The following is a 72,089-nucleotide window of genomic DNA, read 5'->3' as shown; positions in this document are numbered from 1 at the left end:
TGAAAGTATTGTTGCGACTCAAAATATTAGTACGGGTATTGTTTTTGTCGACAGCGGGTTGTTGTGGTTGGTGGCAGGTGGTCGACGGTCGATGGTTGGCGGTCGGTGACGCGGAACAGACAGCGAGATGCAATAAAACTTTCGCCGCAATGCTGATGTTCCCGTTCAATAAATTATCAAATCCTTCACGGATGTTATTATAACATGCCGAACATACCTCTCTTGTTTCACTCTTAGCCGTGACAACGTAATGATGCAAATTCACGGTAAAATGAACGATTCGTGTGCAAAATAAAGATAATAAAAGTATGTCAGACATAAAGAATACAATTTTTAATCATCCATTATTTATTTATTAACAATGGCCGCAGAGCACTACGCGCTGTAGTAAATTAAACGTTAAGTTTTCAACATAATAATCACATCGAGAAAATGAAAAACAAAATGGGTGATTTTTCGTTCACTGTTTGTCTGTCCAGTGTGGATAGAAAATCTTTATTTAATGTTTTAAATTATTTCATATGGTTTTTATGAGTAAGCTTTTCTTCTAGACCTGGCACCCAATTATGATAATTCATGATTATTAATTAATTATGACAGTTGGTGCGTTCTTAGCATACTAAATTAAAATACACTTACATAGGGAATTGAATAAAAGACTGGGACAATACCGATTATTAAATATGAAATCTATATTCTTTCCCATGGTATTATCACCGAACACCTTACTGCGCCTCTTCATAATCATTTAAAAACGACTGCCAAAACCAATAAAATTAAAGTGCCGCAGACGCACCGCATATTACAGCCTCGTAAAAGTATGTTCTGTGTAACGAGGGCTTCGTTCAATCCAAAGCTGGAGGCGATAATCTCACGAAATGAATGTATGAGAATAAACATTGACATTGTTACTGCTCTGAGGGCCGTTAATACCTTCCGATTAAAGCGTTTTATTCCAGATTAGCGCTTTACAGGAGAGTATGAGATATTCAGTCACACCGCACTAGAAACACTTGTGTCACAAACAACCGACACACTTTACAATCTTAATTATTACAAAACAATAGTTTATCTCGTTTATAACACATTGTTTTATACATAATATTATAAGCCTCTTTTAAAGCCGGTTTAATTAAAATCGATTTACATATTTCACGGTCCAATAAACACGGCAGTAAAAATATTAACGAGCGCTGTGTCGGTTCCATTTCATTTAAAAGTTAACCACTGCTCTAACGTTTACTGTTGCCATAACCGAATACACGGAAACTCCGCTACGGATGCAGTCAGTGACTGCTTATAAATTCAACATATTTCATTTGACCAACGACTGGTATTTTTATAAACTCCTCCAAAACTGTGGATTCCAATAATTTGCTATGAATATATACGATCTGTATAGTGTCGTTATTCCCCATTGTAATAACGTTTAACATCTTTATAGTCCTATGAATATTGAAATGATACAAGCAATTTCCTTTACATATAATTCTAAAGCTTTAATTGAAAAATACATTGTAACTACATATAAACATAGGGATATGTAATAGTTTTTCTCATCACTCTCTCTTTCCCTCTCTCTCCCCGTCTTTTTTTATCAAAATACTATTTTTCATATGTGCCTGCCGCGTCGCACTTTATAGATTTATTGCACAAAATAGAACTAACATTTTACCTGTTCATCAATAGAAAAACATGAAATCGTATTCAAATTAGTAAATATTTAAAACGTAACCAAATAATAAATACAAACATAAAAAAAATAAGTTAATACAAAAATATTTGGGTGTTAGTTATGATAAAAATAAATAACGGTAAACGAAGAATAATAAGTGAAATTAAACTGCCACAGAAATTGAAACGACGTTCCAAAAAAATGCAAAGTTACAATGCTCTGTGACGTTCTTGGACGGGAATTATAATATATAAACATTGTGTTATCAGACTGTAACATGAGACCTTAACGAAGAGTGTTTAGTAAAAAATATTATTAATGGATGTCTGGACGTTGTCAATTAACATTATTATTCAAAAATATAAATTAATGGCACTACAAAAGGTGATTCGATATTAAGAACTTGTATATATTAGTTGCCTATTAAATTACATTATTGGAAAGTAAACAAAAATAGTGTCCGTTTATCTACATTACGTGTTTAGTCGATGTATGTAGTTTGTACAGATATTCATAATTTTTTATTATATAGTTGAAGAGAAAAATAGTATATAAGTCTAAAATTATTTTTTAATTCTTAGTTCGAAAGTTATTTTGTTGAAGTCGTTTTTTTTTACTTAAAGACAATTTTATTTCTTCTTAGTGTAATTTTAAAATAGGTACGTAGGATAGAGTAGCTGTTTCAAGATGGGGAGTTCTTCCTTACGATCTTGTATGAGAAAAGTCGAGCCCAGAAGACTGAAAATGAGTGTCTAATGCGTAATAGAGGAAGAAACACAGCATAACGTCTTCAAAGACGTCAGAAAAATGTAAAGAAAGACTTTCTCAAATGCGCATTCATGTATATAAAGGAATTGATTTCCCTAAGTTTTCTTGATTTTCTTTTTTTTTTCCTTCAATATTAAGAAGATCCTAATATAAAACCTGACTTGGTGACCATAAGACCACCTCGATGGGGGGCAACGTTATAGATAAAAAAGAATTTCTTTCATTGTTCCAGGAGTATTCATGAAATCGGAGAACATATATAAAAAAAAAGATTCTACCGAATTAAGACCCTCGTCCTCTTTTGAAGTCGGTTTCTTTTTATGTGAACGGTGGCAAACGAGCAAACGGCCTACTTGGTGGACAGTAGCCTTCGTCACCCATGGACCCATTTTAGGAATATGAAGGGATGGGATAAAGGAAATGACAAAAAAACGTGGGATTGGGAAAGGGCAACCGGCTCTCTCACTCATAGAACGAAACGCAGCCATTGAAGGCTACTTCACATCGATCTTCTGTGAAAGGGTGGTACTTCCTCGGTCGAGCCAGCCCATGTTCGATCTGTTGTTACTTGACTACAGCTAGGCTCTACCACCTAGCACGTTAATAACATGATTTCGAAATCTATCATCCAACCATGAAGGTCAAACTTAATACACCTTAAGTATTATCATTACTTATTGTGTATTAAGTATGCCTACACATTTTAAGAATTTTCCTCAATATTCTCAGGATTTCATAATCAAGTCTTATTGTAGTCACCATGGAGCTATCTGGGAAGTCTCTCTAACTAAATAAATCAAATTCTTCTGGCGTTTAAGTAACTCGTTCATTTGTCGCACACATACCTAATGCTAATTTTACACTTATATGGTTTTCTCATAGTTGCCATTGTCAAAAATGGACCAAACGGGAAGCATCAAATTTCACATAGAAAAAACCATTAAAATCGGTTGACTCAATCTAAAGTTATTTGTTAACTAAAATAAAAAAGTACAGATGAATTGATAAACTCCTCCTTTTTCGAAGTCGGTTGAAAAATAGTTTTAAAGGTAAGTGATTCATATGGAGACATTTAAGTAAGAAAATATATAATGACAAATTTACCGACACGCGCTGGATTCGAGTATCAGTTCCTTTACCAAAAAAGCCATAGTACCCGCATGTTCTAATTTTAATTTTAATGTTTTCTCAACATATTTAAACTAAATTAATTTTTTCAGTTATATACCCTATATTATATATTTCATACTGCTATGTTAGAAGATATCCATAAGGATATTTCTTAAGAAAACCTCGTAGAATACACCTCCTTCCAGATATGATAGTTAAATATATAAAATACTTAATTCACTGAATGCTGTCAATGATCATGGGTGACTACAATGCCTATCATTGTGATTAGCTATGTTAACGTACTAAAGACTATGAAGGAGAACAACTTATTATTTTGTTCTAGGCAATGTTCCAATTTAACTGGTTTAAGAGTTCTCCAGGTCCCCCGACTCTGAGGACCATGATCCTTCTTTTCTGGATCTTCTGCAATCTTCAATCCATCCATAAGTTATCTATCTATGGTCCTTTAGGATCATCTCATTATTGTCTACTGCAATCCAGTGCACATCAAGCCTTCCCGCCCCACTGAAATGCACCTCATGTCACATTATAAGTCACCAGATTATGATGGATTACTAAAGTTATACGTATATTAGACCAGAAAGCGGCTCTGCTTTTAATCGCAAAATCATTAAATCTGCTCTGATATCTTAGCAGATATGTTGATACCATTCACTAGGGTATAGTATGTTCAATTTCCAGCACTGTGATCCGCACTTGCTGTAAGTCACAGACCTGGTATGATAATTTGTGTCTCTGGAGAAAACAGTAGTTTTCAAAAGTGGACTGAGACTCCGGGCCCATTAGCGCTGGCGTGCCCCAAGATTCAGACTGTCACCGACAGTATTCATTTTGCTTATCAACGACATGATGCAAAACAGCAGTAGTCGTTAGTATGCAAAAGAGTAGAGGTGATGCTTTCTATACTGGCGGAGGTAGTATTACTTGCGATCACCCTGAAAGGACCGGAATGAGTCTTGTGTCTGAATTTGAGACTTTTTCGATGGATGTTTTATTTTATGTTTTGTACAGAATTTTAATAAAATAGACAATGTTTGAATTCAAGCATAAACCTAACGTTAAAAGAAGTTTTGAGTAATTAAAAGCTTAATTTCCCAAGCTTTGAATTATCGTGACATCGTTAGTCTTCTATTATCGCACTTTTTGCCCTCAGGTTAGATATTATCTAATGGACACTTTTATTTGCAAAACAGAACGTGCGTCGCGATTCTTCTTCCCACGTAAGTGCAGGATGTGGAATAATCTCTCTCTTGAGATTCTTGACAGTTACAACAAGAGATCTCTTAAGGTTGAAAGTACAGAATTTTTATCCAAAAACAGAGCTGGAATGTCCATGTCCATTTCCATTTCTATTTCTGTTACAGACATCAGTGGATTACATTAAAAAATATTTCAGACGGATCATTTATTATTTTGCAACCCCTTTTACATTAGGCCAATATTTTAATAAAACAATAGGGTGATTTATGCCACTATTTTTTATAAATGACATAATAATTAATAATATATTCATAGCAACAACAAAAATAATTGATAAGCTGTAATAACAAGTACTACAAGGTGGTGATCAAATTTTAAACTACTAAAAACGGGTCGCCTGTCGCACAGGTTCGCTGATTGTAAAGAAAAAATGAATTTCAGTTCCCAAATATTCTCAGTTTTTCTTACAAACCTTCCCCAACACAAGAGTTCTTGCCAAATTCCGTTCTTTGAAGGTATGAACGAATGCTTACACCTTTTTATTAAAAATATGACTTTTCACTATTTCCATTTTCTTAAGTTGCAAATAATCTTCTCCCACTTTGTCAAGTTTATGGTATATTTATCTTCTGACTGATAAGGTAAAACAGGCCGCACCTGAAAATGTCAAAGCAACCAAGCGCTATACTTGTTCCATGTCAACCAACATTATAATTTGTTTAATAGAATAAACTTAAACGTCACAATTTTATGTTCTGTCTTTTAACAATTTAACATTTCCTATGAGTATGTTTTTTAATGAAAAACCCTCGTAAGTATGTTTAATTATAGTTTTTATAAATCTTTTAGTTCCTTATTATATAAATAGATGAAATAGTACCACTGTAATGTTATTAATCTCAAACTTTATTGAATTTAGATTTTATCAGGATTAAAATTATTACTTAATAAGCATTGTGATTTGCCTTTAATTTCTGGTAAAATAATACCAATATTAGTTATGGTAACTAAAACCATGTAATAGTTTTATTTGTACCCATTTATTTTATAAAAATATATATATATATACATATATATATATTTTAATATTTTAAATTTTAAAAATTTTACACTGAGTACAAATTCACATTGTTATGATTAGTCAATTAAACAGTAAATATATCCTGTGTATCCTGATCATCATACATTCACACACTGGGATTTCTCTAATAAAGCCGATATTATTCCGAACTCGTTCACAGAACACGTCAGACGTAAAGTCATCCCGTGTGTTTCGTGTGCTAACGTTTGGGAGCGTTAGGCTCGAGCGGTACTTGACTGTAGTGTTTATTCAAAGCACCCCGCTCCGCAGCCAGCCGCAGCCAGTCGCAGCCAGTCGCCGCCAGTAATTATTGTAGTATCAACAGCTCGCGATCCAAATCCCGATTATCCGTTCTGTTTGGGGTCGCAGATATTGTCACTAACAGTTGGACGAATCCTTTATAGTCCTATACAGTCGTTATGAGATGTTTTGTACTTTCATCATTTGTTATTTTAATGAGTTAATTACATAATACTTTCACTAGTTGGGGTCTTATTCTTTTAAACTGTTTAATTAATTTGATTAAAGCAATTTTTTTTATTAAAAGAGTAAAATATAAAATTATACTTGTCTGGTTAACGAACATTCTCGTACTTTACTTAAGTAAAATTTAAAAATATTACGTATTCAATAGGTTTTGTAAATAATAATAGTTAGTTTTAAGATAAACATCTTGAGGGGTGACTCAAAACAGTAAAGAGTTTCATTCATATTATTTAGTTCTGTATATTGTTTCCTCATTTAAATTTACATAACATTTTGCCGGACATGTTTCATATCCTTTGAAATCAAGACAACCATTTCTCCTTTCCGAGTAATGAACTTTGATAAAACAATCTCCAACCGTTTTTAAACCTTAGCTACATCTGTATAAACTCTGCTGTGGAACATCAAAGCATCAAGCTTTTACTGTAAGGCTCTCCTGTGAAGCCTCCTTCAGCCGACGCTAGACACGACTACATATTAATAATTTATGTGTTTGGCGCATTAACTTTACTTATCTTACTGTGTGTGTAAAAAATATTATTATGCAAACTTTAAATCTCAAACGTTGTTTTAGCAATTCGCTATGATTATTGACTTATTCACAGCTTAAGCATTTTGTTTAAATGGTAAAGGATCCCGTTTGATAACAATTTGTTTTTAAGGGGCATTCAGAGAATTCTGAATATTACAATGAAATGTGTATATGATTATAACACAAAAATCTTTTCTTCACCCTGAAAGATATCTCAGTTAGATTGATCGGGCTGTATAGACACCACGCCACTATTACGAAGGGCACCATATTGGAGGTGTGAACTCGGATTTAAAAAATCATGTCATCAATAAAATTTTACTAATCTTGACAACTTTTCCATTGATTCCTGTGTAAGTAAGGCAGGAGCGGAAGGGTTGTTGTTATTATAAATTTTTCTAATCTCTTGTTTGATGGACACCTTCACCAGGTCGGGCGGTGACGGGACGGAGGAGGGGGGAGCGAAACTCATCTGGAATATGGAATTTCAGTTTTATCGATTTGTACTGTTTGTTGAAAAACATTCCACTCTCTTTTTCAATTTATATATCACCCTGTTCTTATAAAGGGGAGGTTTAAGAATTGGAATTCTTGTTTTTGTTTAAATTTCTGATTAAATGCAACAAATTTTATTGAGAAGAAAAGTTACTTTTTATTATCTAGGTTGAGCATTTGACAAGTTATCATTTGACATTTATATTATTAATTATGTGTGTATGGGTTTATTTATAAGAGTGAATGAATGATATAAATATGAGTATGAGAGTCATCGTATTAGGAAATCAAAGGTACATCGACCACGTTTCGCCTGAAGAGTCATCTGGGACGGACGGGGGCCAGGTTTATGTTCAAAACAAACATTCAGTGTTTGAACGGAACTGCTCGGATATTTCTCACCACAATATATTCAAAATTTTAACTATAGGTATATGTTAGAATTTATATAAATGAGACGAACATTGACTCATTGACTTACCTGTTCGGATTTACTTTCGATAGAAGAAACTGTTATACTTGTATTAGAAACAGTAAAGTATTACTTTAACCGCTTCGTATAATATTTGGATATGACGTATTTTTAAGTAAAATTACAGCAGAGTTTGAAAATATTCCGCAGCAGCATTCAACTCATTCAAAGTCTGTTCGTTTCGAGGATCGAGAGCTCGCATAAATTAATAAATGAAAATATTTCATGTAACGTAAAAGATAAGATTCATTACAAGAAAGAATTAAAATGTGAAAGATTACAAATATTCCAATAATTTGGAGTTATCTCGCGAAAATGTTCCATTAATTTTATATAATACGCTATAAACAGTTTACCCGCAGTTAAATATTATTAATACATTATGTGCCAGGAATTGTACGAGGCACTAGTTCGCTAAGTGCACGCTTTAAATTATTGTAGTTTGTAAAATGGTTTGTCGGTTCAACTTAGTCTCTAACTATATCATTAAATTGCTTCAAATGAAAATTACGAAATACTTTATACTAAACTTATTACTTATATAGAAGCAATGAAAACATAAGCAATTATATTTTATTTATTTTTTTATAATATAAAAGTTATGAATGAAATATGTTGTTTAGACTTCTGTTACCAAACTAACCAATATAACATTATGACCAAACATTAATTCGGAGCGCCACAGGAGACTTCCTCCCTGTTAGATACAGCCCTTTCGTTCGTCGTCTCTAACACATCATTTTATTTTCTATATTTGAGATATTTATAGTACTTCTATTAAATGGAAAATAGTGGGTCAATTGCCAAAGGTAATAAGCATTAATTATTTTTCCGATAAAGTTGGACTTTAAGTTCGTACTGGTTCAAGTTCCGATTGCTCTCAATCTTAAACCCAATCTTACATCAAGATTTGTTACTGACTGAAACTACTATAACTTCTCTTGTATTTTTATAAAGTAACGTTCTTTAATCCATTCACTTCAAGCACAAACTTTCATTAATGTGTTTCATCTCAATGGCTCGCTCTGTGCGAGTGGGTTATTAATGACGTGGACATGTTTTTATTGCGTCTTAATTCCGACCACCGCTTTGCCTCAGATTTATGAACCGTCTCAGATTAGATTTATTAGTCTTGTTAGATGCTCATAAACTGAACAAACCTTTTGATGACAATCGAAACCATTATTAAAAGTAATCTTAAGATTGTTCAAAAACAATACGTTGTATGAAATATGCAAATGATTATGGTTTACTTACTTCTCTTTCAGTCTTAACTCGAAGAAATTTTAAATTATACAAGTTAAACGTCTAATTTGATTTAAAATTCATACATTTTAATATTGCTGTTTTACATGAGAATGTTCTCCATAGAAAACTATAAAAAAATCTGCTAAATTTGAGATACATAAACTTTTTTTGTTCCGGTATTGCATATATATTTTGAAAAAAATATTGAACTTTGTTACAGTTTACCAACAAATGACAAGACTAGTAATCTAAAATGTAAGCAACGTGGTTAACAAGGAACGTTGCATCATAATACCAGATGCAGATGAAATACTAGCTCTTATTATCTTAGAATCAAAGGTTATATTGTTGGAGAAATTGAATTTCTCTGTGCTATATACCGTTCTCACATTATCATATCTTAAACTTGGCCACCCATAACAATTGTCCATACTACAATAGCCCGTATTATGTCTTCGCAAACACTATGTTTGCATGCTCTATTTTACTGTATCGTGCTTTTGTGGTAGACCGTGTATACATAATGAGCAATTACCTGGGTACAAACATGGAATGTGAACATTCCTTGAGTATAATCTGCTAACTAATCATCGTTTTATATAAGGATGAACGAATTATAACATAACAATATTGAGTACTAAGCTCTAAGATGTATGAAAAAATGCGCACCCGTGGAAAATTGCATAATCAAGATATGGTCTAGGTTTAAGACATTTACCCTTTAACGAATATTAGATTTTATGTGTCTTAAATTAAAAAGGTCCACTATGTTGTATACAGTGTGTTTATGAAATATTTAATCTCAATTAAGCGTCATTCATTGGCGAGGTATGAAACGTATTATTACAGTTACGAATATAAGCCCTCCCTCGAGACCGGCTTCATTACGGTCCTTCGTGTCAGCGAACAGTGAATTGTGGACATTTTTATAACACTCTCTTCTTAACGTCTCAAATTTCAGTAAAAAAGAATGATATATATTTTTTTTATTAAATGTATGTCGATATAATCCTATAATATTAACGTTCTACGAATGCAATTTACAATTAACATTAGATTAAGATATCAATAGGTAAGATTCGTGGACTGGTTTAGTTAAAATAAACAAAGAAACTAACTACATCAGTGCTACAAAGAAACCTTTTGTTTCGTCAATTTCATTAAAAACGAGAGGTTTCCCTGCGCTCTGTTAAAACGTCGCTTGAAATAAAATATGAGATGAACATCGTCACTTTTTAATATTTTAGTAAAAGTGAAAGCAGAAAAACAATATTTTTAAATACTTTAGGCAGTTAATATTATGCAATGATTTATGTTAAGTGATGTAGCGAAAGACACTTATTTTTTTAGGAAGTCTTTGCGCAATGGGACATATCGAGGTACGGAAGTGTTTTAAAGTTAGTTGTAGTGTTCATTGAAAACAGATGTAATGAAAGAGGATAAACAGGCGGGCGTTGTATCGAGAACAAAAAACATTATCCAAAGCGAGGCGACATTCGGAGGCGCTCTTATTTGCATTACAAAGCAATAACGGCTTAATGTACGGAGCAATGAACGTTGGAAAAAAACGCTGCGTTTTTAATAATATGCTAAAACGTCTTTGGTATTAGTGACGAGGTGACAAGGATAGGAGGTGAAGTTCGTTGACATTTGATTCAGATTGAATTCCTAATACACTCATAGTACACACTGAAATGAGATTGGAAAAAGTATAGCGTTATATATTGTGCTTTAGATTAATGAGTATACAGTATAAAGTTTCCGCTAGAACACTACATAGTTCAAGCGTTATTTTTCTGCCTAATCGCCTTATCGATAAAGCGCTTTAAAATCCAAAAAGTAAAAATAAAAAAGTGGACGAATTGCAAAGGATTGAAATAAAGGGTCTATTACAAATTTATTTTTGTATAGTAAATTGTTCCAGAGTATTTCAATATATGTATTTATGTTTAACTTATAGCCTAGCCTGTAGTGAGTTATAACTTATAACTTCGTATAAGTTAAAAAAAAAATAACAAAATTCTATTTAAAAAGAAACGAATGAACACGATAAACATGTAAACCTATATATCCTGGTTACAGAATGTTTACAGCATCATTGAAACGATTGATGTTATTTAATAAAAATAATTAACGTCGTTGAAAAATAACAAGAAAGAAAGATAATAATTGGTCGATATTAAACTCATTAATTATAGTAAAAACGATCGTACGACTGGTGGAATCGGCGTATTGTTTGGGCCATATTTCACATCCGGGAATATTCCGAAACCAGAGATATGAAACCGTGAAACGAAAACGTTATAGATATTTTTAATATGACATTAATTTTCGTAATATTTATAATTTTCGATAAATTTCAAAGACAGCTTCTGTTTGTTATTTCAGCTCACGTTCCCCGCCTGTGTATTACTTTTCATGTTATATAATATTTTAAAATATATCTTTAAAAGTGTTTGTTTTTTATTACTAGAGATTATGTTCTATTTGTAAGATTTAAATTTACGTCTCTTGGGGTGTTAATCAGCCCATTGTATTCAGTGGCCTTGTTTTTACTTTATTTACTTTCATAATAAATTAAAAAAAATAGTATAGAGCATTTTCTTTAAAATTATAATAAAATTAAGCTTCCTGTAGCTAATGGATTAAAATTATTCAATATTGAAATATTGAAAGGCGGCACAAAATATTTTTTCTAATTTCAGAAAATTATAATAAAGTATATGAAACGTCAGAATGAAATGGATACCCACACAGAATAGTTCAAGGAAAAAGTTTTCGTGTGTAGAATTCTCTCAAGTATTACTCTGTGTAACCTAATTCAAACTAGCCCCCAATTAAAATCTTCGTAACGAGGTGAATGAACCAGTTCTGAACACATCAAAGAGGACCGAGGGTCGAGTGTAGGCACCTGTACTACTGATGGTAATGTTTTATTGATTAACGACTTGGAAACTACTTGCCCTATTTGACTCTTTACAATCACCTCACATTACAAGTTCCGGGTCACGCTGTATATTTATCTTTTAAATAATTTTCTTTGATTGCCCGCTTTATTTTATCTTAATTTAAAATTTGTTTACCTTGCCATTAGCCATATATTCATGGAAGTTTTTTTAAATCTTCTAAAGTAAACTCAGCACTCAGGCGATTTGCCAATTCTCGATGAACCATAATAGCATTAAACTGAATACTTCTAATAGACCGATAGCTACGTGTTGCCAAATTTCGTAGAAACCATCGAATAGTACATTAGGAATCATTAGAAGTAGCAGATTACTGCTAGTAGAAAATCTTTAATATCTTAAAATATATTTTCATTCAACAAGTCGTAATCGTGTAAAAGCCAATTATTATCAAAATTAAACCCGACATTGCAGATCTTATTAAGTTCTATATAGTTTAAAATTGATCATATTAATAATATTCTTTAAACTCTTTAATCTCCCGCGATGAAAATTGTTTCAACCGGTTATACATATATACATACAGAGTTGAAATTTAGTGAGCTTGGTCAGAATATTGGAATCCGATTGACAGCCAAGAATGTGTCACACACTGGCCCAACTATGCCATGTGGTAAATTTTCTGTCCATAAGAGAGTATGCAAAATACATACAAATCACATATGTAACAAATAACTTTATATGTTAACATAACTTTCTGTTCTATGTCTTACGTCTGTATTACAAGCATGTAGTTAAAAAATAGTAATTAAGTTAAATTAAGTCCAGTTTTTTGTTTAACTTAAGGCTAACGTGTATTTATGCATACGTTTATTTTCTTAAAGTAGTCTAACTTTACGTTACCTAAATTTTGTTATTTTTTGAGTTTTATGGAACAAAAATCGGAACATTGATTTTGTAAATGTAATATATTTATATAATTCTTGTAATTGGTTCTCGAATAAAGTAAAATAATTCATATTCCGATCTCATTTTTATCTGTAGTTCATGTGAAGCTCTAACTTTTGTGAAATAACATGGTACAATATTTTTTTACATAACTGAGGTTATCTAGAAATTTCTGTATTTTTTTTAGTTTGCTACAACAATATTAAATGTCTAAGAGAAACTATAAATAATAAAAAGAAGGCAGTAATTCAAAGGTTCTTCGGTTTGAAAACTATTTAGTGAAGTCCTAAATGGTATTTTGGATTATTTTACATGGATAAGGAAATAATAAAAAAAAATGTGTCGCAACCTCTCGCCAACTTATGTTTTTTTCGTGCCTCCTTAACATCTTTTCTTACAACATCACTTACTTTTTAGAATACGTAAAGTTTTTGTAGTAAAGTTAGACACCTACAGGTGTCGACAAGCTGTGAACTAATGACGTCTCGATTTCAAACAGATTCATAAATTATAAATATTATATCTCTAGGCCAACGTGTTTACATTATTTGTTAATTTGTATGTACGAAGACAAAATTATCATCTTATTATATAAATATTTACCCCCAAAACAACCTGTCGCAGCATACAAATAAGAGCGATGATTGCTCGCATATCAATATAACGAAAAGCTCATTTAGTAGAAGACACAAGCAGAATTATTTAGGAGCATTTGAAAGTTGCAAGGCCCCTCTATGTGGCTATTATTTCCCAATCAAGTAGAATAATAAATATTGTGTTGGTACATTCGAAATGAATTAGCGAGGTGATGGGTGTTTGATCTCAAACAGAGGATAGTAATAAGTGATAAGTAAACAAGGAAGGAATGTATCGTTTACATCTTAAAGATAACAATGAAGCCACTTATTCTTGGTATCACAATTAAAAAGAGAACAAAAACAACAACCAGTATGATTCCAGGTTGACATCTATATAATATTATATTAATGTTGTTTTTATCAAATATTGAATGTAACATAAAGATTTTTTTTAAATTGCAAACTAAAATTTGTGCAAATTATACAGAATAGTCCAAAACGTAAAAAAATTATGTGGGTTACTTGAAATATATCAGAGGTCAGAAATAAATCGTTACCGCAAGTGCAATGTAGCTATGGGGTTATACATAATAATATACGAGTACATAATGTACGTGTATTTGTATAGCCTAACCTCTAATTTCTTGTTCATCTTCTCTTCCAATCCTATTGTTCCTAATATATATACACACATCAACATTGCCTTGGGATATTTCATTTTTACTTTATTATATGAAATTCTGTATATATTTTGTTAAAACAATTATATATGAAATTGAAGTTTGTATTATGGTTTATACTTGTAATACATAAAAAGAGATGCATCAAAGATTTTTAATTTATTTTTTTGTGATATTAGTTTTGGGTGTAATTTTTACTTTGTACGTACTGCATTTTATGTAGAAAATTATGAAAAATAAATTCATAAAATAACAACAAAAGGCATTTCATTAAAATTAATAATCAGTATTTCCTCTCCTAACATTAATTAGAGTAAAGCATCGGTTATTCATGCTCAAAATTAAGTTATCCAAATCGAGCTGTGGTATCAGGTCCCAGGTTCTTTTCAAGTGCAGGAAAAGTTGTTCTTCGGTTATCAAATTTGGAAAAAAATTTAGCTCTTCGTTGTAACATATCTCATGCGTGTTCAATAGGATTCATGTCGGGAGACTGAGCAGGCCAGTCCATAACCCTGATTTCATATTCCCTAAGCTTAGCCGTATGGTCAAGAGCATTATCGTTCATGAGTTGGAACTCCAGACCCATATGTACCCTGTGTGGGCTAAATAACAGGTTCCACTACCTCATTGCGGTATTTCAGTGCATTCATGTTCCCACTTATCCAACTAAGATCGGTTCGCGCACCGATACGAATACCAGCCCATACCACAGTGCTACCTTGATATGAATGGACTTCTTGTGGTTGCTCGAGATGGCTTCGTCTACCAGGAACTCGCCAAACCCTTCACCTTCGTTAATCCGGATGAAAATCAAACCGAGACTCATCAGAAAAAAACACCATGGTTCTCGAGCCCACAATAGTCTCTGGATGCGATTGCCACGCCGCAAAGCTGGAACCCGAAGTGGTCGGATTGTAGCCTTTGAACCATTTATATAGCTGAAACATTGTGTTGTCACCTAGCGATATTTTGAAGAAAACGCTCCCGCCTAGGAGTGGTGATGTGATATCTGCCTGAATGCCGTTCAGCTACATCGCTTGTAGCACCATATCGTGACCATAACTGGAGATGACATTTTGGCCGGTTTGCAGAGTTTCAGCAACCACGCTTTGTATAGGTCCCGCTTGCAACATGCCTACAGCTCTAATCTGCTGTTTCCTTGTCAAATGTCAACGTGACATAACAAAAAATGTAACACAGATTGAAATTATGAAAATTGAAGAAAACAAGAAAATGTATAATAACTTTAAATTTTTCAGAACCTCACTGTTTTATTCTAACATGAACTAACTTTTCGACGGCCAAATTGGAATAATCGACATCCTTTTTTTTCAAAATGAGATTTTTTTAAATTTTGAAATTGGAAAGAAGTGGTTTAGGAAAAAATATTTTATGGACAAACTTTTTTTATACAGAAAATAGTTTTTAAGTTATGAAGTCTTTCATGTTATATCCGTAGACATTGTTGATGTGTATATTTTTATGCCAATTTTTGTCAATGAACCGTTCAAGTTTCAGCGACTGACAGAAAGCACTATACATGCGAAAGGCCGTCTGTCTATATACAGTCGTGTTTATATAAAAAGGACCTTTAAACTTTATAGTTAATACGCTAGGGAATAATTTGTCTTTTTTAAAATTATGCAACTTATAAACGAGAATATGTGACAATAATGAGCCATATGCTCACCAAAATTGGGCAAGACTGCAAATATGAATAAAAGATAAACTGGTTTTAAAAGATTACGGCAGAACTAAAAGTTAAATACGTCTTTTTTCACATGTTATGATATTCATTTATTTTGTATAATAAAAGTGTAAAAAGCGTTTGAACTTTATTACGAAGCATCTGTGATACCAGTTAACTGTATAACAATATATTCAATAATCTCGTTGATCGAAATAGAAGGCCATACGAACTGTAGTCGTCTCGTCTTCTCTGCGGTTGTGTAGTTTGAAATAGCTGCAATACTAATTAATATCGACTGCTTATAAACTGCAAGTAACCAACTTTTCGGAGAAATTCCATTTTGCAAGCTTAATATATACAAGCAAATACTCGTAGCCAAGCAAACATTTTAATTATTAGTTAGTAAACCTACCGCAAAATGTGTAAATCAAACTAATATTTTTCGTATTACTACGCTTATTTTATTACTTTAAAAACCACGTACTCCTAGAATGTGAGTTTGTAAATTCACATCTCGTCTGTCCGTGATCACGGTTGCTGTAAAGAAACCGAAACATCGGGAGTGTGCAGTTTTTAAAATAATAAAATACGCGTAGTAATCCGAAAAATATTAGTTTTATTTAAATGAATACTCGCGAAAGTCTTAGATCTCATTACGCTAAATATGTTGTTACACAGCAATTCATTATGATAAAAACTACTGCCAACAAAGTGGTAGTAAAAATCCAACAGACAAGAATATTACTTGGTTGCTGGCGGAAATGCCTCATTGACGTAAATGCTTCGTCAGCAATTTTCTCGACTCGGCGCTTGACGTGAGCTCCACTTTATTATCTCGATAATAAGTTTATTTTCTCGTCCATAGAGTGTCCTCTGAAAGGATTTACAGCTTATTAAAATTGCTTACATTCAGTGGTATCTTTATATTAAAATTTTGAAATATTTTCCGAGATGTAGTCTTTAAGATATTTGTGGCTTTAGTATCATTTGATCTTTTTGTTCGATAACACTTTTGCAGTACTTGTGGGGGAAGGATGGTCTGCAGTGGATTAGAACTTGACTCGGAGCCAAAACTATCCCGAGGCTATCGATTCATCAGCCTATACGAGACTTGAATTATTCCTTCACCTTCAAATACAATAAGAAAGAATTTGTTTTAAAACTTTGTAGTTAACTTTGATGAAAACGAGCGTAGCCATGAAATATTGAGGTGCCAATTTAAGTTACATTCGTTTATATGTTTACTTTAATATAATCAGTGCCATCATCATCAGCAACACAACACATTATAAAAGTGATCGCTGATTGACGCGCGCGGTGTGAGGCGTTCCGTTCATAATAATCACTTTATACTCGCCAATGGAGTCGCCAGTCATGTTTAAAATCAAATTAACTGTAATTAAGCCCACTACGATTATTTAATACATTAATGAGTTTGAGGCAATTTTACCAAAAGTACAGAAGCAAACTTTATAAATAATATATTAAATTACATGGCTTCATTTGTTTATTCTTTCAATAAATATACAATCGTATAAGTTTTAATTGTACCGCGTCCCTATCGTTTTATAAAGTTTATAGTTTAGTCAAAATAAATTCAGTTTCTGTCAGCTCTTGGTGTGATAACAGATTTTTCATATAAGCTTAGGAGATGTTCAATATTACAATATTAAAAGAAAAAAAGGCCTCAAGACGGTATCATAATATCGTCAATAATTGCGATGTGACGTGGCGTTAACGAGTAAGTTGGACCTCAGCCCCTTTTACGTGTAATATTGCCAGAGTCTTGCGTTATTAAAGATATATGATAAACGATATCATCCACAACTAACATTAACCTTCTTCTCTGGTTTTGTAGATCTGAATCAAACAAAATTTATTGAGATCAATCTCAAAATAATAATAATTAATATACCAGTACATTGCATTATTATGTTAAATTTTTCTTATGTTTATAAAACAAAATAATTGGACATCGATTTTCTTACATAAAACTGAGCATTAATTTGGAAACATATGCATACAGGTGATCCCCAGTGAAACCTACTCGTACGAGGAAGTACAAACATGCTGATTGAATATTTACCTGTTCTTATATTAGCGGATGAGCCCCGAGGTGAGGCCGCTTCATTGAATATTAACGTCTTCTGATATCCCGAGACATTCCGCTCACTCAACGTAATGTAGAATAGATAATGTGATTGGTGATCAAGTATTCAGAGACAGATAGCGCTTTAATAACGTGAAATAAATGGTACAAACGTTACATTTATAAGAGAATAGTATCTCCAAGAAACTTGAAAATAAATCAACAAGGACTTAGTGTAATGAGAGCGGATGTATGAAAAGTTACAATGACAGTCATTTGTTAAGTGTCATCAGACGACCACCCAAGGAATTGTGGGTGGGATCGACGTATAAAAATCTATCATTACCCGAACAGACTTTTGTTGTACCTTACAGAAAGGGGCAGCGCCCTAATTATTTTACGAGTCTTTGATGTCAGCGCTAATGTGCGTTGTTCACGAGCGCCTCAGACTGCAGTAATTGGAAAAGTCATGGTGGAGTAAAGCTGCGAGGGTATTTAATAATTCACAGCAAAAATTTTTTTAGAGATGTTATATTTACTTATTTTTTAATGAGCAGTCACCGTGATGCTAATATACTAAAAGAAAAAAACAAAACCTAGAAAAAAATATGTATGCCTTTGGTTTTTAATATTTTATTTCGCTTAGCATTCTGGCTGAAGTTTATACGTCAGACGTTCTGGTTTTTTTTGTGTTATAAGTTATCGTCACCATATTCACGGGGCCATTCATACATTTCAATAGTTCTAAATGAAGCGAACCAGGGAACACGTATCATCGTTAACGCTGCCCTCAAAATGATAAAAGTATTTTGGGGAACAAAACGGTTCAGCTTGTGAAATGTAACACAATGTTAAATAAAATACAAGTTTTCGCTATTTAACTTTCTAATGTTATCATCTTATCTTATATCATCTTCCTTATGGCTTAACTACGGTTTTTTTTTTCATATTCTTATGTAATATGAAAAGGAAAGATCAACATAGAACAGTAGTGGTCTGAGGCCACTCCACTAAAATGTGTTAATAGAAACAGAGACCTTGAAGACTCCAATTTCGTGAAACATTGATAGTTAGTGAGATACTTGTCACGCTAAACATATCAATAGTGATGTTCTTCTTTTCGTGACAGTAATATCATAAATATCTTAATCCGTTTCAATTTAGATTTTTTATTAATATTATTGTAAAGTATTGCTACTTCCTTAGGAGGAAATATATGATACCGTACGAAACACAAGTTTTATAATAAAGTCAAATCTTAAGTACATAGAAGACAATATGAATAGTCTAATGTATTACTCACACAGTTAAACCATCAATCAATGTCAATGAAAGTCAAATTTCAACAAGTTTTATAGAAAAGAAATAGTCTCTCGCAATGTCGAAGAGCGAAGCTGGATTTTATTTTGTCGATTCTTTTCACGCTACTAACAGAAAACATGGCGATAGTTTCCTAACTGTCTTGTCAACTCCTGCGACTACTTGTAAAGTACTTTTATTTTTCGTTTTCAATTCCAGTGTCATTACAATAAGTTATTTAACATGGTATCTCAACACTATTTTATTGATAATACATGTATGTAACATGAGACACAAATGACAGTGACTCGTATTTCTCCGAAGCTTGACTTTACCTAACAATACGACCGTTTTAATTGCTGCATATGAACCCTCTAAAAACTGAATCCTTAAAAGATTTATCCGGGGGTATGTCATTTTATTTTCCACGATAACACTGTCCCGTCCAATTAGTAAATATTCGCAACAAGTACATAACAGGAGCTGTAAAGAAATGATCTGTTATTAAATCCGAGACGATTAGCTGCGACCCCACACATTAACTATTAACGTCCCGGACCTCATTACATGTCCTTGTTACGGTAAATATTTGTATTGCAAGTATATTCGTACCAGGTCACAATGAATTTGTTTTTTTTTTTAAACATAAAATGTCAGTTCAATATATAGTTATATGAAGTGTCGAAATATATAAAAAATGTTTCCTGTAAAAATCCCTCCAAAATTGTTATTGCATAACCAATAGTTATTATTTCCTTTATTATAAGTATATAACTTAAGCATGCAATACGCTGGCATACGCAATACGCAAGTCACAATCTTATTATACTGAAATGAATCATACAAGTACGCTTAACGAAATGTGTCCTGTTGAAGTTGCGTTAGATTTCTTTTCAGCAGCGGTTGTACGAAACGCGAGTAAGTTTTAGAAGGTCTTATATATTTCAATGAGCCCGTGTAAAGCGGCCCTGCTCTCCGGGCACATAAAACTCTGTAATTGCACGAATGTATTCATAAACTCGACTCAAAGTGGCCGGGCTGCGCGGCTGTGCGGTTAAACATTTCCGATTTTATATTTCTAAGTTATCTTTTATACTCTATGAAACCGACTAAATGTATCCGCTTGGCATAATTAATTTACATTGTTTCTTATCTCGCTTTCCCTCCCTCTCTCTCATTTTTAGATATTTAGCAATATAAATATATCTTAAAACTGTCAAAAAATAACCATCTATCGGTAATTTATTAATCTTACCATATTTTCATTTTTAATTCAAAAACAAAGTGCATTTACAGCTTGAAATGTTTATTTCCTTTATTTCTAAAATGAAAGTCAAACGAAGCAACAGTTATTAATTATTAAATTCTGAGACGAACAATTAATGAAACCTAGAACGATACTCTGTTCTCTTTAAAAATAAATAAAAACAAAGTTGTAAACTCAAAAACGTAGCAAATCGTCGCTGTTATATCTTATTTACAAATGCAAAGCGTTTCAACATCCGTTCCGTCTATTGTGGGGCCATTACTTATATAAGAAATAAAGGAAATTTTAACCTCTATTAAATATCACTCATTGAAAATTCAGCTCGGGTTTTACTTTCAGCAACTGACTATTTAGTATTTCGGTGATGGACGGAGTGAGGAGTTGCAAAAGATCATTCAATACACGCTTCATAATTATTATCCGATTGTTCCGCTGGTAGTAAATAGTTCGTGGCCTAACCGTAGTAGTACATTGTGGGGCTTAAATGCTGAGATTATGACAAAACCGCTGAGGTTCGTTTCAATTACTCTTCGCTATTAATGTGAAACGTTTTTGCCACAATTTGCGCGCTTGTCTCTGTGACATGCGACATTTTGATGACTTCGTTCATTTGTCTAGACGTGATTAGTTCACCTCACTACAGACGCTAGAGACCAGCCTCACTCTCACATCACTCGTTTCTCTAGATTTTTATATGACTGTTGAAGGAAGGACTACTATTAACGTTTAATGAATGACTCGTTTTTGAACAGAAACGTAAAAAATCTAATTTATAAATGAGCACGAGATTATTACAGTTGAGAGTAAGACTACTTTTAGTGTTGATTATTATTTTGTTTATGTTTATATTATGTTTATAACCAAAATTTAAGAAAATGTTGGTTATTTTACTGGTTCTTCAATTTTAGTCAAATAATCACAACGACACTATACTTGCATATTTTATGAAACAAAATTTCACGATCTCTTTGTTGCCGTCTTTTCGGAAGACACTAAGTTTATCACATTTATTATTGGAGTATTTCATTTTAAAAAAGTTTATATAACTAGACGACAACTATCAATTACAAATAAAGAATAAAACATATTTATCTCAAATTTTTACATAATATTCCCCTTGATTTCCTGAAATTTTTATAAAAATATGAATCATTACTACATTCATGCTCAGGGGACGTTGTTGCAACATTAACAAGGATGTGAAATTAAAGTCGCGAATGTGTAGTAGAGGCAAGAGGTAAGAGGGCGCGTTGGAGGGGAGGGGGAGTGGGACGTATTGAATCTAAATAATAGTGGAGACTAACGCGAGCGCGCGGCTCCGGGTATATTGAAATGTACCACCGCCTACTATTGTCGCAATCCGAATACTCTTTTGTAAGTACATTTGAATTGACATCTACCTGCGTACAAATGTATACTCTATGGCACACTTATAAAGTCAAATTTTACTTTAAGATCAGTCTTAAATTTAATCTCAAGCTGATAAATCATTTCAAACCTTTAAAGCTTTGCCGAGTGAAAATGTGAATATGCAGTTGTAGCTAAAAAGAAATCGTAAACTTTGATCTGTGATTACGTGACGGTTTCATTTCATTAAATATTTTGGTTATGTGAAAAAAGCAATAAAAATAGGAAATTATATTTATATTGATTTTATTAATGGTAAAGAGTATAATGTGACACATTCTGTGAGAAGCGATGCTAGTGAGTATGGAAAGTTGTGATATTCTCATCGTAACCATAAAAATTAAATTTCGAAATTAAGTTTAGAAAAACTAAAAACTTTTACTTTTATTTTTTCTAGTTATCAGGTTCTTTTTTTGAGAATTTTTTTTATTTAAATTAGGATCATTTTAATTAAAAACAATTCCACATCGCTAACAGTGGCAATAAAGATAAAAACAAAAACTAACTTTCTAGTTGTTCAAGTATGAACAAAGAGAGAGCAGTTCTTGTTTGCAAGAAAAAAGTCACGCTAACTGTGTTCAAACACAAAGTAATTAACACGATAAGTGGTTGAAACCTACAGGATCTAGCGGCGGGAGCAGTTCCAGATAACTTCGTAAAATGCTTAAAAGTTCTTTCAAACAAAAATCAATTTAGTCCAACTCAATAAATCGGCTAAATAACCCGACACCGTCGTGCCACATTGGACTTAATAATTTGGTTCTAAATGTGAAAATGAAGAGTACAGTGAAAATTTATTTCAAGATAACTCAGGCAAAGAATTAAAAACTCGGCAAGTGTTCCTTGCTGTAAGGAGATAAAGGCGGGCGAAATCTTGGGAATGCTTATCGTAAGAGGAATGGAATAGGATAGGAAGTAAGTACAGAGGGGGAAGATGTTTGTGATGCAGATCAAAAGCTTTTGTTGTGGATTAACAACTCGTCTAATAAATTATTTTAGACGAGTGAAAGTATCCGAACTGCGGAAGCTGATGATGAATTTGAGGATTTTGTGTCTCTTTGGTTGTTCGAAAAACTACAAGCATTTCTAAGGGTTATATTATAACAAATTTTTATTACCATAATATAATATAGAAAAAAAATTATTGCATTTTAAATTATAACGGTCATTGAAATGCTTCCTAGCGAAACTTAATAACAGAATTTATATAACCTTCCACGGTTTCCGATCCAATTGCAAGTCACGTTTGTTGGCGTGTATTTCTATCACATTTTATACAAAAGCTGGCTTAGACAGTTTGTTAGGCAGGATTACGTGAGCACACAATTTTCTAAAAGATGCGCATCATGAGGTAAGACTCGCTCGTCGAGATATGTCACTACAAGATTGAAGGTAATAACGATGGTTTAAAGCCTAAGTCCTAAGGTACACTAAGAACAATAATTGTATTTAGTACTTTAAAATTATGTATTTTAAGTTTATACAAGCCTGGTAATTAAAAGATGGTAATATCTACAATAATATTATCGGTCAAAGCGATGAGAATACATAATAATATACTGAGTATATCTGTATCTTTATTGCAATAGAAATGTTTAAATCCTGTTAAAAACAAAAATAAGTGTGTTACGCTTATTCTTTATTTATCATGGTACAATCAAAAAGGAAAATGCTGAAACAGAAATTATGTCAGTTTATTCAACGAATATAAATATTATTACATGTCATCGAAGAAAAATCTTAATGGACCTTGTTAATTAGGTCAATTGTTCATACAATATTGTTACAGATCCTTATTAAGCATATGACACTGATGTGTTGGTATTTAGTCTTGAGATTTTTCAGTAAATTTTGTTAAGCTTTTATTATTTATCATCTCATAATGTCAATTGTTCTCATCCGCAAATTAAATTGTTTACTTCTGACATGTGAATCATTGATGCGATTAGCTGCCGTTTATGTAATTCAGTTAACAGTCGTTTGACAAACTCGCGACCATTGTAAGGAGACTCCGCTGAGCAATCGCGAAACTTTGTCAATTATCCCGGCCAAATATTGACCCGGGGCTAATCTATTCATTGGGCCACGTTTTATTTGTTGTCTAATCCCCACAAGGGTTTTTGTTAGGCAAATTTACATTTGATTCCGATGGTGCGGTTTGACCTTTTTGCGTTACCATTTTAGCTTAGATTCTTAAACTTTGGTTCTTTATGATTACATTTTAAATAATTCTAAAGCTCAAATACTTCTTTCAAACTGAAAAGGTAACTGGGTTCTAGAGACCAAGGTACCTTCAGGTACCTTAACATTCTGGTACTAGAATAAAGTTTTAATTTTTATAGTACTTTTACTATATTTATAAACCCCTACAAGACATAGTATAAAATAGTTTCAGATGTTTTTGTGAAAATTAAAAACCTCATCTAATAAAATGATATATTTCGGTGAAAACACTATCAACTCTCACTGTCCGTAGTGAGCAGGTAACATTCATTTAAATAACAATCAGTAAAATATTAAAAATATAACTGTCATATGATCTTGAATTATCGTTTCATTTCATTAGCTTTATTCAAGGATCGCAATAGTTTTTGGGATGAGTCTAATAAGGCCATCGGAGCTCTATAAACACCTAAGAGTTTCCAAGAAATATATCCTGTGAAAATTCCTTGATGGCGTCGTTACATCGCTCCCATAAACTAAGGTGAACCAGAGCTAGAGTCAAGACTTCAATTCCATAAGCAGTTTATGATAGGAGCACAAATTAACAGAGTAGGATCAGGATCAAGTATTCGGCAAGATGAGAATGCTAAATATAAGATCCATGCAATGAGTTTAGAGATACAAAACGAGTGGTTAGACATAGGAGATTTTGGCAACCCATTAGCATTAAAATGGCGCACCTTAATTCATGATTGGTCGCTAGCATTGCTAAAATTTTATATCAATGCGTTCCAAATGACTCTCTCAGAACAGAGCAATTTAGTAAAATGGGGTAAAGGTCCCGAAAAAACTTACTTTATGTGTAGGAAGGCAATGGGAAATGCTAAGCATTTGTTGGTGGGATGTAGGTTAGTCCTGGATAGCGGTCAATACTCGCGTTGTCACGATAGGGTTCTGAATATTATACGTGAAGTGGTTAGTCTTTCGGTAGCTAGAGCACAAAGAGAAATAGCTACAAATTAAAGATCAGTACGTTTTGTGAGAGAAGGCATTAGGGCTATAAAATCAAATTTTTCTTTCATCAAAATCTTTCTTTCATTAAAGCGGCTGCGGATTGGACTATAATGATGGATACGTGTAAGAATCAATATAAAATCCCAGAGGATATTTGTGCGACGGCGTCCAGACCGGACATATTTTTATATTCGCGAAATTTAAGGCGTGTTGTGATAATAGATCATATGGTTCCTTGGGAAAAGAACATCCCCAAAGACCATGCCATCAAGGTCCATAAATATTACGAGCTCACTAATGAACTCACTCGAAATAGGTTCGTCGTGAATTTGTACGTAGTAAAAGTGGGAGCGAAAGTTATAATCGCTAAATCTCTCTACAAACTATTAAAAGACTTAGTCCTGCTCAGAACTTATATCAATTTTCACTTGGAACATACTTCGAAAGCAGGCCTAGTAGGTTCTTTTCAAATTTGGTTAGGTAGAGAAAGGAAAACTTCTCCAAACGGACGGTGGAGGTGAGTGTTTACGTGCGTTAGATAAGGGCCCCTTAAATCTACACCTAGGTCGAAAGTCTCAGGCACTGTTCAAGCTCCTCTCCCTGCAACGCGATGAACTCGGCACCCGCACGGTGAATCATTTTTCACGCATTCGCCTTTCCATCCAGGCAATTAGATGTGTGATGTTCCATATCAGGTACAGTTGCAGCTTATTTTATCGTCTGGGAAAGACTGGTACTATGAAATTTCGGGCTTTTCACTTAGTTTAACCGGTCCGCTTAAGTAGACATTAGAAATAACATGGGACATAAAATCTTAGACTAGCTTTTTACAAAGAAATAATAAATTGTGACACGCTCTTTGATACGTTCCATAAATCCTTCAGCACAATTTTAATGTTTTTATTGAAAGTAATTTTAACGCTCGAAGAAAAATTTTGCAGCGCGAAGTAAAAAATGTTTTTAGATTTACTATTTAAGATTTTAGTCTCGTCTTGTCTATTTTTCGTTGACTCGGAAACTACAATAAACCTTATGACCATCTAAGTCTTGTCACACAACATATAACTATGCGGTCTATAACTTGTGAAAAAAAAATCTGCGAGTTGAAGAGAATCTGAAAAATAAAATGTTTACTGCTGTTGATTCACAAATCCAGAGTCTTGCTGGTGAATAAATTTAAGCTCTACTTCATCCTTGTGTCGATAACAGCATATGCACAAAGTAAAGTACATCTGCGTGAAGAATATGATTGTGGGTATCAAATGCTTTAATATTGCGCTTTTTAGTTAAATTGTAAAGATTTAGGCGAATTCAGGCGGTTTTGTTTGGACCACACATTCATATTTATAAAGATCTTAAAGAACTTTTCTTTTGAAGTTGAAATTTTTTCCTCTTTAATTTAAGCTTGACTCATTTTGTTGGTTACTTATATTTTAAACTAAGGGTCTAAGGGTACTAAGGGTCTAAAAGTTAGATAGGAAGCGAAATAGGAAATGATTGATCGACCTCCAAATACTTTAATAGTTTCGAGTTTACAAATAAGTAAAGAGTTGTACAGAGCTCTGACTTGAAAGAACTGTCTGCGTTGACGGAACGAAAGTACAAACTACAAGTTAGTTTTGATAGCTTATCATGTGTCATCTGATCAAAGATGTGGCTGTTATTAAAATCATTGTAATGTGATACGCATAATGAATTTGCCATGAACAAGGTTTATAATATTAAAAACGCCAACGAAAGAGTATTCAACCTAATCCGTTCCGTTGACACATGTAATCACCGAGGCCAACTTCATTATGCTCAATTCAACAGGACATTTTGAAGCAAGTTCGGATAAGCGAACCACATTAAGGCACAGCGCAGAAAAATACAATCCTTGCTGACATTAGATACGACGAATGGGATGATATTGATGTAGATTAATAATCGTAAACTTTTGTAATATGTACCTAATGAAATTCTTTATTTTAACAACTTTTTAGAAAAAGTATCTTGAATAGGTTAAGGTTTGATATACAGTATATTTACCTAATCCAAGAGCTTATTAGAATTGCATCATTTGGAAGATGGTTACTCAATTTTACTGTACATGACATCTAAATGCATCTAATTGCATTCTTTATCCATCAGCAGCGTCAATGAGAATATGATGTTGTTGCATCAACTATAAACCATCGAGGAAAGGTAAGTAAGGGAAAACGTTCTAAGATAATTTTATGCACACATACTAATTATCATCATAATATTATAACGTTGTTTGGTATTTCATATTTACATAATTGAAGGAGTAATAGCCAGGGCGGCGGATTGACATAGTTGTAACGGGACGTCCGACAACTAATTATAAACGTAATTAGTTCAACGACGCTGTAGTCTCTTCACAACTAGCTCAGCCCTAGGATGTCATAACTAGTTAAAGTGCTGTATAATTTTAAGTGTATTGAAAATACTTTTATTTAAATAATAAAATATCTAATTTCGTATAATTATGTAGCTTACATTAAAGTAACGCTGAACTAATACTTCAATTCAAAGTAATAAAATAATAAATGATAAATTCGTGGACACGTGCAGGATTCGACTTTGCAAGCTCTGGACTATCGCGTTCCAGTCGCTTCACCAATTCAGTCAACGTCTTCTGGCTCGAGCGGGTGAATTAAGTATACTACATGTTTAACCTTCACATCAGACTAAGTTGCCATCTATTATGTTTTAAAATTAAAGCAATGCGAAGCTAATAGGTACTTAAATTAATATTAAATGTAAAAAATCAATGTTTGCTTCTCTTTGTTAAAGACTGAAATATTTCGTAATAGTAATAGGACGTATAATATGTAATAGGTCGTTCTATAGAAAGGATGTTCTATGAAGACTGATTTACAAAAAAATCATATGGTCATATCAATAGGTCCGTGTTGATATATTTTATAGACAGGATGTGTTAAAAAATAATCATAAGAGTAAATACTAAGTGTAATAAACGAGTTTCTCTATTCCAAGTAGTTTTAGCATTATATAACTTAGAGTCGCCTCCGGGCACACGTCCTCGTAACTAACTTAATTTGTGTAGAAATATAGACACGGGTAAAATAGACGCCTCAAAATAACAGATCTTATGTGATTAATACGGCTGACCCATTTCCAAATCAATCCCAACTATGAACTTCAATTTTGCTTGTTTTTAGAGTAATTTTGCACAACCGTTCGAATTTTAACAAATTTGGTGATAAATATTTTGTTTTGTCAAAAATTACTTAAAGAGCCATTGAAACAAAAACGAGGTAAGAAGTACTTCCTTCTGGAAAGGAAACCCTAACTGGAATTAGTAATCCTTTATTTAATTTAAGAATAAATAAACATCGTTTGACTCAGTAAGTACGACTGAATATAATCACAAAAGTAACGAGAAGGTATGAAAGTGGGAAAAAGTAAAAACAAAAGTCCCTTTAAATCCCACCACCACAATAATAACAGCAATAGCCTTTAAGATAAGAGGCGGAGGTTGGAATGTCCACTTTCACCTTATTGCTTATTTAAATTCAACAACTAAAACAATATAAAAATCAAAAATTTTGAAAAAATATCTTTATGTAGTTTTGTTAAGTTGAGGAAAAAAATCACACATATAATAATATAATCAAGTTAAGTTTAACTTTTTCATCGTCTATGCTCCAAAGTAAAGGGGCTTATCTAATGTAGTTTGTGTTGAAGAAGGACAAGGAAGGAAATGTTTTTATATTAGAGGACTAGGATTGTGAGAGCAAAACGAAATATTTTTTTATATTTTACAAAGGACTGGTGATTTCTGTAGTCGAGTAAAGATTGGACTACTGAGGTTCCATCAAATGGCTTCCCATATGGTGTCTGAATGGCTAGCTCGCAGCCAGCACCACGGTAACTGTCACTTAAATGTCACCTAAATAAGTGTGTCCCTTTAAAATTAACATAATCTGATGATACGAACAAGGATTCAAATCATTTATTTTTATCGATGTAATTTAATATTTAATATTAGATTACATATATTGTTGTTTTTTATTAATCGATTCATCTTATTATTTTGCTTATAAAATAAAGTCATAATATTAGTATCAATGTACGGATTTTTTTTAACATATTCATGAACATTATTTTAAATAAAATAAGAACAATTACGATATTTAGAATCATATAATGATTGTGACCCTACATTCATGCATGAAGAGATTTGCATCGCGAATTGGGGACGATTCGATCAAATCACTTTTATGTAAGCGTGCTAGTTAACGGTCCCCTGTCAAGTCCTACCCCACCATGACTCCGAATAATATATGAAGAGATTCTCTCGGTACGGCGACAGGGAAAAAATGATTCCTAGCAAATCAATTAGTTTTCTGTTACGCTATGATTATTTTACGTTGTTAGTACTAAAGAAAGATATAAGGTTGTTTTAACAGTTAAGAATTTTAATGATACCCTCAATCTATTTATTTTTTTATAATTTTCACAATAACAACTTTCTTTAATTTAACAAACAAACAAAAAGTAGTGTTGTAACGGGAATTCAATACAAACGGCAGTATCTTCATTCGCCTGTCAACTGGAATCGACGACACACGAAATAAAAACATTTATTACCTTTAATAAACGTATACTCATATTGATTTACGATCAGGCTTTCGACTCTGAAATCATCGTAAAAATGTAATAAAGCCATGTTTTATGCAGTAAATTCATAATTTGCAATTCGGATGGAGCCATTATTCTTATTTGCGTCTTGCTTGCATTGATGTATTAAAATGACTTAGGATTTTATTATCAGACATCAGGCTTTAATAAAGGATTGTTTACGCGTTGTGAGATGTTTCAAAAATACACATAAAAGATTTCACTAGTAACATCAACGCATCTGCAGGCTATAAATATTATCTCGTAGTTCTAATATCACAATTTGTATAGGTAATGTTACGAAAACAAAATTACTGATGAATGGAAGCTAACGTGTCTATCGTACCGGCTATATAGTAAAGGACTACATTTCGCACCAAAAAATTCAAATTATCTATGTGAATAAAAACTGTAACTCATAACATTTGTGTGAGTAATAATTAATTAAGTCTACTAGGAAAAGCTATTTAGCAAAATATAACAAAAAAGGTAGCTGTAGATACAAATTATTTGGAACCCTCAAGAACTGCGATATGCGAATTAGCTCCAAAAATAATTTTATCTAGACATCACCTCCATCAGAGTATTATAATAATTCATTAATATAACTTTACTTATACAAGTATTAGAAAAGTTAACAAATTATTGTTGAAATTAAAACTTTATAGAAATACAACTTATTATAATCCTCCATTTTATTTCTATTAAGATAAAAACAATGTTTTATTTTGGCTGAATGCCCTCATTTTATGTGAATCGACTGTATAGTGCGAATTCGCTTTAACCGTGTTTATTACTGATTCATACTTCTAGTTCTTATGAGCTTGTCATAAGAGCTATATTCGGTTTGTATATTTTCTATATACCGGTACTGTAATTTAGTCCATATGCAAAGGAAATAAGAGCGATGTAGGTATAAATAAACCCAGTTAACCCTCGCATGGTGCGGAAGAGGAAGTCGTTAGCTGGTCGCTCTGACCCCTGCGGTGCGACTCCGAATGTCGCATAGGAGTAGCGAAAATATATTCCATTGTTCGGGAATCCTATCCTAGAGCCAAAAATATATTAAACAAAAAAAAGCTTCTTAATACAAAAACCCCGAAAGACCACCGTAACTTGCATTCGTGGAAAATATTAGAAAAATATTTTTCTCTCTTTAATTTTACCACATATATCGTAGGTGATTTTTCAATCATAACGACCCAAGTTTTTATGACACGTCTAATTAATTGTATATTGTCCCTTGTTTATAACCTTTTAAAGCGCATATTACAAATATAGTATTAAAATACATATATAATTAAATAGTATTAAAATACTTTTAACTTAATCGGATATGATATTTTTACTCAGGAAGTTATTTAAGAAAGACTATTATTTACCTAAAATCAAATCAAGCAATTCTTTTCGAAATACACATGACGTCATAAAGTACTTGTTATCTACGGGAATTTACATCAATTATTTAAAAAAGCGGTGAAAGATCAAAAACACCCTGATTAGTTTATCATAATAGGATCCACACTCTTCACTTCTTCTTGATTACAATCTTCCAATGTTCAAGATAATATAAAACTTATAGTTTAACCCGCTGCCTGTCTGTAGATATAAAAAAATCATGTAATTGAGTCTTTGCACATTTTATATAATGAATTAGAGTGTAAATGTACTGACTAAGGTACTCGTATACCTACAAACACTTTACTGAAAGTGTTCCAGATGTAATTCTAATACTGTCCCTACTGACAACCCAAATAGCATTAAAATTACTTCTAAAAATCTTACACAACTGAATAAAAAACAGCAACACAGTTTTTTTTCTCATGTATTTTATTCACAGTTTAAACAAAGTCATATTATTAATGTTGCAAGTGGATGGTTTGTTTGGTGTGTGTTGATATTTGAATTCTACAGTGAAATTTATTAAAAAACAAGTCACATACTAAGAATGCTATAATGAAGTCAATGCTATTGTTTTATCTAGTCAAATTTATTTTACAAAATTTATTCGATCATGAAATATGTATGTGCATATTACATATATCTTAAAGATCCTCATTAAGTAAAATGCTGAAACGATATTTAGGGTATAAACAAGACTATAATTTAAGTTCACAGCGCAGGCGATCAAATCTTGAGCGTATTTTAGTAAAGCTAAGTATATCCTGAGACCCAATATGTCCCATAAACTACGTAGCCGGTTTATCGGATTTTCTCGAATATCGCCTTCTACGCTAAAACACTCCTCGCAGTTCCTCGCCTCGCACAGGTATTCAAAATTCTGTTTGGGAGCACCTGACGAACGTGATTCATCTAAATATAACTGGAACACGGTAAAAGCTTCGCATAAAACTGTTCCGAACCTTTCTGTCACCTTTTACATATTAAATGTTAGAAATTATATTTTGATTATATTTAATATTTACGATTTCTTTACTTATAAATATTTTACTTTATTTCTGTTTTATCTCGTACAAAAAGAATCGGAGCAATCATTTAAATTAACTTACAAAATATCGAATACGAGAGCAAAATATCTAACAAAACATTCGAAATAAACTTTGCAGAACAAAGCAAAATTTCGTAAACAAATCCAATATTAGCAAGTTGAAAGGAGGAAGAGGAAAACGAAGGTGCAAATAAAAAGGGAAGGGTTAGCTCGTCACCGCGTCTCAACGAGCGTGTGGAATATCAATGACGACGAGGACTGACTCCCAACTTACATATGTATGGATATGTATTAATATGAATGAAATACGTCTCACATAATATTAAGTGCTTATCACACTTGCAGCTTACAGTAAGAATAATCAAGCTATCAACTGCCATTGCACATATAATTTAATTGATTAAGCCCGGTTCTAATAAAGTAACAAACACTCTCGAAATTATAACATCAGTTCGGATTTGGACGTGGTGCCTAGGAGAGCCTCAGTACAGTAGGCCACAAAAGATATTCTCATGGAATAGCGCACACCTAGGTACTTTTGTCTCTTATTTTTAAACTAAACGATGCTATTTTTATAATACGATAAAAATTAATAAATAATTTTATTAAGGACTTGTAACTCAATCAGATTCACAAAGTTTTCATCATTTATTTAGAAACGGTCTGACCATGAACGTCAAAGCTGAATTGGTTGGCGCTCCCAGTGACAGATGAGGGCGGAATTGAAAAATACTGGATAGAATTTTGTGGGGTCAGAATGAAGTTGTCGAACCAACTACCAAATATATTACGACGCTAAATCGGAGACGCTAAATCATTATCAAAAATTGTTAAATTAAAAAGCTATTGGGATACAATAGAAAATTTCTTATCATTTTTACTCGCTTCTATTTAATTAATTTAAAGAAAAATGAATACAACAACCAACATGTATACCAACGAAAACGTGCTATTATAAACTCGTTCGAGTTGTTTCCTACACCAGAGACGTCGCACAAATGACAACTAAATGTATTTAATACTAAATTAAACTATTACGATACCTAAGTACAAATTAAACGAGTTATGATTATAACACATGACTAATAAGCAATTATATTACAAGCAATGGTTATTCAAATTTTGTTTAGAATAGAAAATATAAAAAAAATAACGTATGTGTGAAATAAGGATTATTCAGCTCGTGGCAATCAAATGTTTTATAAATATTATTAGCATTACTAATAATAATATGCTTTCTGTTATAATAATATTAAAAAGTATATATTTTTATAAAGTATAAGTTTTGGTCTAGATTGTATCACTGAAATTAGTAACTGATTGAAAAAGTATCGGTACCATATATTTTAATGTTCTGTATTCGGTACACATTACCATAGTCTGGTAGTAAGAGTTGTGAATGATTCATACTAAACGTGGTTATGTTGCCTCTGTATTTTATTTTTATTATGTTTGATACTTTCATTGAGATATTGCTCTCTGAGTATGGCATAGTCTCTATTTCCATGTATCGACAAAATTTTTCGAAACCAAATATTTAGTTATTATGCTTAATATATCTTTTATGTTATCTGGAATGATGTTTTATAAATTTCCTAATTGTATATTATATATCTGATCCAGTTATACGTTTGTGATGATAGTATTTGGTGTGAAATTTAAAAATTTTCATTTAATAACATTTTTCTAGAACTGATCCCAGTTCTCAACAAGCTTGGTTTATATGTAGTATTCACTTGAGTCTCCTGTCAATGACAATCTCTGCTTTCTTTTTTTCTATCAATTTCATCAAAATCTTTCTTTTTTTCTAACAATAAATCAATTTCCCTGTAGTCACAAGTAAACGATTTCGTAGTCTCCTTCTCTAGATGTAAGCAGTCATGGCTACGTACTAAAAGTATTAGTTTGTAAGGACATCGATTTTGATTGATGTTTACGTATATCAATTTAATTTTGATTGCGTTTAAAACTAAAGCTAAATCGTGAGTCCATTTAAGAATATTGTTTATGTGACGTCCGACGCATGTGGCACAAGTGTCGTCAGCAAATACTTCACTCGTTTTAATCGCTTTAAAAAGACTATTTACACAGGTGATTTAAAGGAGGGGACCCAGCACCGACCCTTTAGCAGTGACTAAATGATTTTGCTATTTGTATCACCAACATTTGCTGAGTTCGATCTGTCATGGAGACAGTTATTATACCACAACAATAGATTCATCATCATACATTTTCAAAGAGCATATTATATTATCCTACTTGTTTAAACTCTATTAGAGATCGGTTGCTTTGTTATTAAAAAGTGTTTTATACTTAGAAATAATATATACTTGTGTTTGGTTGTCTAAACCTGCAAGTATCGCTATGCAGTGAACGGCCAGCGTCGTTCCGATGGCTGCTGCGTGTAGGTCTTTTATCCCTGTATCTAGCGTATATGTTTTCGATGCGTAGTTAGTTAAGTTTGTCATTATAGATTTCGATCTTCCACTGCTTTTAGGGCATACATATTCACCTTCATCTTTTTGAGCTTTCATACATAATTTCTTGAACCAAACGTATTGATAATTTTTTAATTCCTGTTTAGTATTTAAGAAAATACTCGCATTCATTTCAGTAAAAGCTTCTCTCATGAATACTCTATCGTTATTATTATCTGTTCGATAAATATCTGAGACTAAAATTATTGTTTTTTTAATCCGCTTTTATACAATTTTGCTGTGTTACTTAATTTCTGAGTTCAAACTTTCTGTTTTTCATCTGAATCTCAGCGTTTCTAGTTTGAAGTCAATGTAGGTATTGTTTGTATTCCATACGCACGCATCATTTCTAACAAATCACTAATTTCTTCATTATTTGTATAACACACAGTGCATCTTCGTCGCTTTTGTTGTCGTCGTCGTTGTTCGAGAGCTCACAGAAAGCTCACAGAGAGCTCACAGACGATTTTCTTAGTTATTTTATTGTTGGTTTTCTGGAATGCACAAATGCTGTCTACTACTTCATCGTATTTTGCGCTGTGAAATATTAGTGATTCATTTTGTCCCCGAACTCTTGTTCATAAATTTTGCTACTTATTTTGAAATATTACTAAGCAATATGCTGGCATTGATCTGTATAAAGATACATTCTTCATTACAGTATACAAAGGTATACTGTAATGAAGAATGCAAATTTTCTTGTTGAATCGATTTGCCATTCATGGTGAATTCAATCAAGACTGGATGTCACCTCCAGTCCAATAATTTGCTTATTTGTTAAACCGATACATTCATTATGGACATGCATAATTCGTTCATATTTATTTCTTTTCACTCCCGGAGATGATTTAGTTATGGATTTATAAGACACACAACACTGCGACGTGTGAATTTATGAACACCTACTACTTATCAACTTGAAGACTTATCGATGACTGTAATTACGTAATGGAAGCCTCGTATTATTACAAATTATATTATTTCTCCTCATTTTTATTTCCTTATAATTATTTCTCCTTTACATAACGAAGAAAAGTTCAATTTACTTACTTACCTTTTTTGATGATGTATTTAATTTTATCAAAGATTTATTTTCTTTTTTTTTATCCTGATGAAAGCTTTGTTTGAGAAAAAAAATTTCTACATGAAAATTTCTTCCAAGCTGATTTCGTCGTTCGATCGTGTTTTAACGATTAATAATCTTTTCATTCTCTTTCAAATTTTATCTCATATGTGATGATACCGATCTCGTTATATGCAAAGAGTTATTATAGTATATGTAAAAACAGAATTAAGTAAAAAAACTAGTTCAAAAAAACAACATAGGAACACGAAAGACAAAAATATTTTACACTTAAATACTATTTCTTAACTTAGCCAATGTAATGATAAATTCTAAATATCTGCACAAAAATCGACTAAACATGTAATGTAGATGTGACATGTAAACGAACACTGTTTTTATTGACTTTCTAATAATATAATTTAATATGCAACTACATATATATACAATTTCTTAATATTGAACTATCTTCTCATCCATTTCACCCAGGCGGAAATATTGAGGTAACAAAGTTTAAAAAAAATAAAGACGAGTTGATAACCTCCTTCTTCTTAAAGTCGGTAAAAACACTAGAACAGTCTATAAAAATAACCCTTTTCCTTGTTTTAGCTTCTTGATATCAGCGAGAAGGTATCGAAAAATATAGTAACATTTGTAATATGCCCAATTAAGGAAAAAACAGCAAACCCAAACCAATTTAGAATAATAAAAATTCTTCAAGTGTAGTGTTTCGGGAATTCTATAGCGATAAAACGATGACTCGGGCACTTCGTTATTTGAATTCTCAAATGAAAAAAGGGTCGTCGCTCGTCGGGCTGTCGTCAGTTACCGGCTTTGCATTCAACATGTGTATGATTGTTTCTAACTTTTATCGTCTACCTTAATGTTGCTATGTTGTAAAATAAAAATTATAACAACAAAATATAAAATCAAGTAAGCTGGATCAGGAGGATTCGTCGTAGTACTTGGACAAGTCCTCCCTAGCAAGACTTTAAACTGTACTGTTTTGCCTAAATGATATTAATTTTCTATACGACTAAAAATAATATATTTTATATGAACAAAAACTTAATAAATATTATTATTTTAAGTCAAACCCAAAAATCAAGTTCTGTATCACAAAAAGAAAACCATGGGGGAAAGGAAAATACACTAGAATAAAATAGAAATAAAGTAAAAAACAATCAAAAGAACCAAAGTAACAGAAAAGAAAGTTCTCAGCCTTCCATGGATTCACGGTGCGGGTGCCGGGTCCATCGCGTTACAGGTAGAGGAGCTTTAACAATACCTGGGACTTGCGACCCAGGTGTACGTTTAAAGGGACCCAATGTAACGCGCGTCAAGAACTCACCTCCACCATCCAAGCTGACCACCAAGCTCTATCTGACCACATTTGAAACGAACCTAATAGGGCTGCCTTTGGAGAAAGTTCTAAGAATGAATTGATGTTAGTTTTGCAAAGGCCCAAATCTTTAAATAGGCTGTAGAGAGATTATTATAGCTCTCGCTGTCACTTCTAAAGCGTAAAAATTTACGAAACTATTCATAGTGAGTTCGTTAGTGAGCTCGTAATACTTGTTGACCTTGATGACTTGGTCTCTGAGGATACTGGTTCCCCAAGGAACCGTTAACTCTATTAAAATTCGTAACTACAGAAATATGTATGGTCTGGAAGCATACGTACAAATATCCTCTGGGATTCTAAATAGCCTCTCATACGTATCCGTCATTACAGTCCAATCCGGAGCCGCTTTAGCATAAATAAAATAAGAAAGTATGGAAATTAGAGAATTGGTGTTCTGATCTTGATAGCTGATTTTTTTTTTACCCTACCAAATCACAATCCGTCTTTTCATATTTTTATTAATGACCTAGTCTTTGTGAGGTAAGGTCACTTTAGGATCTTCAGAACTTTTGAAGTTTTTCTAAATGAACTTCATTCCATTTTTAACTTCTGTGTCATGTATTTATCTCCGTTGGTAGATGCTTATTTATTATGTTTGTACATAATACGTGAGTCGTTTGCGTCAATTACTTTTCATTAATATGAGAGAGGAGACCGTAGCGGGATAACATCAGAATACAAATCTGCGTTCGATGTAAATACGAACGATGAGATTGAAGCTGCGTTAATCACACTGAGTAAGTCTGAGTAAGTAAAGAAAAGAAAAAAACGGAACTAATAAAGTCTTAAGACGTACACAGAAATCTGACTTCATGTATGAAGTACTGTGTAAGTCTAGTTTTTGACCTTCAAGGCGAATATTTAATTTTATTTATTTATTCAATATGATTAATAAAATATGAGAACTAATATTATTATTAATATTTTAACTATTCAATATAAAAGCAATAAATGTGTACGGCGTATCGTATTTTTAGCATAAATCGTACTTAGCTTAAGGGTGTCCTAATGAATGCGTTCGAAGGGCTCCGATGAATATTTAGATTTATAGACACCACGGCCCCGTCTGTGCCAGCCTGGGGAATTAATTCTAGTAGGTAACTTTCTCGTGACTGTCACTTTATTAATCCATAGGTAGTTTTATTCTCCTATTACTAAAATCATAAATGACAATGAACAAATCATTTGTGTTTTTTCTTTGTATTTTTGAACTAATGCGTCTTTTTTGCATCCTATTTGAAATGATTTCAACATGTTAATGTATATAGTATAAATAACAAAATATATTTTAATTATCTCTCTAGTCACCTTCCAGCTTCCAGCCGACTTGAATAACAGAAATCAGAATGACTCAAAGATAGTCCAATTACATGAAGCACTCTTGTTCTCTTTATGTTTTGTTGCCATTATTTTGTCATCCTCTTATCATGTTATCCTCTTCCCTATTTTTTAATTGGATTACTTGCCAGACGGAAAAAATATTTAATTGATATATTGTCTCAAGAATGTACATCATATTAGTTAAGATATATTTAATATTGGTATTTTTCTTTAATCGCCTGTATGTGACCCACTCTTGTTGTTTATTGTAATCCGTTTAAATCTCCATGGTATATCCAACGACAACAACAACAACACGTATCAAACTTTCAAAGGCCGTGGCTCTCTTTGTTGCGACATATTGCTTCCGCCTCCATCTATTCATATTAAAAATTGACTCCCTCTCACTCCTCCGTTCCTACACAGTTCCCTCTCAAATTTTGTATTTTAATGAGTTTCTCTTTGTAAAGTAAACAAATTACCTTTATGTCCGAACACTTTGCATTTATTTATTTCGCTTTGAATTCTGTCGCTATATGAGTGCTCAAACGAAACTGCAATTTTACTTTTAAAGTCTCGTTACATTCAATTTGCTATGGGAGTGTTTTTTTTTTTTATTATTAAAAAATCTGTATCAACTATTACTACCACAAAGTAATTTAAAAGGAAGATTTAAGGTTTTAGTTTATTTTCAAAGAATATAAAAACATACTACAACGACAACAATAAGTTTCAAAGGTCGCCGCTGTAGCAGTCGTGACATTTAATAAGTTAAAATGATGTGTTTCATGTTTTATTGCTGAAAGTTAATGTGGTAAAATCAACACAACGCAAGTCCCTTTTTTACTGCGTTATTTTTTCTACTGATTTTTATACGATTTATATTCAAAAACAATAACATTCAAGTTACAACTTGATTATTAGTTTATGATCCATTTTACAGATTTTAGGAAAATTAAAACTAACCTATACACAATCAGACTTTCTGTAAATTGCAATAAAAAGATGGTGTTGTTTAGGTATTGATGTCCAATGTCTTTATAATGATTTGTGATTATTTAAATAGCTTAAATAGTTATTAATTGTGACCTTATGATTATCATTAAACTTCATATTTCGACATGATGAATTTAAAGGCAGACTAGAACGAGAGCCTTCCAGGAGGAAGCTTATCTAAAAACAAGCACAAGCAAAGGCTTAAATAAAAAAGTGCATGTGAGCGGGAGTGCTTTATTGGTAACTGGATATTATAACCAGTTATTATGTTTGTAGATATATAAACCACTGACAGAAGCATTGACATCATTGGTTTATGACGTCAATGTTCTAAAATCATTCCTATTAGAGTCATCCTTTAACGTTCATACATACATATTTTCAGATATTCATAGATAAATTATAAACTGATATATATATATACGAGCAGTTACCTGTGACCCCGTCTGCTTTAAAAAAACAATGAAAAATTTTTGTATCACCGCATGCATCCCACCTCCCACTTGCGTGTTATATCGCTTAATTTCGGGCTCGAGATAAAAGCAGCCTAACTTATTCCTCATTACATGAGCTACCTGCCAATAAAAGTCTCGTCAAAATCGTCCCGCTAAAAATAGTAACAAATAGTAAAAAATTATTTTAGTGTATGTATCGTCCATTTATTAATAGATTATTTTAATTTCATTACAACGGAAAACACTTAAATTATTTATTTCCTTACTTAAGTTCACACATATTTTTATTGTTTTGTAAATAGTCATAGGGACAAAATGGTCTAACAGCCACTATTTCTTGAGCTTTCAAAGTTACTTAAATGGTAATTTATGAGACGAAACCTCTCAGCATTCCATAGATTCACCATGCGGGTGCCGGGTCCATCGCGTTGCAGAGAGAGGAGCTTGAACTGTGTCTGGGACTTGCGATTCAGGTGCAGGTTTAAGGAGCCCCTATCTAACTCGCGTTAAACGCTCACCTCCACTGTCCAAACTCCTCTAATTATCTAACCAATCTTGAAACGAACCTGCTAGGGTTGCCTTCGATGCACGTTCCAAGAATGAACCGATGTTAGTTCTTGACAGGCCTAAATCTTTTTGCAGGTTGTAGAGAGATTTGGCTATTATACGTCTCGCTACTTCTACCGCGTATAAATTTACAACGAACATATTCTTAGTGAGTTTGTTATTGAACTCGTAATACTTGTTGACCTTGATGGCATGGTCTTTGGGGATGTTGATTTCCCAAGGAACCGTGAGTTCTATTAGTACAACGCGCTTTAAAATTCGCGAGTATAAAAATAAGTCCGGTATGGAGGCCGAGGCACAAATATCCTCTGGGATTCTATATTGCTTCTCATAAGTATCCATCGTTATAGTCCAATCCGAAGTCGCTTTAATAATACAGTAAGACTTGACGTTTGATTTTGTAGCCCTAGGGCCTTCTCTCACAAAACCTATTGATCATTGGTTTGTGGTTATTACTTTTTGCGCTCTTGCTACCGATAGTCTAACTGCTTCACGTATGGTTTCTAAAGCCCTATCGTGACGACGCGAGTACTGACCGCTATCTAGGAATACCCTACATCCCACCAGCAAATGCTTAGCATTTTCTACTGCCTCCCCGCATTGTAGCAAGTTTTTTCGGTACCTTTGCCCCATTTCACTAAATCACTCTGATCTGGAAGAGTCATCTGAAACGCATTGAGATAAAATTTTAGCAGTTCTGGCGACCAATCATGAATTAAAATGCGCCATTTTAGTGCTAATGGGAAGCAAAAATCTCCTATGTGTAGGCACTTATTCTACCACACCCATAAATGAACTAGTAAACAATACTTATAATTTTCAGTTTAACTACAGAGAGTCACTCAACACCAGACGTTATGAACCAATAGTTAATTGATAGATGAACAAATGAGAGCAACACCCGCCTCACCTAATTATGAACTAAACTGAATTACTGTTTCATATTATAAACTCACTTTTTATAATATACCTCTAAAATTCTTCTGACATTTTGTCTCTCAGAATATTCAATGAGGATTAAATAATAGATTTAAATGAAACTAATATATTTTGGATATACTACGCGGATTTTATTATTTTAAAAAACTACATAAGCGCGACGTTTCGGTTACTTTTCAGCAACCATGATCACGGGCAGACGAGATGTGAGTGTCTGTCAGTTGGTCCTTGTTATGTACCGATGCTCCTCTTACTTAACTAGGGTTAAAGAACACATCTCAGATATCAAAAATAGGCGCGCGTCGAAGTCAGCAGTGTGTGAACACACAATGGACAAACCAGGCCACTACATTCGGTTTGATAAACCACAAATCCTCGCTCGGGAAAACAAGTATATATCGAGGTTAATTCGCGAGGCTATTGAAATTAAAAAACATCCCAATTTCAATAGAGAAGATGGCTGGAATCTATCAAGCACCTGGGACCCCCTTCTTAAAAATATAAAATCCCATGTCCGTAACCACAACGCAGGACCTCAAGACACCGTAAGCGCATTCTACCGGCATCCAGAGCGATAAAGGTGGCGAGTTTAATATTTTTCGAATATATTTTGTATCAATGCCTGATAAACATAATCCTTCGATGTGCACAAAAAGCAATTTTGCTAAGCAAATAAGAACCCTTACACTAAGATTTATATATTTAATTAAACATTTCAATTGCTTTCTAACGCTTCATACTTTATTTTCAATAATTAATCGTTCATTATTATATCTGACGACATAACTGAAATGATGTTTTATTTATTGAACATGATGATCCTTTAGCACCTACTGGTGATGGAAATTATTTAATTTTTAAAAAAGTAGCTTCTTTTACATCAAACTATTATAGATTTGGATGAAATCGCCAATGTTAGAGTGTTGAACTAAAGGGAACAGACTATGAACTAATGTTTAATATTAATTTTTTCCAAATATAAATACAAAGATTATAGCCTTGAGTTATATGACAGAACAACATTGGGTTCCGTCCTTTCCTCCCGAGGAGATCCTCAGTTAAGGGTTACGAAATCTTTGTCTCTCGTCGATTGAAATAAATGTATAAAAACAAAACATATATGCAAACCTAATTAAAAAACAAAGACAATGTCATTTGGATTATTAAAACTCCATTCCTTAGTAACTTCAGTATACCGTAAATAACACTGTTTATCGATATAAAATTAAATATTTAAAATCCAATACATTAGCGTATAATCTCAATCAGATGCAAATAAACTTATTATCATCGCAATAATTACATTGAAAATAGGATTATAACATTATTATCTAATTATAATGTATCGTTGAATAAAGTTATCGCGATGACAGATATAATTAAAATGTCATTAACTAATTAATACGCAATAAAAGTCGATATAAATATACAACATAATATTAAATGAAACAAGTAAAATATCGATCGATCAAAGTGCGATAAATTTGTTTTATTTGTTATGAGTTTATTATAGGAGTTCCTATCTACAGCGACTGATACACATCTGCTGTGAGAACGAATTCTTTTTACGCAGTTTAATACTAAAAGAAGATAAAACAGCTCGATTTGGAAAGATGTTGCTATTGGTGATGATCAAAAATATTTAAAAATATACACAACAATAAAAAATAAGATTTAAACCTAAAGGTATAACATGACTAGTAATAGAAAAGAATTCTTTCCTTGACTCTTAAATTTTTTAGTCGGTCATTAATGCATCTATTAGAAAAGGCTTCGGATAAATATTCAAAAAGAACAAATAAATAGTTTAACATGTTAGATTATCATTGGAAATAAAAGTATATAAGTATCAAAGTGTAAAGTCGCTTGAGATGATCGTCAACACTTTATAGTGAGGCAGTGAGCTGTGGAAAGCGACATATGAAACTGTATTAACATAAAAATGTACGGATTATTTTATGAATGCGAACTTATGTAAGCATCTTACAAAGTTTAAAGAAATCTTTCGAAGCTTGTTTAACATTCAATATGTGATTTTGTACATAAGTTATGAGTCTGTACCGGACTGACAGAGATAAGTAATTCGCACATTAAAATTATACGTTTTAATTTATATTGTTATTGCTAAAATTTAAAAATTTCAGATAAATACAAAAATGTATACTTTTTAAATTGCCAACAAAATATCTTGAATAAATATTTACATTCTCTCTATTTATTGAAAAATAATGGAATGTGTGAACATGAAAGTAATCGTTTCAGTAGGCAATAACACAATATAAACCCTTTGACGAAGAGAGAAGACAATAAACATGACTACTGGTGAGCCCCTATGAGCCACTGCAAACATACCCTCATACACTTGTTTATTTTAATTTAAGGGCTTTACAAGAAATTAAATTTTCAATCACTCTTTTGCAAATATTTGATTTAGAACAAGCGAATACAATTGATATATAATTAATTATCATTCCATGTTGCGATGGCTGATAAAACGATTATGATACAGTTACGATATAATACCTCAAGTAACATTATTATCATATCACGGATGACATAAGTCATGAAATTCTTAGGTAACGTAACGAAACGTAAGTAAAAGTTAAAATATTTATAAATAACAGTAATTGTGGCAACGTTTAGTAGATATAATCAAAGACAGACAGGTGATAAATGAAGTCCTTGGGGACGTTTATTGAGTTTAGTTTACTGTTTCAGTTGTTAGTTAATAGATTAATTAATGGGAAATAATTCTGGACCACAAAAGAAGTGAATGTCTTTAAATAAAGTTTGAGTTAAATTTATTATAAATACACGGCCCGATACTCTACGATAGAATCTTAAAGTGATAGTTATCTAATAGGATAAGATTTCTAATCCATTTAATCAGCTTATAGTATTTATTATTATCAGTATGTAATTTGTGGTCTTCCATTACATAGATATAAGGATTCAAATAATCGTAAGTAATAGATATTGCATGATTATCATTATCATTTTAATTTGATTGAGTGTAAGGAACAATAAACTAAATTAACGAGTCTTTTTCAATGTATATCGGCGTGTTTCAATATTTCCTCTGTACAAACATTAAAGGCAGCATCTGTCGGTTCCTCCCCCCTGTTGCGGATATTAAGCGCCGGCGACTCAACGCTAATTAACATGTCTCCCTCCGGCCTCCGGCCAGGGTAGTCATTTTTAAGAGCCGGTTTTTCTTTGTCAGCCTGGAACGCGATAAACTCCGAAGAACGAAATTCTTCACGGTCATTATTGCGCGCCTTTGTGTCCACAATTACAGACTCAGCAGGCCGACTCTTAAATTAATCACAATGATAAATAAAACACTGTTAGCTTTAATATCTTTTTATTAAGAAATTTGAGTTAATAACTTTACTTTAGTTATAAATTCATTCTAGCGTAATGTCTAAACAACCTGCTTGCAAGTACAGTCTGGGCCGTAAAGCCTCCGCCTCGCGTCTAACAATTTACAACTACCTCTCATATATTATATATTTAACTATATATAAATATATATTATATACTTTACATGGATCACTTCAGTTGCATTGCTTATTGCTATAGTGAATTGCCGTGGCGTTGTCTGCCCGGCACTAGAATGCCTCAGACTTTACCTTTAAATATCAAAAACTTTAGAACATTGTAACAAATGAAAATAAAATAATCGTTGCACAAGGAAAATAATTTCAACAACACAAGTTACGATTTTTTAAATGTTTATTTACACCGTATTCTGTATGTAGAAAAGTTATTAATAAAAAATTACTAAAAGATGGGCTAAGAAAATCTAGATTCCATATTTATACTTAAATTCGCTTACATTTTAAATCGATTTTAATGAGACCAAATCATTTCATAAAAGAGATTACAAATACTTTAAGAATAAATAAGGAATTAAATCAATTAACTAGACTGTCTTAAATGTTTGCAAACGAAGACGATGTACTAAACGTCTCGCTGTAATAATAACCTGTCATATAATTCGTACTGTTTCCCAAATCGATTTTCAATTGTATTTATATAATTGTATGTCATAATTTGGCACAAGAAGTTCTATGGAAAAATTCCTTTAAAATACAGATATCACAAGTAATCAAATATGATAATTTTAGAAAATGTCCATCATTATATTACAATAATAATATCATTATTACAGTTACCTAAATATAACGAAAATAAATTTCAAGGCTCAACTCTCCATCTCAGGCCATAGAGACTACAAGGCATGTTCATATTATACAAATGGATACAAAATATCAAGCAAGGACACAAGTGACAGATGTAGCTATAAAACAATATCCTTAGTATATTCTCAAGCTAAAAGCTAACGCTTTTTACGATTTTCTTTCACTAATTTTCAATCTTATAATATTGACGAAAATTTATGACTAAAAAACGTTGCAATGTGCAGCATTTAGCTTGGCTTGTACTAAGGTATAACTCACCCGGGGGACAGCCTTGGACGGATCGTACTTAAGACAAAATGATGACAGGTTTGAAGTGTGGGTTGTTATCGTACTACACATAATAATAGTACATAAAGCTCTCGCTATCGGATGTGATGAGATAAATTAAGGAGACTAGAATTAATTCATCGTATGACTAGTTACAATAGATAATAATAAGATTATAAATTATAATCAGTACAAAATTATTTCTCCAGCCTTGTTTACTTTAATACGAGCAGGAAACCTTTATGAAGTCGACAAGGTGTAGATATATAAAATCTAATTCACTCGTTACGAGTTGGAATTGAGATGTGCCATAAATCTAAGGGAGGTTGGAATAGTGTTGTGGCTGAGTGGATCGCAGACCCGCAGCAAGCCGAGGCGCCAGCGGCTGATATTCTTTGCCAGAACGCGGACGCAGAGTGCTCGTCGTCTGACGCAATACCCTTATCACATTAATAAATGTTTTAGTAATTTTCAGTTCCAATATACTGTTACGGTAGTTTTTACGGTTTTTCTTGTTTAAAACTCTAATAAAAATTAATTTGTATCTTAGCATTATACTTAACGAATCTATTAACAATAAAAATTACACGTTTAATTAACTTAAGGAATTAAAAATTAGGGCTTTACCTCATAGTGATTGGTGTATCAGATGATGAATGTGAAGAACAAATAGACAGCGTCTCGATGTAGTCTGACATATCAGAGGTACCGCTGGACGTACTATTTGTATCCATAACTACTATAAATCAAAATATATGTTATATTAAATAATCCTAAATATATATTTTCTTTTTAGCATTTAAAAGTGAGTCTGTTACCTCTTAATGGCTTAACATTGAGAACTGGAACTTCTGCCTCGGCAGAACAACACTTGTGCGTTGCCGGGGGGGAATTTCTTGTACCTCCAGAAGATCTTGAGCGTCGAACAGGTGTGCTTCTTGGAGAGTCGATGGCCCTCCTGGCAGTACGGTATCGACGTCTTGTTGCTGCTGTAGTTGCAGGAAGTTCAAAATCTGCAGCGCCAGGCGCTGCTTCTCCACGCAATGACCAACTCGAAACTCCTGAATCATTAGAACTTGATGAATCCCTATTTCCACCAGCTGTAACTGTTATGCCAGCCTTTACTTTAGATGCTTCAGAGCTATCAGCATCTGAATGTTTACTGGTAGCACAATCGCACGTTGCACTTGTTTCGCGAATTCCTATATCACGTAAAGTTTCTATAGAAGACGCTGAACCTCTGCTACCTACACTTCCATCAAATTCCTTAACATCATCAAGAAATCTTGAAGAATCAGCTGAACTTGAACGTTTTCGATATTCAGGACGATTGTGAGCAGGACGTAGCTCTATATGTTCTCCTACAGAGGTCATACTAGGCTGAGTCTTTTCAGGACCACATAATGTTGGGTTACTAGCTGACTTTTCGTCAAGCAGTCTATTAATAGGACTTTTTGTTGGGTATTTTAAAGTATGAAAACCAAAGGTTCCTATTGGCGACATTGGAGTATACCCAGAAGGCAGTGATTTTTCCGGTTCACTTTTATTGTTTTCTAATGAATTTGGTTCCATCATTAGATATTCGTCATTGGTTTTTTTTCTGTGATTAGGGCCACAGTCTTGTGGGTGACCACATTTTCTACACATTGGTTTATCCCCTATCGTGGTTAGACACATCATTGGTCTCAAATTAGAACTTAGCGCATCAAGTTCTGACTGTGTGACGCCAGCTTTTCTTAAAAGATCTTTGGCATTTTCATAATGTTCTAAGGAAAGCGCAAAATTTAAATTTTCATAGTTAGCATGAGGTCCTTCATCTACTTCAATGGAATTTGAATCTCGACTGTGTGTCATTTGATTCTCAGTATATAGATAAATATCTTGAGCTTTCCTTTTTGTTTTGCGAGAAAGATCTACAGTTGCATATAATGCACTACGTTCATTTATGTTTGGTTTTAAATTTTCCTTGTTCGGCACTGTTGTTTCCTTTTCCTCTACACTTCTTTTACAATATGGAAGTTTAATCCAATTGTTTGCCCAATCTGTTACTCTCTGACAAGGACAACTAACTGGTTGTAAATTCTCATCGGTATCTACAATTGTAGGTTGCTTTACTTTCTTACCCAACTTTAATAAGCATCCACAAGGTTTCTTTAGTATAAGAATATTAGTAGTGGAACTTTTAGTTATTTTGAAAAGTTCGTTATTAAGACATTCTTTCAGTCGTTTTGGCGTGTCATAATACTCCCCGTCAATCTAAAACATTATATAATTTCATGTCTCATTCTTATTTATTAAAAGTAAATAATGAAAAAAATGTATATATATTTACCTCGGTAGATGGTATTTTTGGTACGTCATAATTATCATAAGGATCGACATTCGTTGTAGTGTTTTCTCCAATCGATGATAGCTGTGCGTGACTGAATGATCTTATTGGTAACGGCATTGGTGGTTTTCTGGTAATATTTAACTCTAATTTAGAAGGCTTCGGGGGACGATCAGGAGGCTGTTCTGACGAACATCGACAAACTTCTTCTACCTGATTTCCTTTACGTGTTTTTAATTCATTGCAACCAAGTGCATCATTTGTAGAAACATCATTGTTTGTTTCATCCACCGCTTCCATAGTCCAAGCAGGACTGAAATGTTTTGCACCTGGTGTTAAAGCAGCGGTAGATGATCTAGATAAAGCACCTAATTTTGATATACAGCTCATACATCTTTCTAGCATAACATTCCCATTGCCATTCCATGGGTTCATATCTGTTCCATCGAAGTTTTCATTTACAGATACCGTATCGCCTAGACCCATTTCGTTAATATTTGTTCTCTCAGCGGAAGGCCAGTAAGGTGATATTGCACCTATTTCATCTAGACACGGATCTTCATACAGACGTAAATCAGAAGGCGGAAGAGATCGATCAATGGTATTAAGTTCTAATCTTCGAAGATCAGCCTTTTTTAATGACTTGCTCGATGTAGGACTATTTAAACCTAGGAAGCACACAATGTAAAACAATTTTTAAATCATATTCTAGTTATTCCATATAATCCATAAAATAAGATAATTACCTTCATTTTTTCTGTTATCCAGTGGGCGCCGTCTAGGTGACAATTGACCCCTAGAAGCTAAATCAAAATCTTTTGCAATTTTAGTTGCTTGATCGGTAAGTAACACATGTAGTCCTTCACCTTTCCCACAGTGCGAACCACCCTCAAAACAGAATCTACCATCGACGACGCCATACCGTCTACACAAAGAACACGATGATTTTATTAAGAAAATATATAAATATATTTGATTGATCCTAAAATTTTACCTCAGATGTGCAATCTCCCACACTCCGAGAAGTCTTGGAGGTACACCAGATGTTAGTGCAAATCTACTTTGATGGAGATGTAGTCGAGCCGGACCAGCAGGCAGTCGCTTGCCGGTTGCCGACCCACTCGCAGAACCCACTAACACTAGATGTTGTATCGCTTCACCTAGTTGAGCGTTAACTTTAACCTTAAAATAAATAAAGTACCGAAATATAATGTGATATTTAGATTACCCACAATAATAATAATTTATAAATAAACCAAATATTTGTTATTTTTAAATTTTTCCTTAGCAAAACAAGATAACAGTCTCGGCTAGAACGACTGTAAAGTAATTAATATACTTACACAATATATTAATTTATATTAATTCGTTTTAGAAGCATTTATATATATTTTTAGTACCTGCCACTGTATTAGCCGTTCACGTGTTTCAAAAGCTAGAACTGCAGTAAAGTCTCGGCAGAGCAGAGCGATCGTGTGTGAGTGTTTGTCGAGAGTGAAACCGACCTCGCAGCCGAGATACTGTTGCAATGAGAGGGAAGCTTTGCTCGCTGCACCGCCCCATCGGGCTTTAGAGTCCCGGTAAACTTGTAGATGAACGCAGTCTAAGTAAAAGAAAGTAATTTATGACGTGTAGACACATATTGCATTCGGACAAATTTACCCGAAATGATTATCACGTTGTACTGTATTTTTTGGTCATTAAAAAAAAATTATGTTGTTGAACCTCGAATACAACAAATAAAAAGCAAAATTCCGTTGGTCAGAAGATAATAATATGTTTTGTAGTACAACTACAAGATTTGAAAACTCACTAAGTTCATAATTTAAGATAACATAGAAACATTACAGGAATAATAGAAGCAACATCTTCAAATCACATAAATATGTCATTTTATGTTAAATACTTTCCGGAGAAAACTGTGTGTTTTAAATTTGTATTTAGACTAAATCAGAACTTAGAATATCTCTTGTTATTTTTTATAAACAACATTTATCTCATTCAATCTGGGAATTTTACAAACATATCTGTTATTCATGTACCCAGATGAGAAATACAAGCTACGAGTATATGCTACAATTCATCGATCTGTAATAAAAAAACGAAAGATAAATAATCGTACAATGTAGTTTATGAAGTCGAAAATAAGTCAGATAATAGTCATAAAGAAGAAAGTTATGAGTCAGGATATCACTAACATATTTCCGTGAATCTTCCGATATGTTACCCGTTATACATTTTTTTATTTCCAAACCAAACATTTAGTTTACTCTTTTTAAATTAAATGTTATAGGTTTCGTGCAATAAAGTGGAACTGTGATGCCACGATGAGTGCGTGTCGGCTGAAACGTCGTCAATGTAACAACGAAACATTGTTTAAAGGCTGTTTACCTCTCGGCTCTCTGCAGCATTACGATAAAACTCTATCGACTGATAAGATTGAAAGTAAGATGATCTTCAAATTTATATTTTGTAATTGATTTGCTTAATGGATATCATCATGAACTTGACCATTTAGATAATTTTTTTTGTCAAGAACTAGAAAATTAAGATTCCTATCTTAAAACTCTGTTAAGAAATAAAAACTATTACTTTTATGCCATTTCAACTAAAAAAGATAGTTTTTGTGAAAATTATTCAACCCCGAAAAATCATAGACTATAATAATAAACTAAAAGGACAAATCATTATTTTCTTCAGTTCCATTCCCCTGGTCGGGTGTCACTAACTTGTCAAAAAATTAACAACCTTGCTATTATATTGAGTTATCTACTTCCAGTACAAAAGCGTAAATTAAGATGCTATTACATTTCAAATTCACGGGTAATTCTTATTTCCAGTTAGTATTATATAAATGAAATATGATTACATATAAAAGTATATAAGTGTTGAAATGTATTGTAAAGTATGTGAACCCAAACTATTCAGATAAACTCAAAATAAATCCACATGATTTTAGCAAACGCAAGTATTTTGTTTAATTGTGGAGAAAACTATTCTTGAATAATATAATATAAAAATCTTGTAATGACACAAACACGTAATTTCAAATTTAAATTAGTGGTGAATCCTCTTAAATGACGTAATGCAATGCCGCGGCGCCAATTAATACGTTTAAATAATACGGACTTAAATTAAAACGCGATCGTTAGAGGCGTGGGTGCAATTTGCGTTTTAGTTGGAGTCGTTTAATTAATGAGTGCGTTGCCTTCAGCCCAGCGCCAGAACACCGCTGGCGACGTAGTCGCTTGTCTGTGATCACTCTCGTTCATGTCGATACGTCTTGTATAATATGACACTCAACAAATATTTATTTCAAGAGATCCTACTAAGAAACACATGTAAAAAATACAGGAATATATATGTAGATACAAACCGACATTTAACTTATAGAACTGGTTTTATTCTATGAACTAACTACAAAATTCAAAAACTAGTCATCATTACATGTATGTTCCTATTAATGTTTATAACAATTAGTAATATTCAACTGCAGTACCTGCGACCCTTCACCAGCTCCTGCTCTGTATACCCGAGACAATCACACCCTAAATCCTCAGACACCAAACCGGAGTAACCGAGAGGTCACGTATCGTGCCGTGATTGATGACAAACTTCGAAATGTGAACGTTATTAAGCAGAAGCAATAACAAATCATTTTATAAAAATATAAATTTGCTTCTCTCCCCGTCTTTACTGAAGCCCAGACCAAATCAGAAAAATCTCTATCTGTACAGATATATATACAGAGGTGTACACCAAATAACACAAAAGTTTTCTTTTTTACTTATAAAGAAATAAAACACTCTAACTAAAGAATTTTTTTATAAAAAATATCATTCATAACGACCACCTTTTCCTAGTTTAGTTTGAAAAATTGTAAAAGAAAAAGTAACTAATAATTGCCAATGCTCAGATTTTATAACACTGAACTGTGTTATTAAAAATCATTATCATTCATACTGTAAGAAAGTTTATCTTAAAAAAACTTAGATGACGTTGTATATGGCCATGTGCCGGATTTGAACATTTGAAGTCAGTTTTTTTTTCAATACAATATACACATGAAGATAGTACACAGTTTAAATACGTCCGTTGGAACACGTATGCGGTCTTTGTACATGTGTCATATAGGAGACCTCTCACACACGGGATGATTGACATCGTTATACTCCCCGGGACAGGGTTATGGAACTGATATTATTTAACAATACTTTATACGATAAAATTCGTGTTCTACCTCTTTTTACTAAAATGGCTCACCAGACGTTTTATGACTTAATTATCATAAAAAAAATATTCTCATAGAGTTATAATTCATACAGATCGAACAGAAATATTCGCAATTTGATTACAAAAATGGTATGTAAAATTAAACACACAAAATCGCGCGGAAGGAAATCTTCAAAATAAAAGTGAATTGTTACCGAGATTCCACTTACTTGTTAACAAGAACCTTATAGGTGTGATAATAAGTATCAACAATCAACAATGACACAGCTCTCTTGTTTAATAATTTATATTTTACGTAGAAATATATTTCTAAAGTAAAAAACTTTAAAAGAAATCTCGTTACATCAATATACGATGTAAAAACAAGATTACTGAACACGGAAATATCGCAATTTTGTAAGATTAGGAATTTTTTGTTTGTGTTTCTACTTTTGTAGCTGTAGTACGGGGGCTCGACTTTAAAATATACGTTATTTGATAAACTTTCTCCCAATGGGCGTTCAATGATTTGTTACAATAGTTAATTACGTTATTATTTCATAAAGAGACTAAGAGTGAAGTATAGAGAAGCAATGTATTACCATATCCATAGACTGTACATATTAAAATTATATTGAAGTTTAGTTTCGATAGAAAGGTACATGCTTTCATTTATTTTTCATTTCGTATAAAAAATAAATCATATTTGTTTTCTTTATTTGTATAATCGTCATAGATTAAGTCGACATACAAGTATCCTGGATCAAAGTGACATTTGCTTGAGTATATTTCTGTATCCCTCAAACGTATTTATGATAATTACCAAAAGAAAAAATCCTTATGTATGCCTGTCAATTCTACTAAAGTATACATTGTTATAAATGTCAGCTGTCAGCAAATACATGATAAGATAATAATGAGGTGCAGATAAAGTCGGCGGGAGACGAGGGCTCACCTGCGACCGGAGACAGTTTCCTCATCACGCACCAGCGAGACTTCCACTAAGAACAAACATCACATGTCAATAAAATTGGCTTAGTTTATCGATAAAGACGAGATAAAAATATCCGTCTTAGAAATTACATAACGACTTCGTGAACAACTCGTGAAGCTCGAACACATTCTCTTATCCTGACTTGTTATACATTTATGAATCATGACTTATTTGAAAAGCTAAAATTCCAAATTATTTGATTGAGATTGATAATTATAAAAACTCATTTCTTTAATTTGATGGCAATTGTTAAAAAACTCATTGCATAAAGGTCATGAGAAAAGTTTTTGTACGGATTCGGTTAAAATATTTATAAATGTATACGTCAGAAAGAAGAAGAAGAAAAACAGACGTATATTATTTTAATAATAATATCTTTTTAATAATACCTTTTTTCCGTCCCGAAATTTAACAGTGCCTTCTATGACAGTGTTATCGTCCGCCATGATTGGAAAGGTGTCAAAGTACAAACGTTACTGTGACAACAGTCGCACGATGGTCGCGCGATGGTCGCACGATGGTCGCACGACGGTATCACGACGGTACCTCAAGAGTCACGAGGCTACGGTAGGTGCACCACCTACCGCCAGCGCTCTCGCCGTGTGCTTCTCGCACCCATCTCTGCCAGTTCTAGTCACTTTACAAGATTTTTTTCATATTTCTCTGCAATATTAATAGTCGCTGTTGAACGATTTTAATAAAAATAAAAATATGTAGTTTCGTTATACTACACTGTGTGAGTTTACTACTGAATAATATAAGTTTTTATCCTAACGTGCTGATAATTAATTGTAATTATTTAACAATCATAATGAATTGTATATATTTTAGTTCGCCTCAAGCTTGGAATCGTGTTTACATTTTGAGAAATGATAAATACATTTAAAAATGCTATTTTATTTAGACTAAAAATTTAAAAAAAGCAGTTTTAGAATATTTCCAATCGGCTTAACATTAGAATACTCTTGCCTTCAATTATATTTGAATAAATTATAAAAAAAATCATATAAGTCTCAAAAAACTTAGGATAATCATCAGTAATAGCTCAAAATATAATATTGTGTTGGTTTAGGACGATGATTAAAAATGTTTCGTATTAAACCTACCGAGAAAAACTCAGCAATATCAATGACGAGGCAACGAATAATAGCATTAGAATATAAAAAAGAAGAGGAATCATGATATCTTAGGTTTTCGCGAGTATTCATTCAAATAATAGTTTTATTTAGGATAAAAAATGTTAAACGTAATTTGATCAAAGTTTAGTATAAAAATACATATTTTGATAAACAAACGCACTCACACTCTATCCAGCAAAAAATAAAATATTATTATCATGACAAGCTGAAAGACTGATCGGGCTCCACATAGAAACATACTCGAACATGAGGCTTCTGTAGTTTATTTTATTCACGATAATACATTATGAACGTCCGTAAACAATGTCTTCATTCGTAATGCCTGACTGTGTATTAAGAATGTTGTGTGACAGTTAGTATAGCGTCATGATATGCTAAAACATATTTTCTATAAAACGTCTCCTTCAATCAGTCGATTGAAAAATCACAAGTACTTTCCTTAATTTGTCATTAACAAAATAATATGAATTGAGTATTTTATTGTAGACAAAATAAGTCTCAGAGCAACTTAAACGTTAGTTATTGTTTAACATATGTATGTAGGTACGTATCACGGAGCAGACCAATATTGGTTGAATACTAAAATCCTATGAACAGATCAGAGCAGTGGACAGTTTGCTTCATTTGACTGTACTGCATCTAGTATGTTCTCATCTATTCGTTCAATTTTAGGTATTTTGATCAGTGACCTAGATAAAATATTGTAATTAGTTTTGGATATGTCTGTCATCTGAGAGATTGTATGTATTATGTATTCGTAGTAAAAATTCAATTCAATTTTTATTTGTACATCTTGTGTACTATTGAGTGTCAATATATATTTTTTAATATTCTATTATTAAGTTAAGATTAAAATTATAATGTTAATAATACATCTTATAACTTTATGTACTTTTTTTCATGTAATTCTTAAAGAAAGCTTGTCTCGCAAAGGGCTTAGTAAAACTACAGCCAAATTTTTGATATAACGATAAAAATCTTAAAATCATCTCAAGAAAAAGTAGCACCTTGGGAGGTTTTCAAAAGACTTTAAGATATGTATTATATTATCTTTGGAACTCATTTCCTTATTGTTTGAAACCCTTTCAGTGACTCAGAAAGGCGGTCTGGTCTTCAGTCTTAGTAGGAAAGTTAAAATAGAAACTACTTACTACACCAGAAAAATTCAAACTCACGTCAAAAACTTATCATCGGGCATAAGAAGCAGTTACCCTCTGCAGAAAAAGCAATATTTAAATTTGATATTTCTTTTATAATATAAAACGGGGTGTTTTTTGACGTTTAAGATATAAAACGCACTATCACACTAAAAATAAACTTCCAAAAACCGACAAAATATAAAAAGCAATACTTGAAACATACAACAATAGAAATGTTTGAAGCTGGGATCGAATTAAAATTCATACAAACATCCCTCGACGAGTCAATTAATGTTGGAAGGAGTGCGGGGCGGCAGTTGGAGAGAAAAGTATCATAAAAAAAATATGTATTTTGACATTAAACATATATTAATTAAGATTTCAGAAGTGTATAGGACAAGAAATATTTGGTGTTCCTTATCAAATAATAAATAAATCTATTTGGTGCCTCTTTTATATTTACATCCATAAGTAGTAATATAATTTAATATTTCCAGCGGGTCAAGTCAACTCCGAAACAAACTTCTTTTATAAAATCTGTTAATTTCGCAATCTAACAATTGTTTTAATTCCTCAAAACGTTTTATAAATGTAACAAGACATTATAGACAAATGTCTAAACTTTACCGTCACACAAACATTCCCTTACATTTCATGACTGATCAAAAAATGTTACTTTCCGTACAGGTGTGGGTTTTTGGAATATGAAGTGATTTGTATTTTGAAATGTTTTCGTTTCACTCAAAAGAACCATTAAAAACTATTTGTTTCATTTATTCTTCATTCATTTGTTCATTATTTAATCCAGATAGACACCTCTCTGTTGTATTCTTAGCTTAGCTGTTGTATTCTTGTAATTTTTTAACATATTGTTTTTGTTTTCATGAAAATAAAATGTTATATAGCTGTTATCAAAGGAAATATTACTTTTAGTGTTAGTGATATTTTCATAGGTAAAATTCGATTCCAATCGTTTTTAAACATTCATTCAATGCAACATTAACGTTTTCATTATGAAAATCAAAAAAACATAGCTTCAAGTGTAGTCATATGATTTTTGTGGAGTAGCGTTGTCTTGTAATAGCGACGGTCACAGATTTCATAGAACCGGTTGTATGCCAATCATTTCAATCGTTATATATATAATAAAACAAAATCCATTTTATATGCAAAATTTCATACAAATTCAAGGCAAGTGAGTTCAATTCATAAACAATGTCAGTAACGAAATGTTTATAGAATACTATCAAATGACAATGAATGTTATCTCACCTTTTTGTATGACGACAATTCTTGATTTCAAAACACTACAATGTTAGTAACTTATCACCTCACTATCATTCCACACTTTACACCAAATTCATATTGGCTTACTGAACACTCTAACTGACAACTTTAAACACAAACTATGAGAACTGTTGCGCACAACACCGATCTTTCCTATCGGGAAAGTTTATGAAAACGAACTTTCGACACGCGGCGATGCATCCAGACGACAGGGAGCTCGGGACTGCCGGATAGCAGCCCTCAGAGGTCGTTGAGGGTGAGGGGTGTCGGGAACGATGCTGCTGGGAGAGGGGAAGGAAGAGCAGGGACGGGGGAAGGCAGAGGGGGAAGGGGTGAGGTGCGCTGGGGATGGATCCTGGGGACTCCTCGTTCGAAGTGAACGGTACTCTTCGGGGAAATTTTGACGAATGACATTCCATAATATGGGTGCGCGAAGCGATGCACTCTGCTAATTGCGCTTTTAATGAATGCGTCGTCGTGCGGTTCCCGGAGGAGCACCTGACTGGTTTTAGCCGCACTTTCTTTTCCCATTTCGTTAGAGTTCCGAAATAGGTGTATCATTCGCTTATTAAATCTATTTCGTCTGCTATCACAACTTATCACAAGGGTTTTCTTAATATAATATAAGCCATTACTGCCTTATATATTTACATAAATATATAACTAAACGATCATTAATGTTTATATTTTACAGACTTGCTCTTGGTGCAAAACAAAAATTTCTTATTATTGTTATTATTACACAATAAAATAATATCAGTATATCCTATTTTAGATTCAATTTCAACGGATTATTCCACGCCATAAACTTTATGCAGTGTGGAATAAGGGCAAGATATTGATTTGCCCGAACAATTGAATGCATCGCCATGGATTTAGTGGATCAGTCGTGGAGCCCCGCCATAGCAATTGTACTATTTAAACAAATACAAACTTTATTCGACAACGCCAAGGTTCACAATGTCTCACAAAGTTTTTTTTTAGCGAAGCGATGCACAGGATTTATAATTTCTCGAATAATTGACACATTACGCTCCGCCCTTGCTCTACCACCCCTTAACATCTTTATTTAAAATATTCACTTTTATTTCAAAGCATTGATAACACAAAATCTTGTTGTTCTACAAACAGCCAAAAGTCGGATTATTTACTTTGATTTCATTTAAAATGAAACGTCGTCATTACTACCTATTCTGATATAAATGCTTATAAAAAAACTTTAAACAAAGACCGAGTGACGTAGGGCAACAATATATAATTTTTTAGTTATTTCGTCTCCCCGTAACAAAAAGAACTAAATGTGTAGGGTTCGAAATAAAAACGACGTGAAATGTGGATATGTGTTTCTTAAAAACTCATCGAAACCAATCCATAGAAGTAATATCAACACCTTAAGTAAAGTTTAAGCCCTAAAAATAAAAAAAAAACATGTTCATATAAGATTTTAAGTAACTTTAAGATTCAGTCTTAACTGCTATCGTCCAAAATCTCGTCTTAAGCACACTTCTTATATTATATTTTTTTAAATCAATTATGAATAATACCGTTTTTTGTAAGATCTCGCACTTACTATAATCATTTATTGAATAACATTGGAATTTTCAATCCTAATACTTGAAATTTATTTTTATTAGTTTACATTTTCTCTTAATATAAGGCGTTTGCAGAGCGCTTCACTGGAAACTGGTCTGGCTAATTGATATAATCTCACGAAGTAACATAATATATATGTCAAATTTAATCACCTCAGCATTATTGGCAATGGCACGTCTTGTTACTCTCACTGAAATTCAGATTTTTTATACAAAATATATGAAGTCATTCGAATGTTATTTTCAAACATTAATTATTATTTCATTTAATTTATCTCTTAACGTCAGGACCTTGTGTTCTTCATATAGTATTATTATATACATAATCTCCAACATATAAACACTCAATACGAACAAAAAATCAAAGATTTCCCTGTAATTCATGTTCTAATTGTATTTATTGAAAAAATAACAAAAAAAATATGTAATTTATAATAAATATTGTAGGTATGTTTTAAATGTGATTCCGTAACCTTCAAACTTAAAGTCGGTTACTACTATTAGGTTAATTTATTAAAAAATGTAAGCGATACAGAATAAATCGCTTTAATAGATTATATATTGATATAATAAATAGTAGTCCAGAGTCTCTGTCAGTCATATATTTTATCACAATCCCCATATTTTCTGTCTTTAATCTTTATAAGGTACTAAAAGAAATTTACAAAAAAAATTACAAGCAATATAACAACACTGTTTTGTCCCATTTGAATGATAATATTAACAGAGCAGACCGCTGTTTTATCTAATCACTGACTTGAAGGACCTTGATTTCGATGTAACGTGATCGGTTTCTTATCATTTAAACCCTTCGACAATACTCTTAATTGGTACTTAGTTGGCTTAAAGGCGTATTAAACTTATCGTAGTGTGTATTCCTGCAACTAAAAACTTACAGGCGATGCGCTTAATCAATTTTTTTTATTTCTTTACTTAAAAATCAAATAATATTTATCATGTAATTTATAAAACACAAATTTTTAATATATTTTATTCCTATTTCATAAATGTTCAAGCTTCACTCCTTTCAGTACTGTTATAAAAGTGCTTCAACGGATGTTAGATTATTTTTTAAAAAAACTGCTTTTCTGAATATACAAGTTGATTGAAATCAACTAGAAACAAGTCAAATCAAATATAAGTAACGATTGAAATCGCTTTACCTTAATCGCTGATAATGTTTTTCAACTATTACACGAACAATTTTTATTTGACATGCTCTTACAGTATAATTATTTGATTGTTGCTTTCAGTCAGATTTTGTATTTAATTTTAAAATAGGCAACCGCAAGCGACATATCAGTATGTAGATCTTAAAACAATTCATTGTTAAAAAATGGCATCAGTCTTATTATTTGTGCAAATCTATGATCTTTAATTGTATATGATCACTTCAAATTGAAAATAATGGTGAACTAATTCGTTTTTTAGGCTCCGGTGACATAAAATATTAACAAGATTGCTCAAAAGAACGATCAAAATGATGATTGCAATTAAAACATCTAAATTATATACAAATGCATGTTAATCTTTGTGTCGACCACTAACGTACAATAAAAGCGTGCGCCAGACAGCCGTCACTGTGTATATAGTCGTAACTGAGTAAGGCAATGACACAGTCGAGTGGCGAACATTAATCCGTGTCACAACGACAATGGCTGTCAATAAGCGCACTCTGCCTCGCGGGCCCCGCTCTAACGACCTGCCGTGATTGATGAAGCGACTGGACACTTATACCAGGTTCCGATCAGGAATCTTACTACTTAATAGTTTTTACTATACGCTTATAAAACCTTATAAAAATTATAAGACTATCCAAATTGTCATTTTTTTTTAATCAATTCGTAGCATTGATCAATAAGATAATTAAAATAAAACAAAAACACAATTAAAGAAAATTATTGTTATTAGATTTTCATACAAATCTTAACCATGAACTTGGTAACCTTATTGCAATATATTAAACAATATAAAGCGTTATCACTAGTATTCACTCATCACCTGAGGAGCACGCATGACGCCCTGGCCCGAAGCAACCCGCATAAGCCATGAGGTGTGGCAATTGATTCTGTTCGAACAGTCCTGAGAACATTTCACTCTGAGGACCTCGAGCGAACACCGCCACGTCATCACCACCGTGTGTTTCTGAATCCAAAGGCACTTCAGCATGACTTCTCCATTGTAGCTGACCTATGTAATTAAGGTAACATTAATATCGTTCATTCAAATTCTAAATGCTGGTCCCATAAGATATAACAATTACCGTCCCTCACAGATATTTAGTCTTAAATATATTAGAAGACCTAACCTCTTTTTTATTGTAATTAAAGAATATATTGTTTTCTACATATATATGTACATATGGCTTTACCTGAAAATAACTCGAACAATAACAACAATAGGCGCTAAACACTCTCAATCATGTAAAAAACATTAAAAAAACTATTGAATTATTATACTAACGGTAATTTTCGTCTCCAGTAACATCAACTCTATTTACAGAATCATGAGGTCGGTGTCCGGGTCCATTTGTGTAAGATAATGTCATGTACGGTATGTTATCATCACCAATACTATCCGAAGGTCCCAAAATATCTCCGCCACGATGAGTGTATCCGTTGAACGCCATGACATGTGCGTGATCGGAGGTAACTACCAGTAAGGAATCTTCTTCTGATAATAACTCCGTCGCTCGTTGTACAGCTTTGCTCAACTCTATTGTTTCATCAAGTGCTAATTCTACGAAATTTTCATGATGGGCATGGTCAATACGACCACCTTCGACGAATAAAAAGAAACCCTTTTTGTTTTTACTGAGAGCACGAATAGCAACCTCTGTAAGTTCAGCAAGCGATGGTTCAGTTTTTTCGTTTGCTTCCATATGATACTGTAAATGACTGCTTTCAAAAAGACCCAAAATATAATCTGGCAGATTGTTGCTGACACTCTTTAACTGATCTCGATTCCAAACGTATTGGTAGCTTGAATTGCGTGCTATCTTATCCATCTTCCATTCCTCGATTAAATTACGGTCGTCACGTCTCTTACCGAATTTACCTTCTTCGTCAACAACATTATTAGGAAGAAATTCTCGTCTACCCCCGCCAAGTATTACCTAAATAAAAAAAATATATATTATTTTAAATAAAAGAAAAACTTTACAACATATCTACTTTACAACTAATATTAAAGGAAAGGCATTTGATCTATTATACTTTACATTTTCATAAATTGTATATAGAAATTTAATAATAAGACTTTTTATGAAATAGCAAATATTTTTTCAAAATGCTTAAGGGTTTTATACAATTTTCTTTAAACTTCTTCTTTTCTTTAAAAATTAAATACCTAATCTTAAAATGAATGAATCTTTCCGTAAGTTCATTTCAGCTAACATTTTTATGATTTATTAAGACAATACTTTTTTCAAGATGAAAATGTTTAAAAGGCTCCAAACCTTAAAATTATTGCCAGGATAGGAGTTTACTAGTTGGTAAGCGATGTCGGGACAGATTTCAGGATCGTATTCGTCATCTATCACATCTGAATCACTTTCCCAATCTCTGTTTGCAATATGAGCATATGCGCCAGATGGAGAAGCATGGGTCACACGAGTTGTTGTTACAATTCCTGCAGATATCCAGTAATGGAACATCAATATTATAAAGCAAAAGATGTTATTTTTTAATTTTTACCTGGCACGAATACCTGTCTGCCTATAATAATTATTATAATTGAAATCATAAACCACTGAGGTAAGTGACATCAACATCATATCCTCTGTACTCTTATATAGAATTGGTGAAAAGCATAGTCTTACATTGATACCCACTTACAATGCCTTAAAACTTTGGAATGATAGCAATACTAGTTTCTATGACCCTTATCTTTTCAAGAATACAGACCGGTGGTAAAATTACAGATCAACACGAGAGATAGTACTACTAATAAACATACCTGCATCTCGTCCATCTTCAAGGGCCCAAGTTGCGATGGATTTTAAATGCGAGGACTTGTCAAGCGATGCGTGGCAGTCCCGACGCGGTATGGCTGCTGTGACGCCGATAGTCCCACGATTGGCTTTTACACCGCAGAGATATGCAGTTGCCGTACATGCAGAATCTGGGATTTGTGAATCGACACAATATGTCTAAAACATACATTAATATGCAATCATTACAGATATACTTTAATTTTTTTTTTTCAAATTTGTAAGGAATATAAAAAACCGATTTCAAATAATTGCTAAAATAAAGTTAGTATTTCGTAAAGTTTAAAATGTATAAATTGAACAACGTCATTTCGCGAAAATTTTGCAATCCACAAAAAAATACCTTAGCAAGTCCAACCGTATGAAACATCTCAAAAGAAAGATGAGCTTCTTCTCCGGTTTTGTTGTTCCGTTGTCCCAGCAAAGTACGCGCCGCGGCCAAAGTTGGTATTGACATCCCATCTCCAAGGAACATCACGACGTTACGAGCCGAACCGGTAGCCTTGATATAGCGTAAACGGGCCTCAATTGCAGACTGGGCATCGTTTATCCAGAACTCTGGATGAGATTCTTCTTGGTTTCTTGGAGTCATATTTTTGTATATATTTCGAGGACTCTTGTGATATTCGTCATGTTCTACAAAAAAAAATTGGTTTCAAAAAAAATAATAATTTGAACCATAAAAATTTTGATTTTAATAATTTAAAAATATACTGTTTAAAAATTATTGATATTAATATTTTTTAAATATTTGTAAAATTCATATTTATTATATACCTAAAGAATATGGTAACAATAACAATAATGTGACAAGATGAAAAACAAAGCCATTTTTGGTATGAGACATCACTATTAAATTAAAACAGCACTATGATGGATTAAAAAAAAATAAAGCCACTGTATAGGTTGACGGACGAAGTTCAAAATGATCACTGATCTCAAATATTTATTATAACTTCATATATCTGGCTACATATCATCTCGGAACGTGAACTCCGATAAAAAAGATAAATTAGATGAAAATGATAAAATCATCAAAATGATATTTGAAGGTCTTACTTTAAAATATTGATTACACCACATCTAAATATCAGACAAAACTATAAATATATATATTAAGATTATTCAAATTATAAATAAGAAGATTGTTCAAATTATAAATAAATATGAAAATACCCCATGATAATAATATACAATAATTATTCTTACATTCGTGTGCAATAAAAAAAAAAGAATATATACGGTCGAATTGAGAAACCTCCTCCTTTTTGACGTCGTTTGTGAACCGATTTTGATGATTGTTTTTTTATTGGAAAGTAGATATTTTAACAGTGGTCCCATGATAACGAAACCAGGGTCTGGTGATGGCAGACCAGAGAAATCGAGGGGAACTTTCATAAACTGTACGGGCAACTCAATTACGTTTGTAAGTTTTTCATTAAGTATTTTATAGCACTACCATTTGATCAAGATCTGGGGTAGAGCTGAGGATGGAGATGAGAGACGGTCGAGGGAACTCTTCAACGATTAATAGGAGATACTTTGTGTTTCGGGTTCATTAATTTGTATTGATAAAAATTTTACAGACAGATAGACGATGACGTTAGGTGTCTGATGATGAAGACGGAGGATAGTGCAGGGAATTCCGTAACGGTTTACAGTAGTTACCTTGTGTTTCGACTTAATTCATTTATATTGATGGGAAGTTTAGATTATAATGAAGGTCTGCAATATATCTGATGATGGAGACCATTGCTCGGCCTACCCATCACTTAAAATGGTGAAATAAAATAATGTTTAACAAAAAAAAACCTTAGTCTTATTAAAGCAGTGAACTAAAAAGCAATAAATAAATTTACTTCGTACAAAGTAAGACGTATTTTTATTTAGTTAAGTAGAAAATTATATTAAATAATTATTTTATAACTTTGAAGTCGGTGCCAAGTACATGCCACAACAACCTTAGTACAACATCAAATTACTAAATACGCACAATAATAATTGAATATATTAATTAAAGAAATTACAAAACAACAACAATATTATACAAAATATATTAAGCGGTACCTACTAATTATCAAACTAACTTTTAAATATTGTATACCTTAGTACTGGCTTAGGAGCTACTGGTAATGAATTATGACAGAACACTATTATTTACATAACAAATGTAAATACTCAAAATGGAATGGATAAAATAAAAAGAAGTAATGAATAAGTATGAAAAAAAAAATCACTCGACTCTTGAACCAGATAATTATTTATATTATATTTTACAAATATCTAACTTGACCTTGCGGATGAAATTTAATTTTACGAAAACTTGAAAATAAACAAGTTAAAGCTAGAACGAAAATAGCGCATTTGGACTCAACCATCAATTACGTCTGACCTCACGCGTCTGCCCGCGTTCGGTTCGCTCACTCAAACACGCCTCCCTTCCCGCACCGCGCACGAGCACTGCATGCCGACGCAGGGAAAAGAGGAGTAGTTGTGCCAGTGCGTGGTCGCCGAGTACTCATTATCACCACATAATAAATATTTCCTGATAATCACCTACTAATATTTTCGTCAGTTGTTATAAAGATTGATAATAGGTATTTAATGTCTCTACACAGTTATTTTTTTAATTGGCCCAGACTTTAAATTTATAAAATACTTATTTAATATTATTTTCTATTTAACTATGAAACATTTATTGAGAAGGAGTAAATTAAGATGCGCTTAGTATAATTTTTTTGTAAAGCATTTTATTATCACTTTATGCAATACATACATAGACAGAATACATTGACAAAGATAATATTTCTAGATGATATAAAAGAGGGTAATGGTACCTTAAATCCAAGGTCTATGGGTAGAAAAGCATTTCATAACGTCGATATCCTCGAAAAAACATACTAATGGTCCTATGGTGCTATTGTAGTATGGTTCACTATATGTTCCGTTTATTAATTTTATGTGCAATAAAGAATTAGGTGAATAAGATCACTTTTATGAGGTGGTTTTTAAGTAATCTTTTTCACTGTAAACTTCTTAATTCCAATATATTAATTGAAGTCTATGACACTGTGGAACGTTAAAGGTGAAAGCGCAATATTCTTATTTATTATTCTTTTAAGATTCCACCCCAAAAACTTTATAACTTTTAAAAATAATTAATATCAATATATTTTATATTTCAATAAATAGATTTTTTTTATAACTCTAGAACTATGAGAACCATGTGAACTATATAATTATTAGATTCCCAGGATCGCGGATGCGAAACAAGAGCTGCTAACTTAAGACTTCATTTAAATTGACAGTAAACTATTATCTGTGTTTAATAAAATATTCTTGATCTCCCGAACCAATGAACCGTTGAACTAGCCTACTATAATCATAACTTTAGAGGAACAGAAGGGTTCCCCGGCTTTTTAAATTTTGATAATTAATATTTATATACACATATGCTCTCTTTAACATTCGTTCATCATATCGCGAATGATTGAATTTTTGAAGTATTCCGCGCAGGAATAAGCAGGTTGATATGAAAGGTTATTGTAAGATATCCTCTCTACAATCAATTTGTAATACATAACTTTCCCATCTGCTTTAATATACATACTCGTACAAAATTTTGATAATATTTAAACTCGAGGCCTTAATATAAAATTGAGACAAATGAGATATTTTGAAATTTCGTAATTTATCATAATTATGCAGTTATAAACGGTGACAAGGCTTAAATATTTTTTTATTATGTATGGCAAAAATATTCTTTAAACAGTAAGTTATTTCCTTCCCATATTATCTTTTTAGTTTTATCATGAGCAAAAACGATAATATTAATAAAAGATCTAGTAAAAAATAAATTTAAGTCAATAATAATTAGATAAAATGATAAGGTCTGTGAAATATATAGACATCGTTGTCTATAGACATTTTCATTTACTACAATGTGGGCGTTAGGAACAGCTAAACTCTTTGCTGTTTTGTTTTGTATGGTGTTTGCGAATGATCGCTACCATCCAGAACCACGTGGGCCTAGAGCTTCCTTTGTACCACAATCTGAATTTGCACGTCAGTATTGGGAGAATGATGCCCAGGAAGCAATAAGAAAACTAAAACACTCTGGATACGGCCGTAGCGTTGGGAAGGCTCGTAATGTAGTGATGTTTCTTGGTGACGGCATGTCAATCCCTACTGTAAACGCTGCACGAGCTTTACTTGGACAGAGAAATAATAAAACAGGAGAAGAGGCACAGCTTTCTTTTGAAGCATTTCCTACAGTCGGAATGTCAAAGGTACTATATTTATAAGGAACAGTAAACTTATATAACTTTTATGGATTGCAATTTTTTTGTAACCTATGTACGTATGTACCTTTTTTTGTAGACATATTGTGTTAATGCTCAAGTAGCTGATTCAGCCTGTTCCGCGACTGCCTACTTGTGTGGAGTAAAAGCTAATTCCGGCACTTTAGGAGTTACCGCTGCAGTTCCACGTCGCGACTGTCAAGCATCATTGACTTCTTCTGTACAATTGGATTCCATTGCTGCTTGGGCTCTTGCTGATGGGAGAGATGCCGGTATTTATTATACTATTCTTATAACTGACTTGCTTAGATTTCTTTGAACATCTACAGTTACAAAATAAATACTTATTTATAGGTATAGTAACTACTACTAGAGTAACGCATGCATCTCCCGCTGGATCTTACGCAAATACAGCTAATCGCAATTGGGAAAATAACGCCCAAGTAATCCAAGATGGCCACGATTCTGAACTTTGTCGAGATATTGCGTATCAACTAATTCATTCTGAGCCAGGGAAAAATTTCAAGGTAAATCATTGTTTTATTATATTTAAAATTAGCTTACTTTTTTTTATTATTTATATCTCCGAAAGTGTGATACATCTATTTATGCATATTACAGGTTATTTTAGGAGGAGGACGTCGTGAATTTTTACCGTTGGGTATTCTTGATGAAGAAGGGACTGCGGGTAGAAGGTCTGATAATAGAAATTTAATTCAAGAATGGCAAACAGATAAAGCAAATCGAAATGTCAGCTTTAAGTATATTTGGAATAAAGAACAATTAAATTCAGCAAATTCAGATCTCCCAGAATACTTGTTAGGGTTGTTTGAGGGATCACATCTTCAATACAATTTGGAGGCCAACAAAACCACGGAACCAACATTAACAGAACTAACAGAAACAGCGATTAAAATGTTAAGTCGTAATGAAAAGGGCTTTTTCTTATTTGTTGAAGGTGGACGAATTGATCATGCCCATCATGACAACATGGTGGAACTAGCTTTAGACGAAACTTTAGAATTTCATTCTGCGGTAGCAAAGGCAACCGAAATGTTATCTGAAGAAGATTCACTCATTGTAGTGACTGCTGACCATGCCCATGTTATGGCATACAATGGCTACTCCACTAGAGGTCGTGACATTTTAGGTCCCTCGAATAATGTAGATAAAGACGGCAGACCTTTTATGACTCTCTCTTATATTAATGGACCTGGATTTCGTTCTCATGAAAATGGAGCAAGAGCTGACGTTACCGAGGAGCCTACTTTTAGTATGTATACTTTAAATAAATATTTTAAAAAAAATTTAAAGAGGAAAAAGATGAAAAATGGTATTTCATTCAAATGTCCTCGTTTCTTTTCTTCCAAAGTAGGTATGTTTCATCACATAGAAAGTTTATTTAAACAAAGGATAAAAAAAAAACATGAAAATGAATATATAAACATTCGAAGTAAATAGTAGAGAAAAACTTATTTGCTTTGAAATAAATATTAATAATTTAAATTTATTCGTCAGGGTCAGTAAGGTGGCAATCGCACGTGGATGTCCCTCTAGACTCAGAGACTCACGGCGGTGATGACGTAGCTGTGTACGCTCGTGGTCCAAATCATCAGCTTTTCTCTGGCGTGTATGAGCAGAGTCACTTGCCTCACCGCATGGCCTACATTTCATGTATCGGCCGAGGTCAACACGCTTGTAATGGGGCAACTGTGCTTGCACCATACGTTATTACAGTTATTGTATCTTTAGTAACCATTATAAGATCTGTGTATTAAAGAGAAAAATGAGGTTTTAAATAATGTCGTGTCTGTATGTGAATAATTTAGAGTTAACTTGTTTGTAGAAAACTATATAATATTATTTTAAATATATTTCAGTTATTTATAAGAAGAGAATTTTTTTTTCTTTTCTCTCATTTATAAATTTGAAAAGGTCTTCTTGTAAGAAATTATATATTTAACATTAGTTTTTTGTTAATACAACAAAATCTACAAAAACAAACAATCAATCGTCTATGGAAAGAAAATAATAATAATAATAAATGTGCACCCTAGATTTTTAGAGATTAAATTTTTTTATTCTATGGAATATTATTTACCTTCAAGAAATAATAATAATTTCATATATACCTAATTGTCCTTAATACAGTTACAAGAACTGTTTGACGAACTCTCAAAAAAATATATATATCGGATTTATTATAAAATTCATTGTTTTAAAGACAGGACGCCAGCCTCGCTGACGTCACTAATGTCACTTGTAGTACGTTCCAATATTTTAAAATGAAACTTCAATTCTTCTAAATGTTCTTGTATTTCTCGAAGGTTCTTCATAATCACATTCTTTATGCTCCGCACTCGCTGAACTCTGCAGTCCGCTGTCGTGCGTCCAGACGTCATATTTATACCAGAATTCAAACATAGTTCTATTCTCTTTGATTTCGTTTTACTTTTAACAATAGTAACGACGACCAATAAGTTGTTATAATAATTGATGCCAGTCTTGAGTTATTTTCATGTTGCGTCCGTCATTGAAGCTGCTTGCGCCGATATATATATATTTAGGTTTATAAAGCCAGTACTTTTAACTAGAACAAACTCGTTATTATTTTAAATCAAAACACCTTAAATAAGTTAAATTCAATTCACAAAGTCACGTCGACAAATTACTTTTCCGCGTAAAACTGAGCAAACCAGATGTCATCGCTTTAACGTCACTTCGGGTGCGTTCGAGAATTTTAAGGTTCGGTTCAAATTAAATGTGTGTTCCCTAAATATATACAATCTTGTATTGAATCAATCGATAAAGGAAATTATTAGGGTGGTATCTGAATAGAAGTGACGCTTATCTTGACCGTAATTAAGTCGTAGAAAATCATGTTGTACAGAATTAATCAATCAACATGAGTTAATGCTATTCGCGCTAAGATGATACAACTTTCTACCCCTAGTTAGTGATATGATCGTGTCATATTAGTCAAAATTAAAGTTTTCTATAACTAAACTAAAGAAGGCCCTTCACAAATTTTGAGTTACAATGTAGACTATTTTAAGGTTGTTGTATATCTCCAATAGTATTTATATTGTAATTAACGTTTATATTGTAATTAATATCTTAGTAGATAAACTAATCAGCAATGAGAAAAAAATGGGGATATTGGTTCAAGTTCAATAATAAATACACAGAATCCATTTTAGCCTTCACTGACGATCTCGCAATACTGACACGTAACCCCAAACACTATCCGGTACTTTGAGATGAAGTGGATAAATTCTGTAAGTGGACGGATGGATTGTGGAAAAAACCAAGTAAATGTTACTGTCTGTGTCTCGGTAGGGGGAATACAAGATATACCTCATACGATCCGGGATTATCGTTAGGCGGTCAATGCGTTTCTACGGTTACGGAAAATGCACCATTTAAATTTTTCGGTTGGAAGATAGATAATATAGGTCGTACTCCATCTTTAGAAGGAATGGTAGATAGCTTTTTAAACGATCTTAACAAGGTAGATAGCCAACAGATCAGTAACGTCAAAAAGGCTTGGATCTACGACAATTGCTTAACTTCACGTTTAAATTGGTCTTTCTTCGTCTATGATTTTAATAAAACCCTTTTGTTAAAATTAGATGCAGGTGTTAGGATACTGTTCTATATTTATACAATGTTTATTAAATATTCTTAGAAACAAGATAAGAAATGACCTTTTTTTTTTTAAATAACATTCGATACAATTCCACTATTAATTTATTAAAATAAAAAGGAATTCTAAATGAATACTTTTCAACTTTCTTGATTTAAACTAATCGTTAAATGAAATCAGAATAAAACACAATCGAAAGATGTTGACACACTTCAAAAATCTACTAACGACTAATCGATCAAACGAAAAAAAATCAACGAAAAAAAAAGCCCTGATATCCTCTGACAACTAATAAATTTTTATACACATGGGGTAAATAAAACAAACACGGTGATAGTAAAACAAAAAAAGACGCATGAACATAAAAATGTTGATTAAAATTATGAGTCACGACTAAAACTAAGCGATGAGCTGATGAGGAGCCCGAGGAGCTGGAGGACTTTTGCGATTTGATACAGCGATCCTCCAGCTCCCAAGTGCACACGGTGATAATGAGGGTGATAGATGGATGAAACTTATGCTAACTTAGTATCTAAGATTCTGAGCCGACATAGATTAATAAAAAAGAAGTAGAAGTATAAGAAGACAATTAAAAATTTTTATAGCTAAGGGTGAGGTAAAATGTAAACAAAATTTCTTATGTCTAATAACTACAGCTGATATTAAATACAAATAAAAGAGAAGGGAAAGTTAAAACAATTCGATAAATCTTAGTGCTAATTATAAGATAACATAACATTAAAAAAAAAACATAACATAACATTTAAAATGATATATGCGCTTGTTAAAAGTATATATGTATAACAAAAGGAAACAAAGAAAGATTATTTACAGTAATTGGTTATGGCTGCTGGTACATGTCCAGTGACAGCCAAAGTGTAAAGAATTTGTATTTGCATGTTAATAATTAGTTTTATACATAATTTACAGTTGAGACGGAGCAAGAAAGAAACAGAAAAGAATTTACATTGAGGTTAGGTGTTGTTAAAAGCTTTGAGGTGGTTGATAATATATTCGGAAAATTTTATAAAAGATATGGTTGCTTCTTTGTCCTCCAGAAGGGAGTCCATGTTGAACGGAGAGACCCCGGCGTGGCTGCAGATTATCTGGTGGTAGGATCTCGGGGCGATGAACCGCGGGCAGTCCTCGAGCACGTGACCCATTGACTGTACCGTCATCGTGCCATCGCACGGACAGACAGCATCCTCCGTGACCTTAACCCGGTGTAAATATTGTTTTCTGTAGGCGTGTCCTGTGAGTGTTTGGGTAAGTGTAAATGTGTTGTGAGCAAGTGAGTGTAATTTAATGATGTGTTTAATTGTAGGGAGGTGTTCTTTAGTATGTTGTCCTTGTGGCTCACTCTCGTATCGAGACTGCCAGACTGAGGTGTGGAGTGATCGTGTAGAGTGTTTAATAAAGGTGATAAGAAATTGTGTTTAGTCCGGTGCTTTGTGAAGCTTAGCCGCCCGCTTGACAGCGGTGTCTGCGGCCTCGTTCCCCACAATGCCCACGTGGGCCTTGACCCACGCGAACTCGA

At 32.7% G+C, this 72,089-nt stretch overlaps 3 protein-coding genes across 3 annotated transcripts; 1 reads left to right on the top strand and 2 right to left on the bottom strand.

Moving 5' to 3' along the window:
- Positions 1-45,335: 45,335 nt before the first annotated feature.
- LOC116771293 (uncharacterized) lies at positions 45,336-54,104 on the bottom strand. Its single transcript, XM_032663114.2, has 9 exons — positions 53,847-54,104; positions 53,419-53,464; positions 49,652-49,854; positions 49,246-49,433; positions 48,998-49,176; positions 48,255-48,919; positions 46,741-48,178; positions 46,550-46,661; positions 45,336-46,362 (listed from the first exon to the last, which is right to left on the bottom strand). The coding sequence occupies exons 1-9, from the start codon at positions 53,901-53,903 to the stop codon at positions 46,239-46,241; spliced, it is 3,012 nt and encodes a 1,003-aa protein (XP_032519005.1). The 5' UTR covers positions 53,904-54,104; the 3' UTR covers positions 45,336-46,238.
- A 6,398-nt stretch (positions 54,105-60,502) lies between these two features.
- Positions 60,503-63,546, bottom strand: LOC116771541 (membrane-bound alkaline phosphatase-like). The gene is made up of 6 exons (XM_032663419.2): positions 63,383-63,546; positions 62,949-63,241; positions 62,572-62,764; positions 62,072-62,244; positions 61,078-61,729; positions 60,503-60,804 (listed from the first exon to the last, which is right to left on the bottom strand). The coding sequence occupies exons 1-6, from the start codon at positions 63,450-63,452 to the stop codon at positions 60,605-60,607; spliced, it is 1,581 nt and encodes a 526-aa protein (XP_032519310.2). The 5' UTR covers positions 63,453-63,546; the 3' UTR covers positions 60,503-60,604.
- A 2,997-nt stretch (positions 63,547-66,543) lies between these two features.
- On the top strand, positions 66,544-68,708 carry LOC116771561 (membrane-bound alkaline phosphatase-like). Its single transcript, XM_032663446.2, has 5 exons — positions 66,544-66,894; positions 66,986-67,178; positions 67,261-67,433; positions 67,528-68,179; positions 68,425-68,708. Exons 1-5 carry the CDS (start codon positions 66,547-66,549, stop codon positions 68,682-68,684), a joined length of 1,626 nt encoding a protein of 541 aa, XP_032519337.2. The 5' UTR covers positions 66,544-66,546; the 3' UTR covers positions 68,685-68,708.
- Positions 68,709-72,089: the final 3,381 nt, after the last annotated feature.

Source organism: Danaus plexippus, chromosome 17 (assembly GCF_018135715.1).
Source record: "Danaus plexippus chromosome 17, MEX_DaPlex, whole genome shotgun sequence".
Lineage (NCBI taxonomy): Eukaryota > Metazoa > Arthropoda > Insecta > Lepidoptera > Nymphalidae > Danaus > Danaus plexippus.
Note: the sequence above shows the minus strand (reverse complement) of the source record. Positions and strands in the feature narration are given on the sequence as shown.

Coding starts and splice junctions, on each gene's coding strand:
- LOC116771561 (XM_032663446.2), top strand. CDS start 66,547: ATGTGGGCGTTAGGAACAGCTAAACTCTTTGCTGTTTTGTTTTGTATG. Junction 66,895..66,985: donor CTACAGTCGGAATGTCAAAG/GTACTATATTTA, acceptor CTTTTTTTGTAG/ACATATTGTGTTAATGCTCA. Junction 68,180..68,424: donor TACCGAGGAGCCTACTTTTA/GTATGTATACTT, acceptor TTTATTCGTCAG/GGTCAGTAAGGTGGCAATCG.
- LOC116771541 (XM_032663419.2), bottom strand. CDS start 63,452: ATGTCTCATACCAAAAATGGCTTTGTTTTTCATCTTGTCACATTATTG. Junction 62,765..62,948: donor ATACGGTTGGACTTGCTAAG/GTATTTTTTTGT, acceptor TGTATGTTTTAG/ACATATTGTGTCGATTCACA. Junction 62,245..62,571: donor TGAAGATGGACGAGATGCAG/GTATGTTTATTA, acceptor GGATATCTGCAG/GAATTGTAACAACAACTCGT.
- LOC116771293 (XM_032663114.2), bottom strand. CDS start 53,903: ATGGCGGACGATAACACTGTCATAGAAGGCACTGTTAAATTTCGGGAC. Junction 53,465..53,846: donor AATTTCGGGACGGAAAAAAG/GTATTATTAAAA, acceptor GTTTGTTCTTAG/TGGAAGTCTCGCTGGTGCGT. Junction 48,179..48,254: donor CAAAAATACCATCTACCGAG/GTAAATATATAT, acceptor ATAATGTTTTAG/ATTGACGGGGAGTATTATGA.